At 41.6% G+C, this 72,089-nt stretch overlaps 1 protein-coding gene and 2 pseudogenes across 1 annotated transcript; 2 read left to right on the forward strand and 1 right to left on the reverse strand.

Annotated features, from left to right (window-relative positions):
* The first annotated feature begins 20,201 nt into the window (after positions 1-20,201).
* LOC148020932 (putative glucose-6-phosphate 1-epimerase pseudogene) lies at positions 20,202-28,302 on the forward strand (annotated as a pseudogene).
* Positions 21,670-24,719, reverse strand: LOC148020933 (diacylglycerol O-acyltransferase 2-like). The gene is made up of 2 exons (XM_087699369.1): positions 24,704-24,719; positions 21,670-22,223 (listed from the first exon to the last, which is right to left on the reverse strand). The coding sequence occupies exons 1-2, from the start codon at positions 24,717-24,719 to the stop codon at positions 21,670-21,672; spliced, it is 570 nt and encodes a 189-aa protein (XP_087555495.1).
* An 8,215-nt stretch (positions 28,303-36,517) lies between the features above and the next one.
* On the forward strand, positions 36,518-37,381 carry LOC148020934 (putative glucose-6-phosphate 1-epimerase pseudogene; annotated as a pseudogene).
* The last annotated feature ends 34,708 nt before the right edge of the window (positions 37,382-72,089 follow it).

Consider the following 72,089-nt stretch of genomic DNA (forward strand, 5'->3'; position numbering starts at 1 on the left):
ATGTCATGCTCTGCATCAACTTCATCTACCTTGTCTCCACGATCTTGTTCTAGCTTTAGTCACCTTATAATTACTTTTCCTTACCTTAGGTGGATCTTTTTTGTAGAAATTACATTCTAACAAATAACATTGATTTGCATATGGCATATCCATGCCAATAAGTTAATTGCAATAAGAAACTCGAGGACACAAATAATTGACTTTAATAGTCACCTTCAAAAGTGAAAGGTGGGTATAGACTCAATGATAACTAGTTCCTATCCAATTGCCTAAAACAAGGAATTAGGATAAGGAAAAGATTCAATTGAAAAGAAATGATACCTTTCATGATTATTTAAAATATGTGAAATGCATTATCCATGAAAAACGTTTTTGCTAGCAAATATGAAGACTTGTAACACTCAAAATTTTAGAGGGATTTTTGAATCAAATTACACATATTTTCCATTTTTATAACTAAACTTTCACAATCATGTACCCTTAGCTTCTTTCAATAGTATTAATGTGGAGTACCTGAAGATACTTAACGAAATTCATATTTCCATATGGGTTTTACACTATCATAGAGTAAACCCATTTGTGTGTAACAAAAGTGAAAAAAAGAAATATATCCTCAATGTCTTAAACTTTTCTTCCTAATCACAAAAAGAATTTTGTTTGACACTTTAAACTTCAAAATAATTATCAAGATAAGTAACATTGGTCTTATGCAAAATACATAGCACATAATGTACATTTACTTCAAGTCATATTACAAGCCTCGGGAAACTTGACTCAATTAGAGACAACTTGATAGAAGGCTCTTGACCTTTAATGTGTTGTGGAACATGGACATCATTTTTATTAATCTCGAGCTATTCAATCCAAAGTAGTGATGGGATTTGTCATGGGTATCAACCAATTCTACAACCACCATAAGGAAACAAAAGTCCATAATAAGATTTGAACATGTGGCATAGCCTACAAGGAAGAAAGTAGAAAATTCTCTTTTTGAACCTTTTTATGAATGAATATTTCCTATTTTTTAGGAGATTCCAATGTACTTGGGGAAACACATGCTTAAGTAGGTGAAAGTAATGTCACCATCCAATTATATAATCTTTTAGTTTATGTCAAACTATACCATCCAATATCATGAATCCAATTTTCATTCTGGTATAGACTTATTCTACAACCACCACGAAGAAATAATTGCCCATTGCAAGACTTAAAGTGAAGTTTCTTAAAAGATAGAAATTAGAAAAGTTTCTTTTTAAATCTTTTGAATAGTTATTATTTGAAATTCTAGATGGATATATTAATGTATCTAAGGAAGTGCATTCTTAAGTAGATGAAAGTAAATCAACCACCCTTAAAGTGCAAAAAAAGCCTACAACATGTAAAAGGTGCATTTTATCTTTGGAGTACTAATTGTCCCTTTTTTTTTCTCAAATTCGAAGAGCATGCATTAGTTAATAAAATCGTGTATCATAAATTTAAAAATGTGTTTGTATAAACATACAACTATGTCTTGTAGAGCATTTATTTTTTGAGTTCACACATTGAGCCTTACCAATATAAAAAATATAAAATTATAAAGAATATTTCAAAGCACACATTATCGAAGGGGTTTTAGTTGAAAGCTCAGATCCACTGGGGATCATGGGGATCAGAGAGAGAGAAGAAAGTAGAGAATATGAGATAGAAGAGAAGAAAAATAATAGAAAAGAGGTACACAAGATAAAGACAAAGCTCAATGAATCAAAGCAATATGTATTGATAGAACTTGAGAAGATAAACAAAATCCTTGTCTCTAGATTAATAAGAAAGCTCCTTAGTAAACCCATTTGTGTGTAACAAAAGTGAAAAAAAGAAATATATCCTCAATGTCTTAAACTTTTCTTCCTAATCACAAAAAGAATTTTGTTTGACACTTTAAACTTCAAAATAATTATCAAGATAAGTAACATTGGTCTTATGTAAAATACATAGCACATAATGTACATTTACTTCAAGTCATATTACAAGCCTTGGGAAACTTGACTCAATTAGAGACAACTTGATAGAAGGCTCTTGACCTTTAATGTGTTGTGGAACATGCACATCATTTTTATTAATCTCGAGCTATTCAATCCAAAGTAGTGATGGGATTTGTCATGGGTATCAACCAATTCTACAACCACCATAAGGAAACAAAAGTCCATAATAAGATTTGAACATGTGGCATAGCCTACAAGGAAGAAAGTAGAAAATTCTCTTTTTGAACCTTTTTATGAATGAATATTTCCTATTTTTTAGGAGATTCCAATGTACTTGGGGAAACACATGCTTAAGTAGGTGAAAGTAATGTCACCATCCAATTATATAATCTTTTTAGTTTATGTCAAACTATACCATCCAATATCATGAAGCCAATTTTCATTCTGGTATAGACTTATTCTACAACCACCACGAAGGAATAATTGCCCATTGCAAGACTTAAAGTGAAGTTTCTTAAAAGATAGAAATTAGAAAAGTTTCTTTTTAAATCTTTTGAATAGTTATTATTTGAAATTCTAGATGGATATATTAATGTATCTAAGGAAGTGCATTCTTAAGTAGATGAAAGTAAAACAACCACCCTTAAAGTGCAAAAAAAGCCTACAACATGTAAAAGGTGCATTTTATCTTTGGAGTACTAATTGTCCCTTTTTTTTTTCTCAAATTCGAAGAGCATGCATTAGTTAATAAAATTGTGTATCATAAATTTAAAAATGTGTTTGTATAAACATACAACTATGTCTTGTAGAGCATTTATTTTTTGAGTTCACACATTGAGCCTTACCAATATAAAAAAATATAAAATTATAAAGAATATTTCAAAGCACACATTGTCGAAGGGATTTTAGTTGAAAGGTCAGATCCACTGGGGATCATGGGGATCAGAGAGAGAGAAGAAAGTAGAGAATAGGAGATAGAAGAGAAGAAAAAGAATAGAAAAGAGGTACACAAGATAAAGACAAAGCTCAATGAATCAAAGCATTATGTATTGATAGAACTTGAGAAGATAAACAAAATCCTTGTCTCTAGATTAATAAGAAATCATATAGGTCTCTAGATTAATAAGAAAGCTGAATGATGATGCACTCGAAGGGTTTTCACACTATGTCCACGTAGCGGCATGAAATCATTGAGCCTTCCCAATATATGATTGGAAAAAAGAAGCTCTCAATTTTTGTTTCTTTACACTCTCTCCCTATCACTCTTTTGTAAGCTTTGAAACCCTCTTTTCTTATAGCTTGTACCACCTTCCTAGCTCTTATCTTTGTGCATGCTACTTCATGCCTTTTCTTAAGCCAAGGTTTAAGAAAATTTCTTACAAACTAAGGCCTATTGCACTCCAAAAGATCCTTCATACCTATTGTCATAAACCTTGTTCCACTTGGTCTCGACTAGGAGGTTCCTTTTAGATTATTGCACACATTATACACATAGTTAAGATGTAACAAAAAGAAAACCTAAGATTTTACATGTAAGAACTTGGCTTTAATATGTAAGAACATGAAATCAAAGATTTAGCATTCAAGAAATTGACTTGATTTCTTTTTAATTTTCATTATGCATGAAAAAAAGTTATTTTACATCTCTTAGTATCCTATGTGAAAGGAAATCCAATTTATTTTTATTTTAGGTGCTACTATTATGTGGATCTATTTATGCACTTATGTAGTAGGGGATTATCTATTAATATTGTAAGCCTTGCATTATAGCCTTAAGGCAAGACAATTTTTTTTTGTAGGGCTAAAAGTATAGTTTAGGGCTTACAAACAATTAGATATGCCCTAAAATTTATAAGAAAAAGCAAGATATTTAGACCAAGGAAAGAAAGATCTAAAAAATATCCACATTCCTATTTTGAGTACAAAAGCAAGAAGATCACATGCAAAACTATAGAATTGGGAAAATTATAGATTTGTTGTATCTCATCCATCCAAAACCAAAGTCGATAACTCTAAAAGTCATTTTGTGTGGTTTGGCACACTCCGAATGCAATGATGATGTCAAAATGTTAAGATTCAATAGATAAAAAGTTTTGCATTACCTTTAAGAGACCTCCTAATATGTTTGATATCTTCCTTTCTCAATATATGTATGTTGTTCTCATATAGATAGTAGGTATGGTAGTATATGTATCTATGTAACTCAATATTTCCATAATGGAGGACATCAAACCACGACTCTATAATTTTCTTTGAAACAAAATGAGTTTATTAAATTGATCGAGTTTGTACCATTAGATTCATTTGTAAATTTTGAGACCTAGACATAAATGTATCAATACTAATAGATTGACAAGTAATAGACTATTTTATTGCTTAGGATTCAATTCTAACCTTAGAATTTTATTTTTGAAGTACATGAAGATCTAGAAGTTTGACTCATATAATAGACATGCAATAGTAGTAATAGTAGAAATCTTCAATTGTTATTATAAAGATGCAATTATTAAAGGGTTTGAAATTGTAATATTTCCACTCAAAAATATTATTGAACTTGACTTCCCGCACGCCGCGTAAAACCTGTGCAAGGTTATCTCCCACATCGTAATTATTGGCAGCTGAAACCGTACCCCACACGCGCAAAAATGAGGCCTCCACATTGTGAAATCGAGGCCGGGGTTGAAGACCATAAAAGCCATGGGGAAACACCCTTTTGAAGGGGCAATTGGATAAATTTAAGTCAATTTTTTTTATAATTATCCCTTCCCCCAGCCGATGCATGGCTGGAGGAGAGGGAATGTGGGGAGGAATGGCCTAAGGTAGAGTGGTGTGGGTTGCATGAGGGGGGGAGCCATGCATAATCCACGTGGTGGCTACCATCTTCCCCCCCCTCCCCCTAAGGCTATATGAACCCCCCAGTGGAACAGAGAGGAAGGGAGTGCAGGTTGCTGCGTTGAGGAAGGCAGGATCAGACAGAGGTGAGTGAGAGGCTACAGTGCTGCACAATTAGAGAGGAGGAACAAAAGGAAGGAGTGAGGAGGCTACTGCGCTGACGATCGGTGGTGGAGGAAGAGGACGTTGCTGTCGCCGCCTGCCTCTGAAAAACGCCGCCTTGCTGTGCCAGTCCGCCAGGCCGCCATGACCATCCTCGCCATTAACACCATTATCCCCCCTTCGTCCATCGCCATAATCCTTCCAATCATTGCCTTTTCTTTCATGTGAGACAGAAGCTATTTAGAAGCTTCTTAGAAGCTTCTAAAGGCAAGGGCCTTATGCCTTTTGCACGCAGTCCTTACCGAGGTGCTTATAACCCACAATTATAAAGGGTATTCCCGTGTAAGGAAGAAGCGGACCAGATTTTGGAGCTTGCAGGGAATTCGTAGACCACGTAAGGGTGAAGACAAACTGGAGTCCATAAACACACTACCTCTACGATGGCTCCCAAGAAGATGTAAGGCGCACCCGCAGAAGGTTCTTCCCCGAACTTACACGTGGACATCACCGTGGATCCACAAGCCCAGGTTCCACGAATTTATTTCCACATAAAGAAATGCTTTAAGCACGCTTAATTCCATAGGGAGAATGCATTTTACGCTTATCGTTAATTCATGTAGTAGTGATAAAAGTACATTTGAGAAAGTATCTCTGTAAACGATAGATAAGGATTGGTGCATATCATGCAATTGGATCGTTTGCATCTCTAAAGTTATGAATGTAAATCACTTACTCGCACTATGAACTTAGTTGCAAATTGCCTTGTCATGAATTTCAAAGTGGAAGTCTAAAACGCATATTGCCTAGGGTTAAAGAGGAAATTGTTAAGTGCATTGGCCGTGAAGGAAAAGAGTATCTTCCATTTAGTCAATAACTTCCTTTGTTATGACTCGCATGAGGAAATTGTTAACTTTCGTTGTACGGCTTGAAAATGGAACTATGGACATTGCACGTTGCATGCAAAGATGTTTGTCGAACGGATTGAAGGTTGCATGTCACATGAACTTCATTAACGATGTTGTATCTAGGAGTCGCATGTTACATATTCCTCATGCGTAAATTTCATTTCATCAAGTTGCATTTGGAAAAGATTGCATGGCTTATCAAAGTATGAAATTCTAAAGCTTAGACAAAAGGGTTGTAGGCATGATTCTTTGATGTAAACCCTAATAGGTTTCATGCAAGTTATCATTCTACGTGACTTTAGTAAGGAAAGTAAAGGGTTATTGCATACCTTATAGAACATAGATGTAACAAATCGTATACTTGCATGAAATGTGGTATCTAGCATCTGTTTACACCTTTAGACAAGGTTAGTATCTCTAGGAAAGGATCGCCCTTGTCGCAAGACAAGTAGTCCAATTTAGCTAAATCACCTAACCCTAAGGGGATTCGTATAGGCATAACTGGTCGACATGATAAACACCTCAAGTACTAGCTAGGGCTTGGCATGTCAGAAATGCAGCCAAGTATCGTACTTGGATGCCAAGTCAAAGCCCTCAAACCCAAAGGTCCTACCCACATTCACGGAATGTTTGGGTCAATTGGACGCACATGCAAACAACGATCTAGGGTTTCTACCCTAAGGATCGTTCAACCTAATGCTAAAAATCGGATTGAGTTTGGGAACCCTAGGGCCGAATGTTGTCGGCCTAGTACAAATAGGGCTGGAAACCCTAGGGCCGAACGGCCTAGTACAAATAGGGTTGGGTTGGTAAGAAGACACCCCAAACCCTACGTCTTGTCTAAACATAATTCCTTGATCAAGAAACGCCATTCAATGGGTGAAATGATCCCATGAGTTAGGTGCGACACTTGTGCAACAAGTTGCAACGTCATGCGGCTTTGTGGTTTATTCACAAGAGAGATTTGCCACTCCTTGGAATGAGATTGGCAGGTTCTAGCGCAAGTCTAACTTGCAAGAGGATGAGTAGTCATCCTGCAACCTCACCTTTCTTGGGCTGATTTGCCAAGTTAAGGGAAGTTAGGTATTTGCTTGGAAGCAAAGGATCAATCAAGTTAGAGTAACATGGTCGTCAGGATTTACTGTTAATTTATGAAACCTAAGGTGTCGGTTAAGTTGGGGTAACGGGGTATGGCCCTAACCCAAGGACAAAAGGGCGAACAAACAAACCCTTGTGGAGCCCCAAGAGGAACACCAAGGAAAAGGGAATTCTCTTGCAAGAAAATCTATCTTGTAACATCAACAAGCTTTTATTTCATTCTTTTGATCATCAAAACAAAGAAAACAGCAATTCTTCACGCAACATCATAGTAGATTTCTCCCACGGATTTGATAGAATCAACCATATTCTCCAACATCTTCATAAAATCCATCAATAGAACAAAGAAAGAAAAGGAATACACCAACTTTGAATGGAAATACATCACATAGTATTCATCTTCAATGTCTTCATAATCTTCTCTCTCAATCTCTCATATACAATCATACTATTTTCATAGAATTGGCTATCTCTGACTCTCTCTCTCTCTCTCTCCATCAATAGTACATCATATCCTCACTACAATAACTCAATTATAACCCTCAATAATACTTCTTAGGTCGTGGATGCACCTCCCAAGAGGTATGTCTGATATGAAGAGGCACCAGAGCCACTACAGTGTCTTTTCATAGCTCACCACTGTCACTTTACTCCAGCCTTTACTTGAGTCTTCAGCAGCTACTTCTTTGACTTCTTTTAGCTCTTTTGCACTTGTATTCACCTCTTTCCAAGGCTAGAAAACTTTCCCAAGCTACACTCTCATCCAACAGAACACATACAGAAGCATACAAAAGGTGTACAGAAGCTCACAGAAGCTCAACAGAGAGTTACAGAAGGTCAACAGAAAGCATCAGAACCACATAACTCATACCAAAACCATTCCAAACCATCAAAAATCACTGAATAAGCTTTCAAACAATCTCAAACCCTATCAATCGATACTCCATCCTTCCATACAGAGAGAAAACAGAGCAAAACAGAAGCTCATCAGAAGCTATCAGAACCAAACAGAACATATCAGAACATCATTAGAACTTCACATCTCTACTAATAAACATCATGAGCTTAATAAAACCATTCCAACCTATCCAAAACACTCTCAAACCACTTCCAAAATAATCAATCTTTTCATAAAATCAACCATTCAGCTCTCAAAAACAACAAAAATCAGCCAAAAAACAGGCCATTTCAACACTCAACATATCCCCACACTTAATAAGGAAGCATCCTCGCGACCCAGAAAAAAGGGAATACAAGTTCATTCAAGAGCTGAACTTTGATCTTCAGTAAATCTTCAAAAACAATCCATCCAACCACGACCCCAACTTATAACCTCTATCTGATATAAAGAATACAACGAAAGGAAAACTTTAGGCAGTCATCGAAAGTTCAATAGAACTCTGGATATCCTTGCACAGGAACGGAATAACATCTCATGTTACCAGGCAGTGAACAAAAGGAATAGTAAGTTCGAGTATCCCATCTCTATGGGCTTTGAAAAGATTTGGCGTCTGAAGGAATACAGGCAAGTGCTGCAAGACTGGGCAGGAATTGTCACTGGAACTAGAGGAATAGGCACTGAATCAGCCACCCTCTTGAGGCGTTTTCTCTGAATGACAAAGGGAGGAGGAGAACCATCATCCTCAATTATCACATCATCATCTTCATTATGAGGCGGAGGAAGAACTTCTGGAGGATCAACTGGAGGTAAAGGAACTTCCTTTGCAGGGGCAGCATGTAGCAAGAAGACATAGAGGAAAGACCCAAATGTAACATTAGTCATATTTCCTCGAGTAGCTCAAATAAAGTGGTGATCCATCTTGGAGAGGAGGTAGGTACTCCAATCAATAGTTATGCCTTTCAAAATCATTCGTGAAGCTGTAAACAACTCCTTGGAAAGATAATGAGATGGGGATTTTGTAGGCATGAACCTGTCCTGAAGAAAGTGGCATAGCTGTTTCCATAGGGGATTGGAAATCATGGAGACACCCACTCCTGACGTGGTAATGACCTTCTTCGGATCAAGAAGATCTTGAGTTAGCTTCTGCAACAGCTTCAAAATATCATCATTGGTGAACAATTGTCTGGCAGCAGGGACAGACTCCCCACGATATAGCAGACCAAGAGCCTTGCCTAGACTCTTCGGTGTCAGAAGAACAGTAGTGCCACGGATTGGACCAGACCTCTTACTGTAAGAGGTTAAAAACTCGTCACAAATGGTAGGATCATTTGGAACCAGTGGGAAAGACAGGCTCACAAACTTGGACAAGCCCGCTTTGGCAACAACGTCTGAATCCAGTAACAAAGAATAATCATGGACAACCAAAGGAACATACTGAATCGGGGGAGGAGTACGAGAGGGCGCCATTCAGATGGTTACACACACACACCACAAACACAGACAAACAAAGAGAATGCCTGCAAAGCAACAGACAAAAACCAAGGATAAGATATCAATCAAGGTGGTAAAACGTGACTCGACCAACTATCCCCAAGCAAACCACAGCCGAGAAAAAATTCGACATGACCTCTACACATATGCGACCGAAAGCTTCATGCTATGCAACATGCAAACACCCAAATCCCCGTATCAAGCAATAAAGAGAAAAAAACTACACACCGTACCCTTAACCATATCACATGGACAAATCAGACTACAAAAAAAAACAGACATCAAGACTGAACCATAACTTGACCCCATCAGTGGCAACTAATAGATTTGTACGCGCCCATCCCACGAAGCGAGTTCATTAAAAAGGGGAAATAAGTGCAGTGAGGGGGAATTAATTTAATGAAAGGTTCATTGGAATAAATTATTAACAATAGGTGACATTTTTAATTAAGTGCTAAACCTTAATAAGAAAACGACGGTTCCTTCTTAAAATTTTAATTACAAATTATTAGGTTGGAGCGGTGCATTAATCCGAATCCCGGACTTCGATACCCAAACTAGGTCTCTAAATGCAAATTCATTTATTAAAAATTAAGGTGATGTGGAGCGCTTTTTTGCCAGTGCGTGCTCTTGTGACGGCTGGTTCATTTTAATTAAAAATATTAAAGTGCCTCTAAGCGTACTTAGCGCGTGCTAAGTGAACGGTTAGTTGATTTTAATTAGAAAAATGTGTGTTTGGCGCGAGGGTGCGTGCCATGGTGGTGTTTAGGATTCATGTTAAAAATTAAGCGTGGATTTTGGGGTAGCGAAAAAAATAAAAAATATATAAAAGGAAAAATATCTGGAAGTGGTGTATGTGTATGCAATGAATGCGCACTTCTCAATCCCAAAATGTAGGTCAACAATCCAAAAAAACTAAGGTATCTGGATTTTTCCTAGATTTTTCAGCTTGTGTTTGGAATTAAAGAGGATTTTTCATAAATTTAGCATTTAATGAAGTATTTTTACCATAAAATAATAATGGAATAAAATGACACAGCATTTTCAACTTATAAAATCTTCCAAAAATAAGTAAAAAAGTTGATGGAATTTTCAGGAATTTTTTTGCAATTAAATTGGAATTTTTACCAATTTTAATGGATTTTTTTCATATTTTGTGTGTATTTTTTTTTAAAAATTAAATTTTAAAATGTTTTTGAATTTTTTTTTTTGAAATTTTCAGTTTAGAAAAATATTGCAATTTACTGCAAAAATATTAAGAATTTTTTAAAGATTTTTCTGTAATTTTTTTGAATTTTAATTGATTTTTAATGATTTTTAATTTTTAAATGTATTTTTAAGGTTTTCGGGTTTTGGAATTAAAAATCCGGGAATATACCCAAAAATGGATTGCATGTCACCTGCGTGTGAACAGCTGGCTGGGACACACCACCGCACAAACTAGCTAACGCGCGTCCTCGCGCGTGAACAGCTGCTAATGGACTCCCGTACACGAACACGAACAACCACGCACACAACCGCACGTGCACACACACCTTGTGTGGCAGGGGGCTGAGAATAGGTGCTGCAAGGTTCTGCGTGTGTCGGCGGGTTACGGTTGGGTTCTGCTGGTTGCTGTGGGTGTCTTCCGGTGTCGTCTTGGAGGTTGGGGTACGGGGCCTGTGGGGGGAATGGGGGCCTGTGAGGGAAACATGGGCTTATTGGGGGGGGTGGGTGTGGGTTGGTGGGCCTGTGGGGGGAACATGGGCTTATGGGGGGGTGGGTGTGGGTTGGTGGGCCTATGGGGGGGAACAAGGGCTTGTGGGGGAAAGGTGTGTGTGGGGGTGGTGGGGTGGGATTGGGGGCTTGGGTTGGGGGATGGTTGGGTTGTGCCTGGGGGGGGGGAATGGGGGCATGGAGGGGGGTGGGACTGGGTGGTGGGACTGGGGGGCTGGGAGGGGAGTGCAGGGCCAGGAGGTGGGGCAGGCAGGGCGTACAACGGGCAGCGGCGGGACGAAGCCCAGCGGGCGACGGGGCGTACAGCGGGCGGGGCGAGGTGTCAGGCGACAGGGCGAGCGGCCACGAGGAGTGGGCGGCAAGGGCGTGGAGGACGTGGAGGAGGTGTGGCAGGGCGCGGGAGAGGAGGGAGGGAGGAGAAGAGGAGGAGGGAGATGAGGAGGAGGAGGAAGGAGATAGGGAGGGAGAACGAAGGGAGAGGGAGGTGGAGATGGAGAAGAGGAGGGAGATGGGCACGCAGGGGGGAGAGGGAGATGGAGGTGGTTGGGGGGAAGGGGTCGGGGAGAGAGAAAGGTGGGGGTGGGAGAAAGGGGGGGGGGTGGGAGAAAAGGGGGGGTGCCCATGGGCGGGGGGAAAGGGTGCCCGTGGGGTGCCCATGGGGGGGGGGGGGAGGGGTGCCCAGGGGGTGCCCATGGGGGTAGATGGGTGCCCAAGGGAGAAGGGTACCCGCCATAAAAGAAAGGCGTGCGCGCGGGACGGATAAAAAAATTTACCGTAATGGGATCAAAATAGCGCCGGGATGTCGGTACGGGGCACGCGGACGCAACCGAGGCATGTGGAGACGCGTAAAATCGAAAACGAGCGTGTGCATGCGCGGGACGAGTCGCGCGAAACACGTAAAAATAAAGAAAAATTAATATCTCACAATCCGGCCATCGAAACGAAATGGCGTAAAAACAAAAATTGTGCCGGACGGCAAGGGGAAGACAGGAGAAATGGGCAACGGGGGTTCTGGGGGGTAAAGGGCGTTCACATGCAAAAAACGCAAAAAATGGCCCCGAAAACACAAATGAAAATTAATAGCGGAAGATTTGTGCATCGGAACAAGGTGCACGAAGAAGGAAAAATGTGCAGAAAGACGTGCCCGACAATCCTATTACATCAAAACATAGTTCCGACTGAGATAAGATGCGTTCACATGGGAAAAACCCAAAAAAAGACCTGAAAAGGAGATCAGAAATTAATATTGGACGAACCACTGGCCGGAATGACATGCAGTAAAAATGAAAAATGTCCGCAGGAAGGGGTGGCACAGTGTTATCATATTAAAATGCAGTTCCGGGTAAATAGGAGGGGTTCACATGCGAAAAACACCAAAAATACACCCGAAAACACATTGAAAATTTAGTAATTAAAAATCCAGAAGTCGAAAGAGGGTGGAGGAAAAAGGAAAAAGGTGGGGGAAGGCGTGATGGACACAGATGTCAAATCAAATTGGAATTCCGATGCAAACAGGGTAGGTTCACATGGAAAAATGTCAAAAAGACGCACGAAAAAGTCTCGAGAAACCCGCAAAAATTAATAACGGACGAACCGTGCATCAAAATGACACGAAGTAAAAAGGAAAAATGTCAGGGGGAAAGTGGTTGGCAGGGCTATGATGTCTTTGTATTGATTACTGTGGATTCAACTAGGTGATAATGAAAAACAAATATTGAATCCCCAAGATAGATGAGTTGCTTGAATGACTCCATGGAGCAAAGGTATTTTCAAAGATCCAGCTATTATCAAATAAGAATCGGGAGGAAGATATCCCTAAAACTACTTTTAACACAAGGTACAGTCATTATGAGTTTATTGTGATGTCATTTGGATTTAGAAATGCTCCTACCACCTTCAACAGGTTGATGCAAGACATTTTTTGACCCTACCTTGATGACTTCATCCACGTCTTCTTCAATTATATCTTAACATATTCCAAGAATGAAGAACACCATGGACCAATGCTATGAATAGTTCTTGAAACAATGAGAGCTCACAAATTGTATGCTAAAAAGAAGAAATGTGCCTTCTTCAAAAAGAAGATTCAATATCTAGGATTCATAGTATCACCAAATGGCATTTCAATGGATCTTGCCAATGTCCAAGATGTACATGATTGGCCAATCCAACAACAATCAAAGAAGTGCAAAAATTTCTGGGGCTAACATGTTGGTATAGAGTCTTCATTAAAGACCATGCCTTGATTGACACACCTCTCACTGACCTTCTTAAGAAGCAAGTCTCCATTATATGGACATTTGCCAAAAAATATAGCTTTCAAAAAACTAAGCATAGTTTAGTAACCACCCCTATTTTAAGGCTGCCTAACCCAAGCAAAGAGTTCGAAGGCTCTCTTGCATTGGGTTGTGTGCTTATGCAAGAAGGACATCCATTAGCCTATGCTTCAAGAAAATTAAAGATCCATGAAAGAAACTATGCCACACATGATCTAGAATTAATTGGTATAATTCATGTCTTTAAATAATTATGGAGACATTATCTACTTGGTAATAAGTTTTCTTTAGTCATTGATCATAAAATCTTGAAGTGGATTTTTACTCAAGCTGATCTCAATATGAGGCAACATCGATGGATTGAGATTTTCCAGCTAGGATTTTGACTTAGAAATCAAATATAGACTAGGCAAGGAAAATGTGATTGTGAATGCCCTAAGCCATAAATCATTTCTTAGTACTCTAATCCTAGAGGAACCCTCTAGGGAAAAATCTATTGCTACAATAATTTCAATGTTCAGCAACCCTACCATAGAAATGGACAAAGAAGAAGCAGTGAAGGATCCAAGGTGTCTAAGAATGCTAAGAGAGATTCCCATTAAGGATTCAAGACCAAAACTCAAGTCCAAGTATTAAAATTTTTCCATAAGCTAGGAGCTTGCCTATTTCAAGACAAGACTATGTATTCCTACAAGCCAGGAACTCAAGAAGAGAATACTCTGGGAGCTCACGATTCTCCATTTTCAGGTCATCTTGGATATGTTAAGACTCTTAATACAGTTAGAAGAAGCTTCTATTGGGAAAGACTCAAGGGTGACGTACTCAAGTATGTTACGAAATGCCTAAATTGCCAAAAAATTAAGGTCAAACATATCAAGTTCCCAGGAAAGCTCCAGCCACTTGACATCCCTGAAATGAAATGGGAGTATATCAGCATGAACTTCATAGTTGTATTACTCTTGGTACAAGGAGGATATAACTCCATAATGGTAGTCATTGATATGCTAACAAAAGTCACACACCTTATTCTTGTAAAAACCAATTACAAGGCTTCCAATATTGCCATGCTTTTCAATAAGGAAATTTTTAGATTACATGAATTACCCCAAAGAATGAGTAGAAACTATGATTCTCTCTTCATATCAAATATTTGGAAGAGTTTGTTTGAATCTTTAAGAACCTTTGATAGATGGTGGTTAAGATTGTGGTTGGTGACAAAGTTTTGTAGATCATTGCATCATTGATGGTGTTAAACTTGATAGGTGGTCTTTCTTTGTTGGATTCATCTCTGCTTCAGTACAATTTACTATCCCAAAACCGATGGTCAAATAGAGCGAGTCAATGAAGTTATTGAAGACATACTTAGAGCTTATTGCAATAAGGAGCCCAAGTGGTGGATCCAATACCTACCCTTAGTTGAATTTTCCTACAATGCATCATACCATCAAAGTATTCAGATGACTCCTTTTCAAGAACTATATGGGCAAGGCTGTCTTATACCACTAATTTTTATGATCCTACCCTATAGCTAGAAGCACCTAGGCAAATGCTGGAAGAAATGGATCAGCAACAAGTGAAGACTATAAGGCAAGATATTCAAGCTTCCAAGGATCGACAAAAGGCATATGCCGATCAACAAAGAAAAGAACACATTTTCAAAGAAGGTGACATGGTTTTCATTCGAGTTCACCCAAAGGAAAGTTCCTTATCTTTCACAGAATTCAAGAAGCTAAGTCCAAGGTATTGTGGACCATATAAGGTGCTAAGTGTCTAGGACCAAATGCTTATAAGTTGCAACTCCCTAACAACTTGAAAGTGCATAATGTATTTCATGTCAATCTATTGAAAGCCTATGTTCCCAACCCTGAACATGTACTTAACGACCAATAAATTGTGATCCAAAGTCATGGAATCCTCAAACTTCAACTAGAAAAGATACTTGACATGTGCTGCATTGTAGGATTGCATGTTGCACATTTGTCATACGCAAAATTTCATTTCATCAAGAGTTGTATTTAGGGAAAGGTTGCATGGTTTATTAAAGCATGGAATTTTAAAAACTGAGAAAAAGTATTGTGAGCATGATTCTTGAATGTAAGTCCTAGTAGGTTCAATGAAAGTTATTCTACAATTTATCATGCGTAGTTAGGGTTATTGCAAATTTAGTGGTATGAAGAAGCAATGAATCACGTGTTTACGCATATTGTGATATGTTGCATCTAGTTTCTCCTTTAGATCAGGTTAACATCTCTAGGAATGGTTCGTCCTTGTCGCAAGACAAGTAGATCGAATTATCTAAATTACCTAACCCGCAAGGGATTTGTATAGGCCTGGTTCAATCGATACGATAAATACCCCAAGCGCTAGCTAGGGTTTAGCTCATTAAGGATTTGGCCTAGTTTTGCACTTGTTTCCAATTGAAACCCTCATACCCAAAGGTCCAACCCACATTCACGGAATGTAGGGTCAAGAGGACACTCATGCAAGTAACAATCTAGGGTTTCTACCCTAAGGATCATTCGTCCAAATGTTAAAACTCGGGTTGAGTTTGGAGTCCCTAGGACCGAGTGCAATTAGGATTGGATTGGGTAAGAAGACACCCTAAACCTTGCTTCTTGTCTAATCATAATTCCTTGACCAGAAAACACTATTCAATGGGTGAAATGATCCCTTGGAATAGATGCGACACTTGTGCAACAAATTGAAACATCGCATGGTCTTGTGGTTTAATCACAAGAGAGTTTTGCCATTCCTTGGAATGAGGTTGGCACGTTCTTGCGCTAGTTTAATGTGCAAGAGGATGAGTAGTCATCCTGCTACATCACCTTTCTTGGGGAAAATTGCAAGGATAAGGAAAGTTAGGTATTTGCTTGGAAGCAAAGGATCAATCAATTTAAAGCGACATGGTTGCCAGGATTTACTGTTGATTAAACCTAAGGTATTGGTTAAGTTGGATCAATAGGATATGGCCCTAACCCAAGGACAAAAGGGTTAACAAACAAGCCCTTGGGGATCTTGGGAAGTCGTAATTGATCCCAGATCGAATGCTGGATGCATTCGGAGAGAAGGATTCACTCCTTAGGGTTAACAAACAAGCCCTTGGGGATCTTGCCAAGTTGGGTTAACAGGGTATGGCCCTAACCCAAGGACAAAAGGGTTAACAAACAAGCCCTTGGGGATCTTGCCAAGTCGCAATTGATCTCGGATTGAATGCTGGATGCATTCGGAGAGAAGGATTCACTCCTTAGCACTTGGTCAAATAAACGACCACTAGAATTGATTGTGCTTATAATAGTTTAGGAGCACTGTTTGCATTGTTTTCTCAAGGAACTAAAGGATGGAAAGATATTTAAATGCTTCAGGTAGAAGGCCTGAAGGGAGAGGCAGCTTCAGTTACCCCTGACTGTCTGCTTGACCCTAACCAAGGGGGTTGTTAGCCACATCGCAAATGTGGACCAAACCTGCCACGTGAGGTCTCTCCGTTGAGTGCTACTTGGAACAGGAGGATGCTTGGGTACCAAGGGGGATCTGGACGTAAATCCCTTGCCTTCCAGGCCCTGCACAAGAGGCCAATGTGACTCGGGATTGGATCTCAAGGCCCGCATACTAGTCTACGGGTGAAATCTTGGATTAGTAATCCCTATGGATTGCTGGATAGCCTTCGGGCGGATTATGGATTAGCTTGTGGGTTGGACTTTATCGATGTATTCCAAAGATAAATAAGATAACCTGTTGAAAAGGAAACTTGTTTGAGATTATTTTTCTATGTCAAGTGCTAAGATTACGTGAAGGAACCAGTGTCTAACTGGCTAATTAATGAAGCTGTGTGATGCGTGTCCAACTAAATGTGGTAGGTAATTAGACAACTAAAGCAACCCTGAGGAAAGTGCAGTGGATGTGGCCATGGGTCTGTCCTACGGATGGGTGGTCCTGGTTGGCCAGGAACTTTTCTCAATCGAAATGGACAACGAGGAGATCTTCTCAAAGGAAATGAACAGTAAGGGTGCTGACCTAGAGTTTAGGTTACCAGAATCTTGATTTATGCTGTTTTAGGGGAACGGAATGGGACTATGCCTTATGAGCAGAGAGGGTGAGCCTTGCATCCCTCTCGTTTCCCATTCTCCTTGAACCAAGTGTAGCATGAATCCGCTTCATCCCTAGCGTTTCTGCATAAAATAGTTTGCTTGGAGTCCGACACTAGCTATCGTTTAGGAAAATGACCATTAGGGGAAACCCTGATTCAGGTTGGTCCTAAGTGGGAACGGTCGGAATACTTCCACTACGTGGTAGACACGGGAAGTCCTAGATCGCAAACCTCATAACATTCCATGGGAGTGCCGGGCGGAGCTTTCTAGACTCTCTTCTCGATGGACTGCTAAGACGTGTCCTGAAAGGGAATAGGTGGACACGTTACAATTTTATTCAATACTCCCTCTATCTAATGGTCTAAACTCTCCAATCCTGATTACACAAAGTTGAGAAGATGGAAAACAAAAGTCAAAATATCACATCCTCTTCCCCTTAGAGGAATTGAGATGTCCTCATCTAGAGTGAGATTGGGGGTATTGGTTACATAGTGATTTTTTGTCAACCCAAGTGGCATCCTCTTTAGGGTAGTCTTTCCACTAGACGAGATACTCTCTAAGGGTTTTGATTCTTAGAGTCTTCTCTACTTCTTTAGTTTAGTGGAAGCTCTGTCAATCCTTTTGGAAAAACATTAGCATAATCTATAAGCCAAGATGGTTGTGGCCCTCGGCTTCACTATCTTGCTTGGCCTTGTTGAGCTTAATTAGTTAGACAAGTAATCCTTTCTTTATCCCTTTTACTATTCCAGAAGCTTTAGCAAGCTAAACCTTAGGGTTCCCTACTTCTCCCTGACTAATTACTTGTTCTCCCTTTAAGTTTTAAAATGTAAGTTGACCCTTTTTGCAATGGATATGGGCATTATTTGGAATTAACCAATCCATACCTAGCAGACATTCATAAGCCTTGAGATTCATAATCCGGAAGCTCATTTTGGAAGAATTGCCACCCAGGCTAAATTCTACCTTGCTAGTTTGTTCTAAATTTGACAGAACTTCATTGCCATCTGCTAAATTCACAAGCAAACTAGGTGCAGGTGTAGTTTTTATGCCTAGCCTTTTTGCACATTTTGGTGATACAAAAGAGTGGATACTTCTACAATTGATTAAAATTCCAAAAGGTTTACCTTTATTATTTGTTGGTGTCTAAACTATTGAGAATTTGCAATTTTTACCCTTCTTACTGAGAGTGGCATATACTCTTGCTCTTTCCATGTTAGATTCCATTGTAGGATCTTTATCATTACTAATCTCTTTCGGGTTTATTCCAGTAACTTTTCCCTTGGCATCTTGGTTTTGCCTATGAAACTAACCTTCATGGTTTTTTGGGCCAAGCTTCGAGCACTGCCTCTTGAAATGTCTTGGTTCCTTGCAATAGAAGCATGATGGAGCCTCATTGAATACAAACTTGTCTTGCATTGACAAGTTGAGTAGAGACAAAGCCTCTAACTCCTAGAGAAATCTAACCTGAATACCTACCAAGGGAGGAAAGTTCCCAAGGGGGAGAGTAAACAAGAGTGTTCACTCATCATAGACCCTTATGGTGCATCTCAAGAAGGAGTAAGCTGTATTCTCAAAGGAATACAATAACTGTTGGTTCCAATACTTGGATGATAACCTTTGGATGCTTGAAGTAATGTTCTAGATGAAAGTAAAGGGAATAAACTATATCTTGGGAAGAGTACGGTGGTTGTTACCTCAACTGCTTGGTTTTTGCCTTATGCCTGGTTTATTTTGAAAGCCATGTTATAAGTTTATGTGAGGGAGTAAGTTGTGGGAAAAGGATGGATTGAGCAAGTTATTGCTGATATGGGAAATGACTTTTTTTTACTAAGTAAATGAAGTTAGGCTGGTTGTTTCAGCTTTGGTTAATTCCCTAAAGGATAAGGAATGGTTGTGGTTTTGGATGCTAAACCAAGTTGTTGTGATTGATGATTGCATGGCCGGGTCTGAGATGACTGATTGCCATGGAAACAAAAGAGATGTTTTCCCTAGTGATTGTTTTTAAGCTAGGTGCTTCAGTTGTGGTTGATTTCCTAAAGGGATAATTAATGAAAGATGATGCTAGCTACCCCTCGCGAACTGCCAAACCCTAACCAAGGGGGTTGTGAATCCACGCCATGAATGTGGACCGAACCCGCTGTCGAAGGGTTTTCGAAAGCGAAGTCGCAACCACAGAGGACCTTGACTAATTTCAGGATAGAAGATCAATCACACAAATAAGCAAGATGAGAGGATTTGTGTGCAGTAATAGATCCGCCAAGCTCCCAACGAGACCTCGTCTATGCAGCAATGATAGGACCAAAAGAAAGTTTTCAGCTGAGCATAGAATTCATCCTTCAACATGGGAGCCGTCATTATAAATTTGGTTATCAACTACAGATAGAAATTTTAGCATTGTCCTTTCAGCAGCATCAGCCAAAGGATGGATCTATGGATCCACAGACTTAACAATAAACCCATAGGGAACTTGATTCCAAATGATGAGGTGAACAATATCGCCCACTACCACATCAAAGATAGACACAACTTTCGTTCATTTGCCTCTGATAATTTGAACCTGGACATCTCACTTAAAGCCCTGAACTGGAGAGACTACTTGTAGCCACCACTGATGGGTATAACAAGAATAACAAGCAGAACAACAACGGTAAAGTTCACACTATCATATCAGCCTTCCCCAACACCATTTTCAGCCTACTATGCTGCCTCTTTTGATGGCTTCGTATCAGAGGCTGGAGCAGTAGCATTTGGCATATTGATTTGATTAGGGGTTACTGCAGGAGATGAAGAACCATGCTGAAGTTTAATTACAAGACAATGGACAGCTTTGCTCATTTGTTCAAGCCTTACAGCACTGAGTGGAGGCAAGCCTGGCCTCCCATCATTTCCAATTCGTGCAGCGAGAGAGCCCGTTGCTTCATCAACTAAACATTCAGAACCAATTCAACAAACTCTTGTGCCTGATCACATTCTACTTGAAAAAGCATCCAGCTTTGATGAAAGTTCTCAAGAGCAGCATCACTTCGTGGAGTCCGAAGTCCATCTGAAGCCTCCTTTGCCTCTAAGACTGAAGCAACAGCAGCCAACAGTGTTCTATGTGCATTTTGTAAAGACTGATCAATCTGACGTTTTTGCAGTCGAGATGGCCGTTGTTGATCCACAACGCACACAGGACTTCAATCCGAATATTACACCCTGTGCACACCCTCGAGACTGATCAGCGCAAGGGATATTGATGCAGGAGATTCCAATTATTGTACCCTGATCACGATTGAATTTGCAGGTCTCGGGCTGGCAATCCTTGCACGGAGCTTCGATGTGACTGATCTTCCTTTGATTTCCTTATGGCCTCAGATCACTCCTTCTTCTCATCACCCTACATAACGATCAGAATTTGGAGATAAGGTGAGAGTGGCATCTGCATTCAGCTTCATCTTTTATGGCTTTATCGGCTTCATCTTCTGTAGCTTAACATTACTTTATGGCATCGTCTTTAGCTTTTTTTACAGCGTACTCTTCTCCTCAGTTGTCTCAGACACGAACATCAAGCTTTCATGTTATCCTTCTCATCTCTTTTTTTTGTAATAGATAGGTCCTCATCCGAGTTAGAAGCAGATTGATCCGTCGTCTCTTCATATTATTATTTCTCTTTGACAGCACTGAATGTCCTTCTGCTCGTCATCTTCCCTCTGGCTTGTCTTGCAAAGCTCGCCGAAGCTCACCCTCGATTCCCTGTTTTTGTTTTTGAATTGCCTCCTTTATCGTCTTCAGCTCCCCTTTTCGATCCTCTGTTCTCCATCTCGTTGTCCCAGACTTGCTTTACCAATAATGGAAACAGACTTCACATCGGGGTTGCACCAATGCACAAATACTGGCTCACTGCTCACTCATCACCTGAATCTTCCTCGTTGCTGTCACCCTCCCTGTTGCATTGTGACTCCTTCCATCCCTCATCGCCTCCTCTTTTCTTCGTCCTGAACTCCTCTGTTCTCTACTCATTCCTTCCAACTTCATTCAACGTCATCTTCCCCCCAAAAATCCCCTTTTCAAAAATAGCATCCGTGTCAAAATAACCATCCGTCGCTTTTCCTTCCCCCAGGCTCCTTAAGTCACTACAATGACACATATTATTTCCAGTGCATTATGCTGAGCACCATGGACCATGTTATACGAAGCTGGAATAGCCTTGACATATTTGATCCTGTATGATCTCAGGTACCCCAGTGACAATCTAAACATTTCAGCTCAGTACACATACAGTGGAATACACGTGTATCCTGCATCTGCTTTGTACTTCTCATAAAGTTCCTGGAGGGAAAATATAAAGCTTGATTGCACTTCAGAAACCTCTTCAGCAGACGGGCTTGGATTTTTCTTCACATCAATGGGCTTCCCAACAATAACGTGCATCGGACGACAAAAAGGTATAGGGAACCCAAACATTCCCCAAAACATAAGTGGCACAAAGCGAAGCAGTCGGCAGATCTGATTGTATACCATGCCCTTGGATTTCCACCACTTGTAAACATGGGTCTGCCCAAATATAAAACAAGGCACTAAAGGAGCTTCTATCTCAATTGCTACACGTATGAAACCAACTCTCTGCTTCAGATAAGCTACCTCACGGTCATGTTCCATAAAGAGCATCTCTCTAATACCTCCAGGAATCAGAACACAGCTACAACCATCTTTTAATAAATCGCAAAGAACCTTTCTTGAAGCAGACACTAGTCCCAACCAAGTCCATATGTGTCTTAAAATAGGAGTCCTAAAAACCGCACTGCTTGCCAGACCCTTAACTTTTCAACTGCAGAAACCTTCATTGCAAAATCCAAGGTAGATGGTAATTGATCTTCTAGTGCTTCTGAAACTGATCCAAACTTCCCACACATATCCATTACTATGCTTCCAAACTTCTCTCCACTATACTCGCATGCAGAAAATAAATGTAAACACAACGACTAAGTATGTACAAAGTAACAAATGTCACACACACAACATTTTTGGTGGATTCCACACCTCGGATGCGCAGCAGTACGACACCGCCGCGAGAGGTCTCTCCGTGGAAATTACTTGGCATAGGAGGATGCTTGGGTGATAGTGGGGGCTTTGGCCGTAAATCCCAATGCCTCCCGGCCCTACACAAGTGTTTTACGTGACTCGAGATGGGATCTAGAGGCCTTGATACTAGTTACAAGGTAGAATCTTGGTAGAACCTTCGGGGTTTGTTGCCGAAATAGGGAAGGATTTTTCTGTAGAGGTAGAAAGGAACACTTAATTCTCCTGTATGGGCGGGAGACAAGATAAGTTAAGGAAGTGCTTGATCTTGTTTTATCTTGTCTTTGTGTCTGTGCCCTAAATTACGTAAAGGAACCTGTGACTAACAGGTTAATTAGGGAAGCTACTTTTATGTGCCAAACATAACGTGGTAGGTAATTAGATAACTAAAACAACCTCCGAGGGAAGCATGGTGGATGTGACCAATGGGTCTATCCTACGGAAGGTTGGTCTCGGTTAGCTGAGAGCTTTCCTAAAAGGAAATGTTAACGAGGAATGTTAGGAAAAAGTCGGTCTATGACCTTAGACAATGTTGGCTAGGAACCCAGACTTCAGGTCGATCCTAGTGGGAACGGCCGGATAAGTTCCATTGCGAGGTAGACTCGAGAGATCCTAGTTGGCAAACCCTGTGTCATTTTTTGGGACTGCTGGGCAGCGTCTTCTAGATATATCTCTCGATGGACTGCTAAGGTGTGTCCCGCGATTTGAGGAGCGGGCATGTTACACTATCCTTCATGTTGGGAATCCTACATGCACGTAGAGGCATACACGTAGCCATACATAGCTAACCTTCTCTCAATGGTATTTAGATGGAGTATTGTGTGACTTTGAACTTGATCACACACTTTATTGATCGAGACAAGTGCATGGAGTCGATAGGCAAGAGTAACGAGGTTATGCAAGCTGTGTGGACTACATAGTGTAGAATCAGAGGAGACATGATTGTGACATGCCCACCACATGCACACATATGGGCTAACTTTGATATCCCTTTATAGGGGCCACTTCACCAATTCGTGACCACTACTCCTATATTGAAGTTAGGGCCTCTCATCACCCCCATGTTACGCTTTTGGGAGAACCATGCTACATAGATCATTCTTTCACCGTAGCTACCCCTTTCCTACCATGGTGGAGGAGAATTATTGTATATTTGGAAAGGTCCCATGGGTCATAATTTTGCCTTTTGTGGATGATAATAAACTACTATTCTCTCTCTCTCTCTCTCTCTCTCTCTCAAATTGTTCCATCTCTTTACTCTCTCTCATGCATGTGATTAGTTCACATTGTATGATAATTCCCAACATCGGATTACGACATGTGTTATAACAAAACTTCTTTTAAATCATAAATACATCTCTCTCTCTCTATCTCAAAATCTCTCTCTCTCTCTCTCTCTCTCTCTCTCTCTCTCTCTCGTCATCATAATGTGAATATTCATGTGTCCAATCTATATTATTAGAACTTTAATTGCAATGCATTTATAGCTCTCTTTACCCTCTCCCCTCCCCAATGAATTTGATATAGTACAATTCATACAAGCAATCCAAATTTATATTAATATTTCTTTAACTTTAAGCAATAGTGCTATCGGTTTTTTGACAAAAGAACAGAGAGAAGGTCACTAAAATCTTATCAAAATTTTGACATAAGCTAACCAAGTGAATTGTATGATAGTATTTTCTCGACAAAATAAAAGGTGATTGTGCTAAGAGGCAGTGTTGGTGTTGCTTTGCTAGTCACAATGTAGGTGTTGCTGGAAACGTTTTTTTCTTCCAAATATAAGGTACAAATTTTCCTCCATAATCATAGGTTGGCGTATAGACATGTTTACATTTGCATCCATTTCAAACACTCAGAGGTACATATAGTATAGGTGCTTGCATGCCAAATGTGCTTTTCCTTCTGCTACAGAGTCCATAAAACCTTGGTAATTACATGTTGGGTTTTTTGTAATGTGCACATAATAACGTTCGTACAAGACACTTGAATTAGGTATCTCTAGTTTGAAAAGATCATGCTTCAAGGGATTCACCAATGTATGACCCTTCATAGTTGCATCTAGAGCTAATGCTAAGTCTATCCTCTTCCCTGCAGCTTGTGAAACACCTCTTAGATACTTACAAGAGCCCTCATGAGCATCCACTTCTTATTTTGCTTTTTGCAAAAACAAACCCACCATTCTCTAATATATGGATTTATTTTTCTATCAAATTTGTACCTTTTCCATTTTCCATACTTCTGGAACTTTGGGTGGTGCTTGATGAATGGAAAAAAATATATTATATGTATGGTCCACACTATTATTATTTAACTGCATGAAGTCCTGCTACATTCCATGTTGATTGCTAGCTTCTACTCTTGAGCTGAACCACTTCATGATGTCCCAAAATGAAGGTGTAGGCACCTAATACATCATGATTTTGATTGGTTTTTTTCATTTTCTATGTCTAGCTCCTAATCATCCATGGCATTGCATATGACTATGCGGAAATCCTTCTTATAGCCCAAATGGTATTGTGAATAACTCTCTCCACCACCATTTCCTTTGAAGAATTTGATGATACAAACCATGACTGGTTGGAAGGCAAAGGGTCCTCAAACTTTAGTTTTCTTGTACCCTTTCTACTAGATATATTTTTAGTCACATACCAAGGCTTATGAGAGGTGTTTGCTTCCTATGAACCCACTTTCCCATCAACCTTTAATTTCCTTGCTATAGTCACATTGTCCCCTTGTAAAATGAATGAAGCTTAGAGGAGAGAGGAGAAAGCCAAAGAGAGAGAGAGAGAGAGAGAGAGAGAGAAGAAGGGAAAGGAAGACTAAGAGAGGAGAGAGAAATGCAAAAAACAGGTGAGGAAGAAGGAGGAAGCCATGGAAGCTGAAGATGAAGGTGAAGAGTACATTCTCGATAGTCATTGGTTGACCTAATTTGGGACTCTTACACCTTATATACCCTGGTTAGTGTCACTAGGTGTCTAACCCCTAATTTCTATGTATCTCGCTTGTTATAATCCATCCCCACCCGAAAGGTTTTTGCCCTCAGAAACGAAGAGAATTAGGAGGGGAGTGATGGGTGGGTTTAGGAAGTGGGGTGTAGAGTACTTCTTTGAGCCACATTACAATGAAAATTGGTGGGTAAAGCCTAGGGACAATATGTTGTCCATGACAAGCCTATTGAGGTAAAATTGTCATAACTTTTGATAGGCTACTCCAAATGGGGCATACCACATGTCAAAATGGAGCTTATGACAAGTACTTTCAGTTGAGGTAGGATGTACATTCTTGAGTTTTGAGTAAGTACCAAATTGCTCTAAAATAGTGTGTAGTATGTAGGCAACAGGGGCATAATTGGCTATTCTTCAGACCATTGGGCCGCTTGGAGGTGAGAAAATTCATTGATAATGGTGGCTAGGAACTAGGAGGCTTCTTTCATGGTATGCCTTGCCATTTGATGAGGTATTCCTTGATGGATTGAGACCTTAAGTGCTTATCTCCTTGCCCAATGATTGCCTCAAGGATATACTGAATGATACCTTCTTCATCTATGGGGGGAAGCTCTTCCACATAGTCCATTGAGGTGCCGATGAAGGGTTTCAGCTAGCTACCATGAAACACATTGTGGATTTTGGTAGTGAGGGGAAGCTCTAATTGATAGGCCAAATCACCAACTCTCTTTAGGATTTGGTAGGGGCCATTGAAGCTGTTGTCGTATTGCTGCGCATTCGAGGTGTGAAAACCACCCGAAAGTTGTGTGTGCGATTTGATAATTTGTGCATACTTAGTTGTTGTGATTACATTTATTCTCTGCGTATGAGTATAGTAGCGAGCATGAAGGGTTGCTTTCAGTCTATGTTGAACAGGGTCAAGGAGAGAAGACATTACAACTATACAAACAGATGCAAGAGGAGGATATTTTCTCAAATTAGTAGACATTTAAGATCACATTTCAAGCATGTGATGCCCTCATTGAGGAGGAAGATGTTATGAGCATGGATGGGAAACCAAGAAAAGTTTCTTGAGAAATTTTCCGAGCATTACATGCAGATGCTCACATGAAGGGCTTCACTTCAGATGCTTTTGTTAATAGCACACTTATTAGTATCTATGGTAAATGTGGCAGCATTTTAGAAGTAGAGAGCATGGAGGATGGGGCTGTTGCAGACATCCATACAAGACCGAATGGGTCTTCTTCAGATAGTCGTGTAGGTGATGCAAAAGTGCGTGGAATAAGTGGAGGAGAGAAAAAGAGGCTGTCAATTGCTTGTGAGTTAATTGCTAGCCCTTCAGTAATATTTATTGATGAGCCTACAACAGGCAGAAAGGGTAATGGAAACCTTATAAAACCTAGCCAAGGATGGGCATACCGTTGTCTGTTCAATACATCAACCTCGAGGTTCAATTTATGCAAAATTTGATGACCTTGTACTGCTAGCTGAAGGGTCACTTGTTTATGCTGGCCCTGCCCAGGATTATGCCTTGTCCTACTTTACTGAACTTGGGTACCCATGCCCACAGCATGTAAATCCAGCTGAGTTCTTTGCAGACCTCATTTCTGTAGATTACAGCTCGCCTGAAAATGAAACGTCCACTCGCATACGCCTGGATAATTTACTTCAAGCATTTAGGCAGAAGTCACATGCGAGTTATGAGCTCAATTTACAGGGGGAAAATGGAGTAGATTTGTCTCATTCCACCGAGATTATAAAAGTCCCTATTGCACCTGTCAATCGTATTGGTTGGTGGAAGCAATTCAGATTGCGTGCCTGGTTGCAGGCTACGCGAGATGGACCTACAAATAAAGTTCGTGCCAATATGTCAATATCATCAGCGATCATATTTGGGTCAATCTTTTGGGGGATAGGGGGCTTTTTCTGGGACAGGGGAGCCGCGCTTTGGGGGAAGGTTTTTTTTTCGGAGTAGTGAGTTGACAAAAAGGGGAGAAAAAAGCTCGGATGGAAAGGGAGAGGGAAGTTCCTCAAATGCAGAGGCAGACGGGAGGCGGAAGAAAACGACCATGGAGAGGAATTGCTGTTTGTTAGCAGCAAGGCAATCTTCAAGCCTCCAAAGGCTATCCGAGGTGGAATTCCCATTTGTTTTCCTCAGTTCATCAATTTAGATCAAACAGAACAGTATGGTTTTGCTCGGAACAGGTTCTGGAGTATAGATCCAAATCCCTTACCCTTGTCAACAAGCAGCAACAAAGCGGTCATTGACCTTATTCTCCAACCTAGTGAGGAAGATTTTAAACTCTGGAATCATAGCTTTGAATTTCACCTTCGAGTTGCTTTAAGCCCTGAAGGAGAGTTGACACTTACTGCACGTGTTCGCAACACTGATGCTAAGCCTTTCTCTTTTACTGTGGCTATGCACACTTACTTCTCAGTTTCAGATATCAGTGAAGTGCGAATTGAAGGACTGGAAACTCTGGATTATCTTGATAACCTTCAAAACCGAGAGCGCTTCACAGAGCAAGGAGATGCTCTGACTTTTGAGGGTGAAGTCGATAGAGTCTATTTGAACACTCCAACGAAGATTGCAATCATTGATCATGAAAAGAAACGAACATTTGTACTAAAAAAGGATGGGCTACCAGATGCAGTTGTTTGGAACCCATGGGAAAGAAAAGCAAAAGCTATGGCTGATTATGGAGATGATGAATATAAGCATATGATTCGTGTGGAGCCAGCAGTAGTTGAAAAGCCAATTACTCTTAAACCAGGTGAAGTTTGGAAAGGAACAGCATTTGGTGGCTTCAAAAGCCGCTCACAAGTGCCAGTTTTGGTTGAGAAGTATTTAAACAAGGAGATAAAGGTTTAGGTGCTGTTTGGAACACTGCAAAGGTTGAGCCTGGATCAATTGTTGCAATATTCGGTCTAGGAACTGTTGGCCTTGTGGTTGCAGAAGGTGCCAAAGCAGCTGGGACATGGATTGTGACCTTTAACGACTGAAAGAACTGAAAGGCAACAGATGATAATCTAGGAACCGTAAGCCATCTCAATATCAGTAAATAGTCATCATGATGGAACTTGAATCAGAAAATTATCCATGATCTTCCACTTTCTTATTCATCAATGAAGACTATACTTTTGGAATTTTTCTTTGAAATGTATATATGATCTATGCATTCGAGAGGTTGCTCGGATTTCTTCATCTTGAATCTTGAAACTCTTATTGACAGAAATAAAATAGAGTCCTGACATTATTTTCTCATCTTGTTTATTCATCTGTTCGATCTTTTATCCTGAAATTTATCAAGGTCTTCTGAAGACGCACTTTTGCTTTCACAAACCCTTCGACATCTTTGGTGAACCCGACGTGAAAGCGTCGCAGAAATTTCAGGATGGGAGATACTTCAGCCTCTATTTCAGCTTCTTCTACAGTTCCAGCTACCTCTACTTCAGCTCCATCAATGACTGCTGCGTCAAGTACTTCAACGGAGGATCTAAAACAGATTTTGCAGAATATGTCCATGTATATGCAGCTCCAAAATCAGCAAACACAATTGTATATGCAACAGCAACAACAATTGCATCAACAGCAGTTGTCTCAGCAAAGGCAACTCTATTCAGAGCAAGAGAATGCAAACAGCGCGACTAAGGCTATTGAAGCAGTTGAGAGTGAGAAGAAGCTATTTGACGGACGTAATGTTTCAGCATATTTGAAGACATATGAGATCAAGATGGGGTTTTTTGGAGTTCCTGCTGGACTTATGAGTAAGTACTTCCTTCGTCTTGTCACACCTGCTTTGAGGACAAAAGTGACTGATCTTTTTATTCAAAATACACATTGGCAAGATTTTAAGAAGGCCTTGAAAGAAGAATACTTCCTTGAGGACTTTGGTATGGCTACTCGACGGTCATTCCGAGAGTGGGTCTACATGCCAAACAAAGGTCTCGCTGCTTCGGAGTTGATTCGAGAATTCGAAGAGAGGTATAGTCAGCTTGATGCCATTGAACAAAGAGCATTGGATGTTGAAAAAGTTGAGCTTTTCTTGCAAGCTGCAGATCCTGCTCTTCAAGAAGAATTGGGTGAGCTTCTTGAAGATCGTACGAAGCCTATGGGTCTTAAAACTGATTGGCAGGATGCTCAGGATGCAGTCTCGACTTTGACCAAGAGGAGGATATGGAAGACTCGCCTACAGAATGGTTCCATGACACCTACACCATCATCTGCTCCTATGCCTACTTCTATCCCTGTTATTTCTTCTCCTCCTCAGCCAGTTTCTTGGCCTATGCCAGTGCCTACTGTTTCCACTCCACCTATTCCTCCTGTTCCACGACCGATGCCTACACCTTCTGCTCCAAAACCATCCGCTCCATCGGTGCCTACCTCTCTTGATGACATAATCAAAGGCATCACAGATTTGACACTTGAGTCAGTCAAAGCAGAGTTAGTGGGAAAGTTGAAGGAGCAGTTTGCTTCAACTGTGCCTACTACTTCTTCTAGTGCTCCTACTGCACCTAGGAGTGCTCCTACTGCACCTAGGAGAGATCGGAGATGTATTTGGTGTGATAGTACGGAGCATCAGCATTGCAGGGATTGTGACTCTTTCCAGGATGCAAGGAGGCAGAATTTGGTATATTGGGGGCAAGATGGTAAGATTTGGTTGACTGAGACAGGAGCTCCACTTGCTACCAACTTTGGTAAAGGTGGAATGAAGAAGTTAGTGGAGGACATGGCTGCGCGTACTTCTTATGTGACAACTAGAGGTGATGCTTCTGCATATGGAGTACAGATTGAGAAGGGATCAGAGACTCAGTCAGCACTATGGACATATGCTATGGAGACTGCAAACAAGGGGAAAATTCAGCAAACTGTTTTGACTAGTGCAGGCTCTAGCATCAGATCAGAGACAGGTTGGGACTCGCCTATTGACAGGTACTCTATTTATGCTTATTTGGCTAAATCTCATGGTGCAGATGTACTTGTTGAGGAGAAGCGTAAGAGGGATGAAGAAAATCCAAGTGTAGCTAAGAAGACTAGAGGGGGTGAGTTTGTTACTCCACCTACTGCAGGACCGTCTTCAAGACCAGGGCCAGATCGACAGATGGAGGATGCTCAAAAGAGAGAAAAGAGGCAAGAGCCTAGAGAGAGAAAGCAGCCAGGATTCAGATTGATGTCCGATATTGAGACATCTACAGACATGAAGAAAATCTTTAATGATAAGATACTTGGCAGTGAGGTGACTTTCACTATTTCTGAGATTTTGGGCATCTCAAAAAGAGAGTTTCAGGATCAGTTTCAGGAGGTCTTGAAGAGGAAAAGACATGCATTGTCTACCACTGATACACAGGGAGTTTTGATTGGGGAGTTGGATGAGGATGATGATGAGGTTATGGTTGATAATGCTTCTGTTTTTCCGTAGGTAGAGAAGAAGGTTCAGCCTATGCATTATGCTGAAATTGATGAGCCTGTCATGATACCGCGTAGTCACTTTTCGCGGAGCCATTGGGCTAGGGCAACTACAGAGACGATGGTAAAGATTGGAGAGAAACAGGTGCCTTATGTTGCATTGGTCGATCATGGTTCAGAGATTAATCTCATAGTTCGTGGAGTTTATGAGAGTAACAGATGGCCTATGGATGTAGAGCATGGGTGGCGTATGAGAGCCGCCAATAACACTGCAGGTGATTTATATGCTGCTTGTCCTAGTGTCAGGGTTTCTATTGGTGATGTAGAGGAGGATTTTCATTTCTTTGTGCAGGATTCATGCTCTTATCCTATAATTCTTGGTCAGCCATTCATTATAGAGATGCGCATGGAAACAAAGGTCATGGATGATGGATCTGCTTATGCATGGATTCGTAGTAAAGATGGTATGAGAGCAGTTCAGTTTATGACTGTGTGTGTGAACCATGTTAGAAACAGAGATACTCTCACAGATGCACCTTTGCCCACTATGAGGGATTCGGGTTTTCATTAGGTACCGCCGTTTCGCGAGACGACGGTGGTACAAAGCAGAGGAGATTGGAGTTCTCGCCTCCTGGCAGCGGTGTTTTCTCCTCCGGTTTTGTTGGGATTTCAGCAAACAGTTCGATGAGTTATCAGAAGACTTCTAGGTTGCCTAGAGCTGCCAGGCAGTATATATGCAGGAAGGAGAAAAATTTGAAAAATGCAAGAATTTTGAAGGATGATGAGCACATAGATGGGATGTATGACAGTGTGATTTGTGCAGATACGATGACAGAGATGGGAGATATGCTGAAAACTGATATGCTGAATTGTCACGGTAATGTATTAGTGCAGTCCCTGGACATGTTTCATGAAATTGCAGATTTTATGTCACAGATTGAGTCAGAGGCTGAGGTAACTCAACAAAGAGTGTTGAGTGCTGAAGAAATTTAGCAAACAGAGTTTCCAGTTGGTTATGATCAGCTTTCAGAGAGACAGAGGGCTGAAAATTTTCAGCCAACAGAGTTTACTGCTGAAATATTTCAGCATTCAGAGTTTGGGGCTGTTCCTATGCAGTCCATAGAGCAGAGGGCTGAGAATATTCAGCCATTGGAGTGCAGAATTGCTGATTTACAGCAAGGTTTATGTAATGCAGAAGAGTATAATGAAGCCAGGGTTAACACGAAATACAAAACTGTGGATAAGAAGGTGAAGCCGGTTGCTGTACCGCTTCCACCTGACAGTGATCAGCAAATAGAGAGGGCTGCTAAACAGCAAATTTTGAGGAATCCGGAGCATATTGGTCAAAAATTTTCAGCAGAGACTCTTGCTGAATTGAAAATGGGAAATGGTGATTTCTTGTTACCCATAGAGAAGCAATGCTTTCAGGAGATGCTTGAGCATCATGGAAGGGGATTTGCTTTTTTCCCACATGAGATTGGATGTGTGAATCCTGATATTGTTGCTCCTATGGTCATTTTTACTATTCCTCATATCCCATGGAATCTCCGACCTATTCCAGTGCCTAAAGCACACTTGCCAAAGCTGATTGATTTATTGAATGAGAAAATCAGGATGGGAATCCTTGAGCCTTCATCTGCACCATACTCAAACAGGTGGTTTATAGTTCCAAAGAAGAATGGTACTCTTCGATTTATTCAGGACATGCAGCCAGTGAACAGAGTTACTATCACGAATGTTGGTATAGGTCCAGTTGTGGATGAGTTTGCAGAGGCATTTGCTCGACGTGCCATCTATTCTTTGGGTGATTTGTATTCAGGATATGATCAGTTTCAGCTGGCTTTGGAAAGCAGGGATATAACCACCATGAGAACTCCTATTGGGCTTGTCAGGATGTGTACCTTGCCTCAAGGTGCCACTAATTCTGTTGCGCATATGATGAATGCCATGCATAAGGTGCTTCGTGATTACATACCTCAGCTTACTATGCCTTTCTTGGATGATGTGCCCATTAAGGGGTGTGCAGAAGAAGAGAAGAATGAGAGTCTAAATGAGCAGGGATGCAGATACTTTGTGGCTGATCATATTTCAGTATGTGAGAAGATTTTGGCCAGGTTAGAAGAAGTGAACTTGACACTTTCAGGGCAAAAATCTGTTTTTGGAGTGAATGAGGTTGTCATTGTTGGGCATATGTGTGGATATTATGGCAGGAAACCCTCACCTGATAAGGTGAATGCTATAGGCAAGATTGCAGAGTATTGTTCTACCACTTCGGAGGTACAGAGATTCATTGGTGTTTGTGTGTTTTATATGATTTGGATACCTCATTTTGCACACATAGCAGATTGTTTGTATCAGCTGCTTCGAAAGGGGCAGAAATTCTATTGGGATGAGAGCCACACTAGAGCCATGCGAAAATGGAAGAAGTTATTGCAGAATGCTCCTACTCTCAGGAAAGCGGATTATAATTGTGATAGGCCTATTGTATTGATAGTTGACACTAGTCCAATTGGCATAGGTTGGGTTGTGGGTCAAGATGATGCAGATGGAAATAGGTATGCTATTCGGTTTGGGGCGAAAGTCCTAAACGAGAGACAGAGGAGATATCCGCAAATCAAGAGGGAGTTATTGGGGATTGTCACGGCTCTCAAATGTGACAAGGAGTATTTTATTGGAGCTTCAGTTGTGGTAGAGACAGATTGCTTGCCATTGATTGGTATGATCACGAGTTGCTCTATTGCGGATATAGCCATGTTGAGATGGATTGCATACATCAAGTCATTAAATCCGGAATTTAAACACATAGCAAGGAAGGATAATCCAGCGGCAAATATGTTGTCTAGAGCCAGATATGATGATGAGGAGACTCTACTTGCAGAAGAGGATGATGCAGAAATTTCAGCCATTATGGTTGATCATGTTTGTCATGTCTATGATATTGTGGCTTTCACAGAAGAACTCTATGTTGGGGATTGGTTGTAGATTGGCAGGTACCTTAGTACACTAAGCAAAAGAGAAGAATGGACAGATTAAGAGTTCAAGAAGATCAGAAGGAAAGCTTATGGTTATTTTTTCAAGGACGGATTTCTTTGGAAGCATCCGAAGAAAAGAGGCGGATTACCTTTGCGGGCTGTCTGTGATAAAGAGACACAGTTACAGGTGATGAGGGAGTTTCATGAGAGTTATTGGGCTGGTCATAGAGGAGTATGGGCTACTTATGAGAAAATCAAGGAGAAATATTGGTGGAAAGGCATGTATAGAGATGTTTCTCACTTTGTTGAGACTTGCAGAGACTGCCAGATGTATTCAGTAGTGCGTCATCGAGATGAGCTTCATCCGACCTATCCACTATATATTCATTATAAGTGGGTAGTTGATTTGGTTACCATGCCTATGGGTCTATGGCAGATGAGATACATTGTTTTGGCTAGAGAGGATCTTACTAATCATGTTGAGGGCAGATATTTGAGAACGAAGACCACTAGTGCAGTGTGTAAGTTCTTATTGGAGGAAATTTTCTGCAGGTATGGTTGTGTGGGTAAGATCACTGTGGATCGTGGTGAATTGGATGCAGATGAAGCTAAGGAGTTTTTCTCTCAGCTAGGAATCAAATTGGCTCTAACCACAGCATATAATCCAGAGGGAAATGGAAAGAGTGAAAGAGGGCATCCGCCGATAGTGAAAGCATTAGCCAAAGCATGCAGAGGACGGATTGGAGAATGGCCAAGACTTCTACCATTTGCTTTATGGGCTGATCGTACGACTCATAGTGTTACCACAAGATATATGTCTACAGAGTTGATGTATGGTCAGAAACCTGTTATGCCGATTGAAACTTGTGCTTTGACTTGGTCAGTTTTACCTTGGCAGGAGGATTTGACGAGAGAGGAGCTCTTAGCTCTTCGGATTCGACAGTTGGAGAGGAGACCTGAGGATATTCAGCTAGCTATTGATAGGTTGAAGGTTGCTAGACTAAGGAATAAGGACAGGTTTGACAGCAGGCATCGCTTGCGGCCTAGAGCAATAGAAGAGGGAGATTGGGTATTGGTGTTTGATAGCAGTCTTGAAAATCAGCATACTGCACTTCGGAAGATGGTGAAAAGATGGTTTGGGCCATACATAGTCAGACATGTCTTTGATAATGCAACATATGAGCTGACAGAATTGGATGGGACAGTGCTTAGAGTGCCTATTGTTGGAAAAAGAATCAAGATTTTCAAGAAAAGAGATGATGAGGATTATGCATTGGAAGAATTTTCAAGAGAAGAGCAACGACAAGAAACTCCAATGGAAGAGACAGATGATATGACAGATAATCTTGTTGATCTACCGGAAATGCATAATGAAGAGATTGATCTGTTTGTGGATCTTGATGATAACGATCATGGGTAGTTGGCCCATCTGGAGGATGCGCAGGATTAGAGGGGGTGGATGTCGTATTGCTGCGCATTCGAGGTGTGAAAACCACCCGAAAGTTGTGTGTGCTATTTGATACTTTGTGCATACTTAGTTGTTGTGATTACATTTATTCTCTGCGTATGAGTATAGTAGCGAGCATGAAGGGTTGCTTTCAGTCTATGTTGAACAGGGTCAAGGAGAGAAGACATTACAACTATACAAACAGATGCAAGAGGAGGATATTTTCTCAAATCAGTAGACATTTAAGATCACATTTCAAGCATGTGATGCCCTCATTGAGGAGGAAGATGTTATGAGCATGGATGGGAAACCAAGAAAATTTTCTTGAGAAATTTTCTGAGCATTACATGCAAATGCTCACATGAAGGGCTTCACTTCAGATGCTTTTGTTAATAGCACACTTATTAGTATCTATGGTAAATGTGGCAGCATTTTAGAAGTAGAGAGCATGGAGGATGGGGCTGTTGCAGACATCCATACAAGACCGAATGGGTCTTCTTCAGATAGTCGTGTAGGTGATGCAAAAGTGCGTGGAATAAGTGGAGGAGAGAAAAAGAGGCTGTCAACTGCTTGTGAGTTAATTGCTAGCCCTTCAGTAATATTTACTGATGAGCCTACAACAGGCAGAAAGGGTAATGGAAACCTTATAAAACCTAGCCAAGGATGGGCATACCGTTGTCTGTTCAATACATCAACCTCGAGGTTCAATTTATGCAAAATTTGATGACCTTGTACTGCTAGCTGAAGGGTCACTTGTTTATGCTGGCCCTACCCAGGATTATGCCTTGTCCTACTTTACTAAAATTGGGTACCGATGCCCACAGCATGTAAATCCAGTTGAGTTATTTGCAGACCTCATTTATGTAGACTACAGCTCGCCTGAAAATGAAACGTCCACTCGCATACGCCTGGATAATTTACTTCAAGCATTTAGGCAGAAGTCACATGCGAGTTATGAGCTCAATTTACAGGGGGAAAATGGAGTAGATTTGTCTCATTCCACCGAGATTATAAAAGTCCCTATTGCACCTGTCAATCGTATTGGTTGGTGGAAGCAATTCAGATTGCGTGCCTGGTTGCAGGCTACGCGAGATGGACCTACAAATAAAGTTCGTGCCAATATGTCAATATCATCAGCGATCATATTTGGGTCAATCTTTTGGGGGATAGGGGGCTTTTTCTGGGACAGGGGAGCCGCGCTTTGGGGGAAGGTTTTTTTTTCGGAGTAGTGAGCTGACAAAAAGGGGGGAAAAAAGCTCGGATGCAAAGGGAAGGGAAGTTCCTCAAATGCAGAGGCAGACGCGAGGTGGAAGAAAACGACCGTGGAGAGGAATTGCTGTTTGTTAGCAGCAAGGCAATCTTCAAGCCTCCAAAGGCTATCCGAGGTGGAATTCCCATCTGTTTTCCTCAGTTCATCAATCTAGATCAAACAGAACAGTATGGTTTTGCTCGGAACAGGTTCTGGAGTATAGATCCAAATCCCTTGCCCTTGTCAACAAGCAGCAACAAAGCGGTCATTGACCTTATTCTCCGACCTAGTGAGGAAGATTTTAAACTCTGGAATCATAGCTTTGAATTTCACCTTCGAGTTGCTTTAAGCCCTGAAGGAGAGTTGACACTTACTGCACGTGTTCGCAACACTGATGCTAAGCCTTTCTCTTTTACTGTGGCTATGCACACTTACTTCTCAGTTTCAGATATCAGTGAAGTGCGAATTGAAGGACTGGAAACTCTGGATTATCTTGATAACCTTCAAAACCGAGAGCGCTTCACAGAGCAAGGGGATGCTCTGACTTTTGAGGGTGAAGTCGATAGAGTCTATTTGAACACTCCAACGAAGATTGCAATCATTGATCATGAAAAGAAACGAACATTTGTACTAAAAAAGGATGGGCTACCAGATGCAGTTGTTTGGAACCCATGGGAAAGAAAAGCAAAAGCTATGGCTGATTATGGAGATGATGAATATAAGCATATGATTCGTGTGGAGCCAGCAGCAGTTGAAAAGCCAATTACTCTTAAACCAGGTGAAGTTTGGAAAGGAATAGCATTTGGTGGCTTCAAAAGCCGCTCACAAGTGCCAGTTTTGGTTGAGAAGTATTTAAACAAGGAGATAAAGGTTTAGGTGCTGTTTGGAACACTGCAAAGGTGGAGCTTGGATCAATTGTTGCAATATTCGGTCTAGGAACTGTTGGCCTTGTGGTTGCAGAAGGTGCCAAAGCAGCTGGGACATGGATTGTGACCTTTAACGGCTGAAAGAACTGAAAGGCAAAAGATGATAATCTAGGAACCATAAGCCATCTCAATATCAGTAAATAGTCATCATGATGGAACTTGAATCAGAAAATTATCCACGATCTTCCACTTTCTTATTCATCAATGAAGACTATACTTTTGGAAATTTTCTTTGAAATGTATATATGATCTATGCATTCGAGAGGTTGCTCGGATTTCTTCATCTTGAATCTTGAAACTCTTATTGACAGAAATAAAATAGAGTCCTGACATTATTTTCTCATCTTGTTTATTCATCTGTTCGATCTTTTATCCTGAAATTTATCAAGGTCTTCTGAAGACGCGACTTTGCTTTCACAAACCCTTCGACACTGTGGACTAGCTTATTATTGCTACCCTCTTTGAGAGTGGAGTAGCAGGACTTGGGCACTTTCAAGAGGACTAGTTCCCCTTCCTAGAATTATAAATGCCTTATTTTCTCATTAGCATATATTTTCATGGAGTTTTGGCTTTTTGAAGTAGGGCCTAGATGCAATTCAACGCAACCTGACCCTAATGGTTGATCTTATCATTGAATAAGACTGTAGGAAGGGAGACCTTATACTCATATAAACACCATATTGGGAAATATGGGAATTTCCCATAAGTTTGGGACACATGGTCAAATCTTTGGATTTGTCATAACTTGAACATTATAACTCCAAATTGAGCGATCTATAGTTCAATAGATTCCATTTTTCAAGCGCTTTCCAATGATAGGTCACATCATATGGTTTTGAGAAACTTTTGGGCATGTTATCCGGATGCCACCTTTTTAGTATTCAAAAAATGGGAATTGGGAGATTCCCAAACTCACTAATATTGTGTTTATAAGGCCTCAAAAGGAGAAACTCCAATGCTAGAATGGGTGGAGTTGCTATAGGAAAAATCAGCCAAGTGGAGCCATGTATCCCAATTGTGTTGTACATCATGGCAAAAGTGCTGCAAATATGTCTCAAGCCATTTGTTTACTCTTTCAATCTGTCCATCACTCTAAGGGTGGTATGCAGTGGATAGGGAAAGCTTGGCACCATTAGATGTGAAAACTATCTGCCAAAAGTTGTGCATAAACTTAGCATCCCGATCATGTACTATGACTTGTGGTAAGCCATACAACTTGAAGACATACTCCATAAACTGAGTGGCAACTTGAGAGGTAGTGTATTGGGTCTTAGTGGGGATAAAGTGGATAGTTTTGATGAGAAATCAACTACCATATAGATACTATTTCAACATTTCTTGGTCACTTGGAGGCCATTGATGAAGTCCATTGTGGTATGAGTCCATTTCCCTTCAGGAATATGGAGGGGTTGCAAGAGGCTGATAGACTTGAGTGTGCTATCTTTGTTCTATTGACATGGGACACATTTGGTCAAAAAGTCCATGACATCCCTCCATAATCCTTTCCAATAAAAGCTCTTTGCAATCCTATCATATGCTTTCAAAACACCCAAATGACCAGTAGTGGGACAAGAATGCATCTCTTCCATTATCTTCTATGTGAAGGGGGAAGTGTGTGGGATGAAGATCTTGCCATGGGACCAAATAAGGTCATGCTTGAGCTGATATTGGGATTTTTTAGCCCTAATCCCATGCTATGATTTTTGGAAGATGTGGCTAAATTTATTATCTAGCAAATAATCTTCCTAAATTTGTTCAATCCAATCACTATGCAACTATGAAATAGAGGATACTTTGCATGCCCACATCCAAGAGAGTGAATCAGCCACTATATTGTCTTTGCCTTGAGTGTGAGAAATGTCAAAGTCATAGTTTTGTAAGGTTGCCACCCATTATCTTTGCTTAGGAGTGAAAGTGGACTAAGTTAAGAAGTACTCAAGGATGCAGTGGCCACTTTTTACTTAGAACCAATTGCCATACAAATAGTTGTGCCATTTCTTGATAGCATGGAGGATGGCCAACATCTCTTGGTCATACACATTCATATGTCTCTCCTTATCATCAAGCTTGTGGCTCTGAAATGCAATCACACCATGCTCTTGCAACAATACTGGAGCAATATCCCTGCCATTGGCATCACAATGAATGGTAAATATCTTAGAGAAATTAGTGAAAACAAGGATGGGGGTGGAAGTAAGCATATCCTTTAACTACTTGAAGCTATGATCTGTAGTGGCATCCCAATAGAATGATTTCCTTTTTAAGCGATCCGTCAAAGGTGTTGCAATGGTGGCATAGTGCTTAGTGAAGCATCTATAGAATGAAGAGAGACAAATGAAGCCACGCAATGAAGTGGTGGTGGACAAAGTGGGCCAGTCCCTAACACATTGCACTTTCTTTAGGTCTGTATGCCATTTTTACTCACATTGTGTCCCAAGTACTCCACAGATGTCTGCATCAATATACATTTTTTCTCCTTAGCAAAGATTTGATGCTCTCTCAATATGTCAAATATCATTTTGACATGTGTCAAGTGCTCCTCTGGTGACTTGCTATAAATGAGGATGTCATCAAAGAAAAAAAGCACAAATTTGAACAGAAAGGGTTAAAGAATTTTGTTCATGAGGCTCTGAAATGTGTTGGAGACGTTAGTCAATCCAAAATGCATCTTTAGGAAATGATAAAGCCCATGATCATTCCTGAAGGCCCTTTTGATCTCATCTCCCTCCCTCATATGAATATGATTGTAGCTTGAGCATAAATCAATCTTAATGAAAAAACATGCCCTCTTCAATTCATTTATCGAGTCATCAATTCGTGGGATGGGGTAGCGGTTCTTCACTATGATTTTGCTCAAGTCTCTATAGTGGATGCATATGTAGAAAGAGTCATCTTTCTTCATGAGTAACAGGACATGGGATGCATAGGGGGAAGAACACATTTCTAGTAGCTCCTTGACTTGCTTTGCAACCTCTTCATGTTCACACTTGGAGAGTTTGTAAGGTGGCTTGTTGACTAGCTTGGAATGGGAATCTAAATAAAATGGGTGGTCCACTTATCTCTTAGGGGGAAGGGCTATATGCATCTAAAATAGATCAATGTACTCCTCAAGTAGGGCCTATAAGGCTGAATCCTTAGATACTTTAGAGGGTTGACCTAAATTGTCCTTATTCAATTGCAGAACAAAGATCTGCAAGCATTTCTTAAACTCCCATTTGAGTTGCTTTGTTGTAATGAACTGAAAATCAGCATGATCTTGAACTCCCTCTAAGCGGATGAAATGGCTATACATCACAAACTCCATGTAGAGCTAAGAGAAGTTCATAGAAATTTTCCCCAATTGTTTCAGCCAATCACAATTGAAGAAAACATCAATGGGGCCCATATCTAGGGCAATTAAATCAGCCAATGCCACATAATTTTCAGCCAACCATAAGGGGGCTGCGGGGCATACATGTGTGCTGACTTTTTCATCTCCATTTGCTACTTGGGCTCTCAAGGGGTGATGTAATTCCATAGGGGTGCATTTCAACAAGTCAATGGTTGATTTATTAACAAAATTTTGAGTGGTACCACTATCCACAAGGATGAAGACATGCTTCCCATGGATACTACCTTGAATACACAAGGTGTTGGGGCTCTGAGAACCCATCCAAGCATCCAAGGAGATGGAGAAAAGGGAAGTGGTAGGTGGATGGGATGTTAAATCAAGCATTTATGATGCATAGCTACCTGGGTCAAAAGGAAACCCATCCTCCGGGTCATAGAATTGCTCATGATCCACATCCTCAACATGCCCAACATGGTCAATGTGGGTAGGTCATCCTCATCATTGTGCCAATATTCCATGGCATACATGCTATGCACCATGACCTTAGTTGTCTTGTAAGGGCACTTGGAGGCATGGTCAGTAATGTACTTATCCTCACATTTAAAGCATAGGCCTTTTTCCTTCTATTCCTTCACAACATCTGATGAAATGAAACATTGGCCATTGGAGCCATGGGAAGGTGATGTAGTGGACTCTTTATTTTTAGCATGTTTACTCTCAGCATTAGAGAAAAATGTTGTCCCAAAAGTGCTTGGTTTTCTTTCAGCATGGAAGGTGAGGTAAGTGGGTATTTTGGAACTATTAGTAGGCATAGAAGTGCCATGTAAACCACCTCCATGTGGGGCTGATCTTGAAGGAAAATGAGGCTATTCAAAACCTTGCTAAAAATTTTCATTCTTACAGTACTTCCTTGCATATCTCACTGCCAATTCAATTTCTTCAAATAGTGTGGTAGGATTTTGGGCTATGACATCTGTCGATAGGCGTGGTTCCAACCCATAGATATATGTATGCAATTTAGCATCATCGCTAATGCTCTCCATATACATGGTCAAGCTCATAAACTAATTGGTGAACTCACGTAAAGTGAGATCATGTTGGTCAAGAGTGTACCATTGTCTTGCCAACTACTCTTTTTTCACAGGGAACACAAATACTTGGACCATATGCATTTTAAAATCTTCCCAAACATTGAAATGCTGACTCTCTCAATTGATATGTGCCACCATATGTGGGAAAATCCTTCTAAGTGGAGGGAAGCAAAGATAAATTTATGATCATTAGTGTAGGGATGGATATTAAAGTAGGATTCCAACTTAGATGTCCATTCCTCCAAGTCTGATGGTGAGAGATATTTCCCATTGTACTTAGTGAGGATAATCTTATCACGTAGATCATGAGGGCCTTGTTGTCCATACATCCCATGATGTCCATACATACCTTGCTACCCATACATATCATGTGGTGCATTTATCCCATGTTGTCCATTATAACCATGCTACCCATGATTTCCATGATGGCCATTAGTACCATACCACCATGATGGGTTTGATTCATATAGGTTGCATGGAGGATCCTAGGGAGAGTTGGGGAGTTTCTACCAAGGGTGGGAAAGGGCCTGAGTGGGGTGTTGGCTACATGGTTGATGGGGGATATCAATAGAGGCTCATTATGCACATGAGAGGATTCACCAATCTCATAGGTAGAAGGGGGGATTCCCTTAGCACCAAGTATGCCCTATGGACCATGCAATGGATCCTAAGGTGGTGGACGTCTATATTCACACTTAGAAGTCATTTTCCTTCTCTTCGGATAAAGCTCTAGCTAGCTAAGAAATAAGAGTGGTGAGCTACTTCCACGGTTTGTTGAGTTCTCGAGTTTGAGAGGGCCATTTTCTCAATTGCTTTATCAAACATGGACATCATTTGGCATTGGTTGGTGACCATGTCATTATGCCATTCCATGTGATGAAGCTCATGTTGACATAGGGTGTGGTTGAGCACGTTGTATGGATCCATATTGGGCATTTCCTTCTGCATATCACCATGGTAATCTTGTGTTGAGCTTGGTTCATAATTCATGGAGGTCATGGAGTCTCTAATATCCCTCTGGAGTTCTTCATGGGCCTTACTTTTGCCTTTTTGACTAGCCATTTGGATGCAGTCCACAAGACTTGTTGTCAGTAAATGGGGTGTAACTTTTGGTAGCAAACTTCAATTTTGGTGGGATTTTTTATTCAAATTGGAGGGGGAAAATCCCTCTTTGAGATGAGTTATTAATATTTGCGACACAAATGATTGGAATATTCTGCAATGGGATTTTTGTATCTCAAGTCTGCACCCTATCCACAGTGACCCTAGTACACAAAATTGGGCATAACTTTTAGATCGTAGCTCTAATTAGGGAGATTTTTGATTCAAACCATAGGGGACAAATCCATCTTTGAGATGAGATATAGGATTTACTTCCAGGTGGAGTACAAAAGTTTCTCTAATAGGATCTTTATGAATGTCCTACTTGACTATGACCAAAAACATTGTTTGTCCCTTAGTGAAAAAGCACTATATGAATGTGTCATACGCTAAGAGGCCTAGCCAACAACATGAATAACATCATGAGCATATTGATGGATATCCCAAGAATCATTGCATATCCGCCTACTTTGTCATCAATGCATAAGTGAAGTTTATTGCCATACATATCTTCTGACTGCATGCACTTCAAGTGTCATGCATGGGTGCCATTAGCAGCACTGAAAGGGTGTCCAAGGGGGATCATTGCATCAGGAGAGGTGGTGATCATGGGAGAGTACTTGCAACTACATACAAGTATGAGGCTCTAGATCACCAAGAGGTGGGCAAAGTTTCCCTTAGGCTGCATTGTGTACTCTTGAGGGTCTTAGTGGTAAGGGAGGGTCACCTCTCTTTTGTCTTATCATGTCACCTAGCATCGGACTTTTTCCTTAGCCGAAGTATACATGACAAACATTTTTATTAAGAAATTAGCATGAGATGCATTGGAAAGGAAACATTGTGTTGTTTCATGATATGAAAGGATGAATAGAAAGCTTGGATAGGGATTATCTTGGCAATCCACTGACTCATTTGTAACGTGTCCACCTGTTCCCTTCAAGACACGTTGTCGTATTGCTGCGCATTCGAGGTGTGTAAACCACCCAAAAGTTGTGCGTGTGATTTGATACTTTGTACATATTTAGTTGTTGTGTTTGTACTTTTGTTCTGCGTGGGTAATAAAGTAAAGAAGGGTTTGGAGCAAGAGGAATTTATCAATAATGCTCTAATTGGCATGCCTTGCCAAGTGGTCAGTCAATTTAGACGAGGAGATTTTGATCAACAGTTCACAGGAGTTTCGCATTATGCACAATGGAGAATCTGGGTGATAAGTATGAGTATATGTGGGAAATCTCATGACTTCTTGGAGAAGATAAAAAAGGGGCAAGTGGTTGCAGAAGAACTTGCTCGCCGACTTGGTCGAGAGAAATGCTAACATGTAAACTGGTCAGCCAAGAGCGACGGATTCAAGTGCAAGAATGCACTTGAGATGTTACAAATTCATGGAGAGGAGGATTTCTATGAGGCCTGATTTACTCAAGTTGATGGGCACATTGTTTACTTGTTTTGATATATTTGATGGTTATAAAGGTTCTCATGCTGCAGATTATGTGTTAAAGAATCTATTTGAAAATCTGATTAAATATCCTAAGTTTATTCCTGAAATAAATCAGCAATCGAACTCAGAATATTTGAAAGCTGAGAATAGGCGGGCTCAACGGCTTCAACTGCTGTTTTGGTAAGGCTGCTTTTCTGAGGACAGGAAGAAAGCTAAATTGGGCTTCCTGGATCGGGAGAATTTTGCTTTTTGGAGGACATTGTGATCGCGAGGAAACGGAGGAAGTCGTGAACTGGAAAGAGGCGAATATACATGATGCTCTGAGAAGGGGAGTCAGTCGACTGGGGAGGAGGCTTCATCAATGAGAACCATTTGGGGAAGTCCTACACTCTGCTTTTCAGGATATACTGGCGCAGACGAAGTGCTGGAGCTTTGGGTGCAAGGGAAAGAAAAGCATTGATTGGAGTCGAGGGAGTAGAGGGAGTCGAAGAGCTCTGCGGAGAGGAGGGCATGGATCATGGGAGTCCTTGCATATCCAGAAAAGGGAAGCCATTACGATGAACTACAGCCGAAGAGAGGAGGAAACAGGGGAGAACGAGGGAGAGTGGGGAGACCTTCGTATTGGAGGAGGATGATCCTCAAAGTCACGGCTCTAGTACATTGGTCTTTGTGGTCTCGCTCGTAGCTACGGTCCTCGCAGTTTTGATCCACATGACCCTGATTGACATACTTGCTCTTCAAGAATACTTAAAAAAAAAAAAACACAAGAAAACATGCTGCACTGGGTGTGCTCCGCCTGTCCAGGGTCCAATGGTGTTCAAGGTCCGTTGGTGCCAACTCAAACGACAGAGGTGTGGCAGTGGAGATGAGGTGATTCTGGACAGTGAGGCTGGTCTGCAATATGCAGTAAACACAGCTTGTAATTAGGCGAGAGAGAGATCTACAAGCGCAAGTCGCAGAGTTCAGCCCTGAATATAATACTCGACAGAGGACGTTTTCAACCAGGAAGCGGACAGAGAAGATTAAGACAGGAACTGGAATTGGGATGGTAATCTGCAATTCAAGAGGGCGATTTCAGAAAATGGTGAGTTTTGGGGGAATTTTTACTCGAGAAGAAGAAGAAGGATCGGTGAAAGGTTTCGTTGTCATCTGTATGACGACTGAGGCTTTGATGAACTGACTGATTCGACTGGATGAGGAGAGGATTAATTAAGCGAAACATATCTCGCTGCTGTGGGAAGATGAATTCTGGTTACAATTCGTCGTCATCTGCATTGGAAGAACTTCTGGCAGGCCCTTGAGGCTTTCAAGGTCCACCTTCAATCCAAAGACTTTGTGACCATCAACCTTGAATTCTGTGGAATCCACAGCATCCTATCTCCGCATCAGCAGCCCTCAGACGTCCTGTTGTTCGATGTCGAGCAGTACTTTTGGTACCTTAAGCACTTAACAGAAAAATTTGATGTTGTGCAGGTCACTATGTTCCCAGACATAGCACTAAGACGTGATTTTCTTTCTTGATCAACTAAGCATGAAGCCTGAACAGTCGTCATCTTTCCTCTTACATAACATTAGTAAAACAACATCATACTGAGCATGATGAAGACCAACAACGAGAAGATCTATTAAACTTGAGGAGATGAGGGAGAAACGGGATGATGGATGGTGCAGCAGTGCTCAAAAGTATGAAAGAAGTAGCAGACAAAACATTCAGATTATAGGTGACATGTTATTCTGCGTGTTGCTGATCATCATAAGGCAGAAACTCTACAATATCTTGGATTGAAAATTATGTCAGCAATTTTAAAAGGGATTTTAGGACAGAATGATCTTCATTCATCTGAGAAATACTTACAATACATGAGCCAACTATGCTTCCTATTTGACAATCAGATTACATTATGATAAATACATGTGTGTTGTCCAACATATTTGACAATTTGAAATGGAGACTTACTAGTCACATATAGAGTGTTGATTCAACTCTTGAAAATACCCTGACATAACTCTAAAGCTAATTAACAAGTTGATCCAAAGGTCATGAATCATATAATGCAGCAATATGCCTGGTTAACAATATGACCAAGACAAGTTGCATTAACTCAAAAATCAGATTGCAACTGCTGATGGTATGTCTAAAAAGATGATGCAATAGTACTTGCTGCACATGATTACGGTTGTTGATCATATATTGTAAAGATGAGATCTCGTTGAAAGCTTGGTGGACACAAATCCTTACAACTTGTTTATTCATTTGTTTGATCTTTGACACAAATCCTTACAACTTGTTTATTCATTTGTTTGATCTTTTATCTTGAAATTTATCAAGGTCTTCTGAAGACGCGACTTTGCTTTCATAAATCCTTCGACAACTTTGGTGAACCCGACGTGAAAGCGTCGCAGAAATTTCAGGATGGGAGATACTTCAGCCTCTATTTCAGCTTCCTCTACAACTCCAGCTGCCTCTACTTCAGCTCCATCTATGACTGCTGCGTCAAGTACTTCAACGGAGGATCTAAAAGAGATTTTGCAGAATATGTCCATGTATATGCAGCTCCAAAATCAGCAAACACAAATGTATATGCAGCAGCAACAACAATTGCATCAACAACAGTTGTCTCAGCAAAGGCAACTCTATTCGGAGCAGAAGAATGCAAACAGCGCGACTAAGGCTATTGAAGCAGTTGAGAGTGAGAAGAAGCTATTTGACGGGCGTAATGTTTCAGCATATTTGAAGACATATGAGATCAAGATGGGGTTTTTTGGAGTTCCTGCTGGACTTATGAATAAGTACTTCCTTCGTCTTGTCACACCTGCTTTGAGGACAAAGGTGACTGATTTATTTATTCAAAATACACATTGGCAAGATTTTAAGAAGGCTCTAAAAGAAGAATACTTCCTTGAGGACTTTGGTATGGCTACTCGGCGGTCATTCCGAGAGTGGGTCTACATGCCAAACAAGGGTCTTGCTGCTTCGGAGTTGATTCGAGAATTCGAAGAGAGGTATAGTCAGCTTGATGCTATTGAACAAAGAGCATTGGATGTTGAAAAAGTTGAGCTTTTCTTGCAAGCTGCAGATCCTGCTCTTCAAGAAGAATTGGGTGAGCTTCTTGAAGATCGCACAAAGCCTATGGGTCTTAAAACTGATTGGCAGGATGCTCAGGATGCAGTCTCAACTTTGACCAAGAGGAGGATATGGAAGACTCGCTTACATAATGGTTCCATGACACCTACACCATCATCAGCTCCTATGCCTACTTCTATCCCTATTATTTCTTCTCCTCCTCAGCCAGTTTCTTGGCCTATGCCAGTGCCTACTGTTTCTACTCCACCTATTCCTCCTGTTCCACGACCGATGCCTACACCTTCTGCTCCAAAACCATCCGCTCCATCGGTGCCTACTTCTCTTGATGACATAATCAAAGGTATCACAGATTTGACACTTGAGTCAGTCAAAGCGGAGTTGGTGGGTAAGTTGAAGGAGCAGTTTGCTTCGTCTGCGCCTGCTACTTCTTCTAGTGCTCCTATTGCACCTAGGAGTGCTCCTAGTGCACCTAGGAGAGATCGGAGATGTATTTGGTGTGATAGTACGGAGCATCAGCATTGCAGGGATTGTGACTCTTTCCAGGATGCAAGGAGGCAGAATTTGGTATATTGGGGGCAAGATGGTAAGATTTGGTTGACTGAGACAGGAGCTCCACTTGCTACCAACTTTGGTAAAGGTGGAATGAAGAAGTTAGTTGAGGATATGGCTGCGCGTACTTCTTATGTGACGGCTAGAGGTGATGCTTCTGCATATGGAGTACAGATTGAGAAGGGATCGGAGACTCAGTCCGCACTATGGACTTATGCTATGGAGACTGCAAACAAGGGAAAAACTCAGCAAACTGTTGTGACTAGCGCAGGCTCTAGCATCAGATCAGAGACAGGTTGGGACTCGCCTGTTGACAGGTATTCTATTTATGCTTATTTGGCTAAATCTCATGGTGCAGATGTATTTGTTGAGGAGAAGCGTAAGAGGGATGAAGAAAATCCAAGTGCAGCTAAGAAGACTAGAGGGGGTGAGTTTGTTACTCCACCTACTGCAGGACCGTCTTCACGATCAGGGCCAGATCGACAGATGGAGGATGCTCAAAAGAGGGAAAAGAGGCAAGAGCCTAGAGAGAGAAAGCAGCTAGGATTCAGATTGATGTCCGATATTGAGACATCTACAGATATGAAGAAAATCTTTAATGATAAGATACTTGGCAGTGAGGTGACTTTTACTATTTCTGAGATTTTGGGCATCTCAAAAAGAGAGTTTCAGGAGGTCCTGAAGAGGAAAAGACATGCATTGTCTACCACTGATACACAGGGAGTTTTGATTGGAGAGTTGGATGATGATGATGATGAGGTTATGGTTGATAATGCTTCTGTTTTGCCACAGGTAGAGAAGAGGGTTCAGCCTATGCATTATGCTGAAATTGATGAGCCTGTTTTGATACCGCGTAGTCACTTTTCGCGGAGCCATTGGGCTAGGGCAACTACAGAGACGATGGTAAAGGTTGGAGAGAAACAGGTGCCTTATGTTGCATTGGTCGATCATGGTTCAGAGATTAATCTCATTGTTCGTGGAGTTTATGAGAGTAACAGATGGCCTATGGATGTAGAGCATGGGTGGCGTATGAGAGCCGCCAATAACACTGCAGGTGATTTATATGCTGCTTGCCCTAGTGTCAGGGTTTCTATTGGTAATGTAGAGGAGGATTTTCATTTCTTTGTGCAGGATTCATGCTCTTATCCCATAATTCTTGGTCAGCCATTCATTACAGAGATGCGCATGGAGACAAAGGTCATGGATGATGGATCTGCTTATGCACGGATTCGCAGTAAAGATGGTATGAGAGCAGTTCAGTTTATGATTGTATGTGTGAATCATGTTAGAAACAGGGATACTCTCAGAGATGCACCCTTACCCACTGTGAGGGATTCGGGTTTTCATTAGGTACCACCGTTTCGCGAGACGACGGTGGTACAGAGGAGAGGAGATTGGAGTTCTCGCCTCCTGGCAGCAGCAGTGTTTTCTCCTCCGGTTATGTTGGGATTTCAGCAAACAGTTCAATGAGTTATCAGAAGACTTCTAGGTTGCCTAGAGCTGCCAGGCAGTATATATGCAGGAAGGAGAAAAATTTGAAAAATACAGGAATTTTGGAGGATGATGAGCACATAGATGGTATGTATGACAGTGTGATTTGTGCAGATACGATGTCAGAGATGGGAGATATGATGAAAACTGATATGCTGAATTGTCATGGTAATGTATTAGTGCAATCCCTGGACATGTTTCATGAAATTGCAGATTTTATGTCACAGATTGAGTCAGAGGCTAAGGTAACTCAGCAAAGAGTGTTGAGTGCTGAAGAAAATCAGCAAAAAGAGTTTCCAGCTGGTTATGATCAGCTTTCAGAGAGACAGAGGGCTGAAAATTTTCAGCCAACAGAGTTTACTGCTGAAATATTTCAACATTCAGAGTTTGGGGCTGTTTCTATGCAGTCCATAGAGCAGAGGGCTGAGAATATTCAGCCATTGGAGTGCAGAATTGCTGATTTACAGCAAGGTTTATGTAATGCAGAAGAGCATAATGAAGCCAGGGTTGACACGAAATACAAAACTGTGGATAAGAAGGTGAAGCCGGTTGCTGTACCGCTTCCACCTGGCAGTGATCAGCAAATAGAAAGGGCTGCTAAACAGCAAATTTTGAGGAATCCGGAGCATATTGGTCATAAATTTTCAGCAGAGACACTTGCTGAATTGAAAATTGGAAATGGTGATTTCTTGTTACCCATGGAGAAGCAATGCTTTCAGGAGATGCTTGAGCGTCATGGAAGGGGATTTTCTTTTGTCCCACATGAGATTGGATGTGTGAATCCTGATATTGTTGCTCCTATGGTTATTTTTACTATTCCTCATATTCCATGGAATCTCCGACCTATTCCAGTGCCTAAAGCACACTTGCCAAAGCTGATTGATTTATTGAATGAGAAAATCAGGATGGGAATCCTTGAGCCTTCATCTGCACCATACTCAAACAGGTGGTTTACAGTTCCAAAGAAGAATGGTACTCTTCGATTTATTCAGGACATGCAGCCAGTGAATAGAGTTACTATCAGGAATGTTGGTATAGGTCCAGTTGTGGATGAGTTTGCAGAGGCATTTGCTGGACGTGCCATCTATTCTTTGGGTGATTTGTATTCAGGTTATGATCAGTTTCAGCTGGCTTTGGAAAGCAGGGACATAACCACCATGAGAACTCCTATTGGGCTTGTCAGGATGTGTACCTTGCCTCAAGGTGCCACTAATTCTGTTGCGCATATGATGAATGCCATGCATAAGGTCCTTCGTGATTACATACCTCAGCTTACTATGCCTTTCTTGGATGATGTGCCCATTAAGGGGTGTGCAGAAGAAGAGAAGAATGAGAGCCTAAATGAGCAGGGATGCAGATACTTTGTGGTTGATCATATTTCTGCATGTGAGAAGATTTTGGCCAGGTTAGAAGAAGTGAACTTGACACTTTCAGGGCAAAAATCTGTTTTTGGAGTGAATGAGGTTGTCATTGTTGGGCATATGTGTGGATATTATGGCAGGAAACCCTCACTTGATAAGGTGAATGCTATAGGCAAGATTGCAGAGTATTGTTCTACCACTTCTGAGGTACGGAGATTCATTGGTGCTTGCGTGTTTTATATGATTTGGATACCTCATTTTGCACACATTGCAGATTGTTTGTATCAGCTGCTTCGAAAGGGGTAGAAATTTTATTGTTGTTTGTATCAGCTGCTTCGAAAGGGGCAGAAATTTTATTGGGATGAGAGTCACACTAGAGCCATGCGGAAATTGAAGAAGTTATTGCAGAATGCTCCTACTCTCAGGAAAGCGGATTATAATTGTGATAGGCCTATTGTATTGACAGTTGACACTAGTCCAATTGGCATAGGTTGGGCTGTGGGTCAAGATGATGCAGATGGAAATAGGTATGCTATTCGGTTTGGGGCGAAAGTCCTAAACGAGAGACAGAGGAGATATCCGCAAATTAAGAGGGAGTTATTGGGGATTGTCACGGCTCTCAAATGTGACAAGGAGTACTTTATTGGAGCTTCAGTTGTGGTAGAGACAGATTGCTTGCCATTGATTGGTATGATTACGAGTTGCTCTACTCCGGATATAGCCATGTTGAGATGGATTGCATACATCAAGTCATTAAATCCGGAATTTAAACACATAGCAGGGAAGGATAATCCATTGGCAGATATGTTGTCTAGAGCCAGGTATGATGATGAGGAGACTCTACTTGCAGAAGAGGATGATGCAGAAATTTTAGCCACTATGGTTGATCATGTTTGTCATGTCTATGATATTGTGGCTTTCACAGAAGATCTCTATGTTGGAGATTGGCTGCATATTGGCAGGTACCTTAGTACACTAAGCAAAAGAGATGAATGGACAGATGAAGAGTTTAAGAAGATCAGAAGGAAAGCCTATGGTTATTTTCTCAAGGACGGATTTCTTTGGAAGCATCCGAAGAAAAGAGGCGGATTACCTTTGCGGGTTGTCTGCGATAGAGAGACACAGTTACAGGTGATGAGGGAGTTTCATGAGAGTCCTTGGGCTGGTCATAGAGGAGTATGGGCTACTTATGAGAAAATCAAGGAGAAATATGTTAGATATGATCAATGCCCCACCCTCATTAGGTGCTACCAATGATCCATGGTGCTCAAAGTTGTAAGGCCCCCATTATGAGGAGAAGCCAAATGTGAGCTCGGACATTGGTTGAGTCCTGACTTGTATATCAGATGAGGTCTATGTGACCGGATGGCAAAAAGGTGACTGTTGTGGGTCTAATCTTTGGGTTAGACGGAGTGGTTAAGCTGGTAGCAACTCGAGGCACATTGCATTGAGTTGCGTGGTAAGGGAGTTAAAAGGGGCCCCTATTGTGGGGTCCGGGGGCCGCGGAAGCGGCCCCTGGCTGGGGGGTCCCAGGGGGGCCAGCGGCCCCCCTGGCGGGGGTCCGGGGGCAGCGCCCCCGGCCCGATGGTAAAGGGAATATTCCCTGGAATATTCCCTGGCCGACTAGTGGAGGCTCATATGGTAGGTCGGTCAGCAGGCCGACCTAACGACCTTCGCGGGCTATAAAAGCTAAACCCCTTCGCAGCCATCTTACACTCATCTTTCACCCAGTCAGAGTTGTTGTTCCAGCTAGCCTTAAGCTCTTCACCTATCTTCTGTCTAGATCGCCATCTAAGCTTCACACAGTGGAAGCGCACGGGTGGACAGAGCCATCTTTGTATCAGTTGTTTGGAGTTAAAGAATTTACTGATTCTCCTCTTATCTGTTGTGTACTCTCTATCTCTTTCTCAGATTCTGTTCGCTGCGCCGTGTAATATTTTACATGGTATCAGAGCCCAGGGGGCTCTAGAGATCGGAGAGAGTGCAAGAGGCAAAGGCTTCAACAGCAAAGAGAAACGATGTCGACTCCGGGAAGCAGTTCTGGCGCATCGGGAAGCGGTGCAGGAGGTGGTGCTGCTGTACCGGCTATTCAAACACTGAGGATTCGTCCACCAACCTTCAGCGAAGGCAAGTTAGATGGTACAAACTACACCTTGTGGAAGTTCAAAATTACAACTATCCTTGATTCTTATGAGCTTCTGGAGACTGTGCTGGGGACTGACGCAGAACCACAGCCTATCCCCGACCCATCAAATCCTAGTGTGATGATTCCTCCGAATGCAGATCTTCTACGAGCTTGGAAACGAAGGAATGCAGATGCATTGTGTGCCTTAGTTACAAGCTGTTCTGACAGTGTTTTGACTCTGATTCAGCATACAACCAAAGCGTCAGAGGCTTGGAATGTACTAAGGAGTCAATATGAAACACGAAACCAAACAAGGATTCAAAACTTGGAGAATCAACTAGCAGCGGAGAAGTTTGCTGAAGGAGAGACGGTTGAAGCATTCATCACTCGGATTAAGAATCTGCGCGACCAGATGGCTGGCGCTGGGATACAAAAGACTAGCGAAGAGCTAGCTCGGAGGTGTCTTCGGATTTGTCCACAAAAGTTTGATGGACTAGTAACTGCCCTTAATACTCAGGTGAGACCTCAAGCTTTGACTTTTGAGGAGTTTTGTGCATTATTAATGGAGGAGGAGTTGAGGCTGAAAGCCCGAGAAGGAAGCAACAATGGAGATGCTGCATTCTCTGCCAATGCAAAAGGCAAAGGTGTTTCCTCCACCAAAAATGATGGTGACAAAAAGAAAAAGGGCGGCAAGAAGAAGTTTCAAGGAGAGTGCTTCTACTGTAAGAAGAAAGGACATGCGATTGCAGATTGTCGTGTCAAGAAGGCAGATGAAAAGAATGGTACCCTTAAAACTAAAGGGAAAGAGACAGCCAATACGGCTGAAGCAGAGTTGGAATTATTCATGGCGACCATTGAGGAAGTGTGCTCCTCGGCGCAAGAAGAATCTACCACTGACTCTTGGGTGTTGGATAGTGGGGCCTCCCGTCACATGACCAACAAGAAAGGTCTATACAGTTCTATGCAGCCTCTACAAGAATCCATCACTGTGACGGTTGGAAATGATGCTAAATGCCCTGCTGCGGGCACAGGTACTATTTCTTTTGTTGCTGCAAATGGTGAAGTCAAAAAGCTTTCAAATGTGTTGTATGTTCCCGAAATCAGAAGAAATCTCTTATCAGTTGCTGCCATAACTGATCTTGGTCATGAAGTGAGGTTCAAGAAGACAGGTGCAGAAATTATTGATAGTGCTGGCACAATTGTTGGCAAAGGAGAAAGGAGGAACAACCTGTATGAGCTAAGTGCTCTTACAGCCACCGCTGGAGTGGGCACAAGTAAGCTTTGGCATGAAAGGTTTGGACACATCGGATTTGCAGTATTGAAGGAGATGCAAAAGCAAGGTATGGTTGCTCACCTACCTACAATAACTGAATTGAAGGAACCATGTGAAGCTTGTATGATGGGCAAGCAACAGAGAAAGGCATTTCCACAAGAAAGCAAGAATAGAGCACATGCTCCTCTAGAGTTGGTGCATGCTGACTTGTGTGGTAAGATGCCTACACAGGCCTTGGGGGGATCTTCTTATTTTATGTTGATTGTCGATGACTACAGTAGGAAGATGTGGGTGTACTTCCTTCGTGATAAGGCTCAAGCTTTTGGTAAGTTTAAAGAATGGCTAATACTTGTTGAGAATGAAACAGGGAAAAGTGTGAAGAAATTTAGAACAGATGGTGGTGGTGAGTTCAACTCAAAGGAGTTTGAAGGCTTTTGCAAGAGCAAAGGGATCAAGCGTCAATTGACGACGCCTCACACACCTCAGCAGAATGGTGTTGTGGAACGCAGGAATCGTACCATTGTGGAGATGGCAAGATGCATGCTAAAGGGCAAGGGATTGCCTAACCATTTTTGGGCTGAAGCTGTTAATACTGCAGTCTACATTCTAAATCGGAGCTACACAAAGGCTCTCAAGGGAAAAACACCTCATGAGGCTTACACTGGTAAGAAACCATCTGTTTCACATTTCAGAATTTTTGGATGTGAATGTTATGCACATGTTCCAGATGAGAAGAGAAACAAGTTACAACCAAAAAGTAGAAAATGTATCTTCTTGGGTTATAGTGATGAGCAGAAGGCTTACAAGTTATATGACCAAGAGGCAAAGAAGATCATCGCGAGCCGTGATGTGGTGTTCAAGGAGGAGCCGCATACAGTGGAGGAGGAGAAGGCAAGGTCTTCCACTTTATCATCAAGCGAAGAAGTAGTCCACTATGAACCTGTCCCGAGAGCTATCCCTATCCTTAAGGAGGAGGAAGCTTCATCTTCAGATGATGAGGAAAAAGTTCACCAACCTGACATCACCCCACCGGAAAAGCCATTGCCGCGCTGGGTGAAGCAGCTCTATGACCACAATAATCCTATGCCTGCATCTGTTGAGGAGAAGGCAGACGGACCAAGGAGGTCTCAGAGAATAGAGGAGCAAAGGAGGGCTTCTGCTCACATAGTCAACATGGCCTTGATGGTTGAGATTATGAGAGAAGTAAAGGAGCCAACTGACTTAGAAGAAGCACTTGCAGATCCATCATGGAAGGCTGCTATGCAGGCGGAGTATGACAGCATAATGAAGAATGACACTTGGGAGCTAGTGGATCGGCCAGCAAAGCGGAAGATTATTGGCACCAAGTGGATCTGGAAGGTAAAGTACAAGGCTGATGGTACCTTAGAAAAGTACAAAGCTAGACTGGTTGCCCAAGGATTTTCACAAGTTGAAGGGTTTGATTTTCAAGAGTCATTTGCCCCAACTGCCAGAATGACCACTATTCGCACGGTACTTGCAGTGGCTGCCCACAAGAAGTGGCCAGTGTACCAAATGGATGTTAAGTCAGCGTTCTTAAATGGTGACCTCAAGGAGGAGGTGTACGTGGCTCAGCCACCAGGGTTTGAGGCCCCCCATTCTGAGAACAAAGTGTGTAAACTGAAGAAGGCATTGTATGGGCTGAAACAAGCCCCCAGAGCATGGTACCAGCGGATAGATAGGTTCTTTTTAAACCTAAACTTCAAAAGATGTGCCTCAGATGCTAACTTGTATGTTTACAGGGATGGTAAAAAGTCTGTAGTGATTGTCCTATATGTGGACGACCTTCTTATTACAGGTGACTATGAAGATATGATCAACCAAACTCGAAAGGCTTTGAGTTTTGAGTTTGAAATGACAGACTTGGGCTTGCTGCACTATTGTTTGGGGATTGAAGTCTGGCAAGAGCCAGGAAAGATCTTCATCTCTCAGAAGAAGTATGCATGGGAGATCTTGAAGGCATTTGGCATGACCGAGTGCAAGGAGATAGCTACACCTATGGAGGTGAATGTAAAGTTATCCGTTGAGGATACATCAGCACTAGCAGACATTGGGAGGTATAGGAGGTTGGTCGGCAGTCTAATCTACTTGTGTAACACCAGACCAGATATCAGTTTTGCTGTTGGTGTTTTGAGCAGGTTCTCAAACAAACCTCATGAGAGTCATTGGAAGGCTGGGATGCGGGTGCTCAGATACTTGAAGAAAACTCTTGACTATGGTATCACATACAGTTTCGGAACTTCTCTTGTGGGGAACTGTGACTCAGATTGGGCAGGAGACATTGATTCCAGGAAGTCAGTTTCTGGTTATTGTTTCTCTTTGGGTTCAGGAATTTTCTCTTGGATTAGTAAGAAGCAACCAACAGTGGCATTGTCTTCTACCGAAGCAGAGTACAAGGCAGCTTGTTTTGCTGCATGTGAGGCCGTATGGTTGAGAAGGATTCTATGGCATATGGGAGTGCAGGATGAAGAACCAACTGTGCTGAGATGTGACAATCAGAGTTGCATCGCCATTGCCAAAAATCCAGTGTTTCATGCACGCACCAAACATATAGAGATCCAGTATCACTATGTGCGTGATTTGATGGAGGATGGGATAGTGGAATTGGTCTACTGTCCAACAGAGGAGAATGGAGCAGATATCTTCACCAAAGCACTTACGAAGGATCTGCTTCAAGTTCATCTTCAGAGACTCGGCATTGGGCCGAGGAGATAGTTCACCTATGGGTGGACATTGAGGGGGGGTGTTAGATATGATCAATGCCCCACCCTCATTAGGTGCTACCAATGATCCATGGTGCTCAAAGTTGTAAGGCCCCCATTATGAGGAGAAGCCAAATGTGAGCCCGGACATTGGTTGAGTCCTGACTTGTATATCAGATGAGGTCTATGTGACCGGATGGCAAAAAGGTGACTGTTGTGGGTCTAATCTTTGGGTTAGACGGAGTGGTTAAGCTGGTAGCAACTCGAGGCACATTGCATTGAGTTGCGTGGTAAGGGAGTTAAAAGGGGCCCCTATTGTGGGGTCCGGGGGCCGCGGAAGCGGCCCCTGGCTGGGGGGTCCCAGGGGGGCCAGCGGCCCCCCTGGCGGGGGTCCGGGGGCAGCGCCCCCGGCCCGATGGTAAAGGGAATATTCCCTGGAATATTCCCTGGCCGACTAGTGGAGGCTCATATGGTAGGTCGGTCAGCAGGCCGACCTAACGACCTTCGCGGGCTATAAAAGCTAAACCCCTTCGCAGCCATCTTACACTCATCTTTCACCCAGTCAGAGTTGTTGTTCCAGCTAGCCTTAAGCTCTTCACCTATCTTCTGTCTAGATCGCCATCTAAGCTTCACACAGTGGAAGCGCACGGGTGGACAGAGCCATCTTTGTATCAGTTGTTTGGAGTTAAAGAATTTACTGATTCTCCTCTTATCTGTTGTGTACTCTCTATCTCTTTCTCAGATTCTGTTCGCTGCGCCGTGTAATATTTTACAAAATATTGGTGGAAAGGCATGTATAGAGATGTTTCTCACTTTGTTGAGACTTGCAGAGACTGCCAGATGTATTCAGTAGTGCGTCATAGAGATGAGCTTCATCCGACCTATCCGCTATGCATTCATTATAAGTGGGTAGTTGATTTGGTTACCATGCCTATGGGTCTGTGGCAGATGAGATATATTGTTTTGTCTAGAGAGGATCTTACCAATCATGTTGAGGGCAGATCTTTGAGAACGAAGACCACTAGTGCAGTGTGTAAGTTCTTATTGGAGGAAATTTTATGCAAGTATGGTTGTGTGGGTAAGATCACTGCGGATCGTGGTGAATTGGATGCAGATGAAGCTAGGGAGTTTTTCTCTCAGCTAGGAATCAAATTGGCTCTAACCACAGCATATAATCCAGAGGGAAATGGGAAGAGTGAAAGAGGGCATCCGCCAATAGTGAAAGCATTAGCCAAAGCATGCAGAGGACGGATTGGAGAATGGCCGAGACTTCTACCATTTGCTTTATGGGCTGATCATACGACTCATAGTGTTACTACAGGATATATGCCTACAGAGTTGATGTATGGTCAGAAACCTGTTATGCCGATTGAAACTTGTGCTTTGACTTGGTCAGTTTTACCTTGGCAGGAGGATTTGACGAGAGAGGAGCTCTTAGCTCTTCGGATTCGACAGTTGGAGAGGAGACCTGAGGATATTCAGCTAGCTATTGACAGGTTGAAAGTTGCTAGACTAAGGAACAAGGACAGGTTTGATAGCAGGCATCGCTTGCGGCCTAGAGCAATAGAAGAGGGAGATTGGGTATTGGTCTTTGATAGCAGCCTTGAAAATCAGCATACTGCACTTCGGAAGATGGTGAAAAGATGGTTTGGGCCATACATAGTCAGACATGTCTTTGATAATGCAACATATGAGCTGACAGAATTGGATGGAACAGTGCTTAGAGTGCCTATTGCTGGAAAAAGAATCAAGATTTTCAAGAAAAGAGATGATGAGGATTATGCATTGGAAGAATTTTCGAGAGAAGAGCAACGACAAGAAACTCCAATGGAAGAGACAGATGATATGGCTAGATATCTTGTTGATCTACCGGAAATGCATAACGAAGAGATTGATTTGTTTGTGGATCTTGATGATAATGATCATGGGTAGTTGGCCCATCTGGAGGATGCGCAGGATTAGAGGGGGTGGATGTCGTATTGCTGCGCATTCGAGGTGTGTAAACCACCCAAAAGTTGTGCGTGTGATTTGATACTTTGTACATATTTAGTTGTTGTGTTTGTACTTTTGTTCTGCGTGGGTAATAAAGTAAAGAAGGGTTTGGAGCAAGAGGAATTTATCAATAATGCTCTAATTGGCATGCGTTGCCAAGTGGTCAGTCAATTTAGACGAGGAGATTTTGATCAACAGTTCACAGGAGTTTCGCATTATGCACAATGGAGAATCTGGGTGATAAGTATGAGTATATGTGGGAAATCTCATGACTTCTTGGAGAAGATAAAAAAGGGGCAAGTGGTTGCAGAAGAACTTGCTCGCCGACTTGGTCGAGAGAAATGCTAACATGTAAACTGGTCAGCCAAGAGCGACGGATTCAAGTGCAAGAATGCACTTGAGATGTTACAAATTCATGGAGAGGAGGATTTCTATGAGGCCTGATTTAATCAAGTTGATGGGCACATTGTTTACTTGTTTTGATATATTTGATGGTTATAAAGGTTCTCATGCTGCAGATTATGTGTTAAAGAATCTATTTGAAAATCTGATTAAATATCCTAAGTTTATTCCTGAAATAAATCAGCAATCGAACTCAGAATATTTGAAAGCTGAGAATAGGCGGGCTCAACGGCTTCAACTGCTGTTTTGGTAAGGCTGCTTTTCTGAGGACAGGAAGAAAGCTAAATTGGGCTTCCTGGATCAGGAGAATTTTGCTTTTTGGAGGACATTGTGATCGCGAGGAAACGGAGGAAGTCGTGAACTGGAAAGAGGCGAATATACATGATGCTCTGAGAAGGGGAGTTAGTCGACTGGGGAGGAGGCTTCATCAATGAGAACCATTTGGGGAAGTCCTACACTCTGCTTTTCAGGATATACTGGCGCAGACGAAGTGCTGGAGCTTTGGGTGCAAGGGAAAGAAAAGCATTGATTGGAGTCGAGGGAGTAGAGGGAGTCGAAGAGCTCTGCGGAGAGGAGGGCATGGATCACGAGAGTCCTTGCATATCCAGAAAAGGGAAGCCATTACGATGAACTACAGCCGAAGAGAGGAGGAAACAGGGGAGAACGAGGGAGAGTGGGGAGACCTTCGTATTGGAGGAGGATGATCCTCAAAGTCACGGCTCTAGTACATTGGTCTTTGTGGTCTCACTCGTAGCTACGGTCCTCGCAGTTTTGATCCACATGACCCTGATTGACATACTTGCTCTTCAAGAATACTTTAAAAAAAAAAAAACACAAGAAAACATGCTGCACTGGGTGTGTTCCGCCTGTCCAGGGTCCAATGGTGTTCAAGGTCCGTTGGTGCCAACTCAAACGACAGAGGTGTGGCAGTGGAGATGAGGTGATTCTGGACAGTGAGGCTGGTCTGCAATATGCAGTAAACACAGCTTGTAATTAGGCGAGAGAGAGATCTACAAGCGCAAGTCGCAGAGTTCAGCCCTGAATATAATACTCGACAGAGGACGTTTTCAACCAGGAAGCGGACAGAGAAGATTAAGACAGGAACTGGAATTGGGATGGTAATCTGCAATTCAAGAGGGCGATTTCAGAAAACGGTGAGTTTTGGGGGAATTTTTACTCGAGAAGAAGAAGAAGGATCGGTGAAAGGTTTCGTTGTCATCTGTATGACGACTGAGGCTTTGATGAACTGACTGATTCGACTGGATGAGGAGAGGATTAATTAAGCGAAACATATCTCGCTGCTGTGGGAAGATGAATTCTAGTTACAATTCGTCGTCATCTGCATTGGAAGAACTTCTGGCAGGCCCTTGAGGCTTTCAAGGTCCACCTTCAATCCAAAGACTTTGTGACCATCAACCTTGAATTCTGTGGAATCCACAGCATCCTATCTCCGCATCAGCAGCCCTCAGACGTCCTGTTGTTCGATGTCGAGCAGTACTTTTGGTACCTTAAGCACTTAACAGAAAAATTTGATGTTGTGCAGGTCACTATGTTCCCAGACATAGCACTAAGACGTGATTTTCTTTCTTGATCAACTAAGCATGAAGCCTGAACAGTCGTCATCTTTCCTCTTACATAACATTAGTAAAACAACATCATACTGAGCATGATGAAGACCAACAACGAGAAGATCTATTAAACTTGAGGAGATGAGGGAGAAACGGGATGATGGATGGTGCAGCAATGCTCAAAAGTATGAAAGAAGTAGCAGACAAAACATTCAGATTATAGGTGACATGTTATTCTGCGTGTTGCTGATCATCATAAGGCAGAAACTCTACAATATCTTGGATTGAAAATTATGTCAGCAATTTTAAAAGGGATTTTAGGACAGAATGATCTTCATTCATCTAAGAAATACTTACAATACATGAGCCAACTATGCTTCCTATTTGACAATCAGATTACATTATGATAAATACATCTGTGTTGTCCAGCATATTTGACAATTTGAAATGGAGACTTACTAGTCACATATAGAGTGTTGATTCAACTCTTGAAAATACCCTGACATAACTCTAAAGCTAATTAACAAGTTGATCCAAAGGTCATGAATCATATAATGCAGCAATATGCCTGGTTAACAATATGACCAAGACAAGTTGCATTAACTCAAAAATCAGATTGCAACTGCTGATGGTATGTCTAAAAAGATGATGCAATAGTACTTGCTGCACATGATTACGGTTGTTGATCATATATTGTAAAGATGAGATCTCGTTGAAAGCTTGGTGGACACAAATCCTTACAACTTGTTTATTCATTTGTTTGATCTTTGACACAAATCCTTACAACTTGTTTATTCATTTGTTTGATCTTTTATCTTGAAATTTATCAAGGTCTTCTGAAGACGCGACTTTGCTTTCATAAATCCTTCGACAACGTCTCAGCAGTCCATCGGAAATGAGGTCTAGAAAGCTCCGCCCAGCACTTCCATGGAATGTCACAGGGTTTGCGATCTAGGACTTTCCGCATCTGCCACGTAGTGGAAGTATTTTGGCCATTCCCACTTAGGACCGACCTGAATTAGGGTTTTCCCTACTGGTCATTTCCTAAACGGCAACTAGCATCGAACCCCAAGCGAACTACTTTACGCAGAACGCCACGGCCAAAGCGGATTCAGGCTGCACTTGGTTCAAGGAGAATGGGAAACGAGAGGGATGCAAGGCTCAAACTCTCTGCCATGAGGCATAGTCCCATTCCGTTCCCCAAAAATAGCATAAACTGGGATTATTATAACTTAGACTCTAGGTCAGCGCCCTTGCTATTCATTTTCTTTGAAAAGATCTCCTTGCAGTCCATTATGATTGAGAAAAGTTCCTGGCCAACCGGGACCACCCATCCATAGGACGGACCCATGGCCACATCCACCGCACTTTCCTCAGGTTGTTTTAGTTGTCTAATTACCTACCACATTTAGTTGGACATGCATCAAGTAGCTTCCTTAATTAGCCTGTTAGGCACCGGTTCCTTTACATAATATTAGCACTTGACATAGAAAAGTAGTATCAAACAATTTTTTTTTCAACAGGCTCCAAGTAGCGCTCAAGGGAAAGACCTCACGCGGCGGGTTCGGTCCACCATCCCGGTGTAGCTAGCAACCCCCTTGGTTAGGGTCAGGTAGATAGTCAGGGGTAACTAAAGCTGCCTCTCCCTTCAGGCCTTCAACCTGAAGCATTAGATATCTTTTCATCCTTTAATTCCTTGAGCAAACAAAGCAAATAGTGCTCTCTAAACTATTACAAGCACAATCATTTCCAGTGGTCATTAATTTGGCCAACCACTAAGGAGTGAATCCTTCTCTTTGAATGCATCCAGCATTCGATCCGAGATCAATTGCGACTTGGCAAGATCCCCAAGGTTTTGTTTGATAACCCGTATGTCCTTGGGTTAGGGCCATACCCTATTAACCTAACTTAACCAATACCTTAAGTTCTATTTTCAGTAAATATGTTATTCCAAATTATTGATTGGTCTTTTTCTTCCAAGGAAATATCTAATTCTCTTATCTTTGTCACCTTCCCCAAGAAAGGTGCTATAACAGGATGACTACTCATCCTCTTGCAAGATAAACTTGCGCAAGAATCTGCCAATCTCATTCCGAGGAATTGGCCGTTATCTTGTATTCAAGCCACAAGATCATGCGACTCTGCAACTTGTTGCACAAGTATCGCATCTAATCATGGGACTATTTTTCCCATCGAACGGCATCTTCTAATCATGGAATCATGAATAGATAGGAAACAGGGTTAGGGTGTCTTCATATCCAATCGTTCCTGATTGAACTAGGCCAACATCGTCGGTCCTAGGGTTCCAACTCAATCCGAGTTTCATCTTTTAAGCGAGCAATCCTTAGGGTAGAAACCCTAGATCGTTTCTTGCAAGTATGTCCTATTGTCCCTACATTCCGTGAATGTGGGCAGGTCTTTAGGGTATGAGAGTTTCAACTTGGCAATAAGTGCAACTAGGTCACGTCCTCAACGTGCTAAACCCTAGTTAGCACTTGGGATATGTTGCATCGATTTAACCATTCCTAAGCGAATCCTTTGTAGTTTAGGTGCATTACGTCATAATTCATGTAAGCATGTGATTCATTTCCTCTAGATTCGCAATCCCTAACTTTTCTTGTTAAGACCAAGCACATGTTAAAATTCGCATAACTTCTATTGATCCTACTAAGACATGCCCTCACAATTCATGCCACTAAGCTTTTAGGGTTTTAGGTTACAATGAACCAAGCAGCCTTTTGTAACTACTACGCAGTTGAACGAGATTTATGCTAATTGACTAGAGTTAATCCTACTTTATGCAACCCTAGAATCGTTTCCATGCCTTCCAAATTCCTACGGTTGTTAGCAACCTTCTTTTTAATGAATCAGTGCGAAGAAAGATAATGCAACATGTGATTTAATCTTTCCATGCATAATCAAAGTGTACTACAATAATTTTGACTTTGTAATGATGGTCATTAGTTGATCTAGATTCGTTACTTTGCAATGCATAAAAATAACTTGCTATGAATGCATAGACATCTTATGTTCTTTTTTTTGTTTGTTTCATTGAAAAATACAAATGACCGATCTTCAATCGTGAGTTACTTCCTTTCAAATAGCCAATGTATTTTTACTCGCAAAAGTGCATCTTACTTCCATGAATTAATCATGCATAATTGCAACATTTCGACGTAAATCAAAAATAAGAAGAAAACCTGGACTTGTGGGTTCTCGGTAAAATGTCCACATGAATGTTAGGAGATGATCCTCTTGCGGTTGCGCCTTGTGCCTTTTTAGGGGCCATTGTAAATTCGAACTTCTTGCCTTGCCGCAGTCTTATGATCTTGGCCCGTCTTCCTCGTACACGCAATTCCCTTTGAGGTACGGCTTCCTTGACCAAAGCACCGACTTGCGGAATTTGGGCTTTGGAAGGCCTTCCAGTACGGAGCTTGGGCCTTCTTTGTTTAAAGATCAGGGGGGTTTACAGAAATTATGGGGAAAATTGAGTGGGAAGTGATTTGTAGCTCCCTCTCCTTCAAAGCCGTGGAAAGGCGTATTAGGGAACTAGTGGGAAGGCCTTATAGGCTTCCTCCTCGAAGAGGAAAGAAAAGTTATCTTTAGGAGGGTTCAATGGGAAAGCCCTTAAACCTGGCAAGGAGATTGGCCTTGTGATGGATGCAATGAAAAAGGCCTTTAAATTCCGGGAAAAAATGGCTTTTAGGGGATGCAAGGGAAAGGAGACTTGAAAATTCTGGATATAAAATGGCCTTCACGGGAAGGGATAAAATGGCTGTAAAGGACTTGTGTGGGAAGGGGTTTAAAAGGAAACCAGGGGGGGGGAAAGGCTTTATGGAAATCCACAGAAAGGGGTTTTAAAAACCCACGCTAAGGTGGCTTTTTGGGGGATGCAAGGGGGGAAAAGGGGGCTTAAATTCCGGGGGGTAAAAAAACCGCTTTATAGGGAGCAATGGAAAAGGGGGCTTAGAGAGCCCCCTTTGAAGCTTCCAAGAAGCTTCTAAGGCTTATGGGCTGTAGCACGTGGTGTGGAGATGGGAGCTTGATGGCAGCCACAACTCAAGACAACAGGCAGAATGGCAGCAGCAGCAGTTGTTGGCAGTCGGCGGCGGCTAATGCACCAACTCCTCCCTCCTCACGGCGCTGCGATCTCGGTAGCTTCTTCCTCCTCCACTGCTGGTCTTCCACAGTCGTCCTTCTTCCCTCTCCTCATGATCTATCAGCCTCACGACTCTCCCTTCCTCCACCCCTTAGAGGGGGTTTATATAGGACAAGGGGGGGAAAGGGTTTCCTCCCCTATGTGGACCCCTGCATGCATTCTTTCCTTCCACCTCCCCCATTGCCCAAAATAGCCCATTCCCTTCCCTCAGCCATGCATCGACTAGGGGAAGGTAATTAAAAAAAATTAAATTTAACCTATTATTATCCTCTAGAATTCCTCCCAAGAGGATGTTCACCTGCGGTTATGTGGGTTCTTTTAAGCCTTGGTCCTGTTTGGCCAGTGGAGAATCTTGATACATCGTGTATCGTTTAAAAATTGCACCGTTCGTAACTTCAATGTTGGCATTGTCATTAGCATGAGTCTCACGTGGCTAGTAATATTTTCCAACAGAAATATTACATTCTCTCCCCCTTGGAGGAATTGAGATGTCCTCATCTCGAGATAAACTCGGGATATTGATGGTTGAGAGTGCTTTCATCCATCCAAGTGGCATCCTCCTCAGGATAATATTTCCACTGGATGAGGCATTCTCTTAGGGTTCTGGATCTCAATTGTCTCTCCCTAACATCTAAGATCCTGTTAGGCTGTAGCTCAAGGATTCCTTGACTAGGCATTACAACTTGTTGGTCATCAAGTACATGGCTAGGATTAGGTACATACTTCTTCAATAGGCTGATATGGAGTACATTATGAACCTTTAGGTTCTCAGGGAGTTGCAGTCTATAAGAATTAGGTCCTAGGAACTTGAGGATCTTGTATGGTCCACAATACCTTGGACTTAGCTTCTTGCAATCTCCTAAGGATAGAGAACTCTTCTTTGGGCGTACGTGAATGAAGACCATGTCTCCTTCCTCGAAGATTCTATCTTGACGCTTCAAATCCGCGTATGCCTTCTGTCTATCCTTGGCGGCTTGGATGTCCTGTCTTATTGACTTTACTTAGTCATCCATCTCTTCCACCATCTGCCTTAAAGCTTCAACCCTCAAGGTTGGATCTAAGAAGTTTAGGGGACTTCGACAGTCATGACCATGCAATGCTTGAAAAGGGGTCATCTGAATGCTTTGTTGGTAAGAAGCATTGTAGGCAAACTCAACCAATGGCAAGTATTGAATCCACCTTTTTGGCTCACGACAGCAGTGTGCCCTTAGCATATCCTCAATGACTTGACTGACTCGCTCTGTTTGGCCATCAGTTTGGGGATGGTAAGTTGTACTAAAGCAGAGTTGAGTTCCAATGGCTTCAAAGATAGCTCTCTAGAAGTGTGATGTGAAGACAGAATCACGATCACTAATGATTCTTATGGGTAACCCATGTAGCTTGAATATCTCCTTGATAAACAACCTTGCAATGTCTGAGGCTTTATAGTTTGTCTTAACTGGAATAAGGTGTGCAACCTTAGTAAGCATGTCAACCACAACCATGATGGAGTTGTATCCTCCCTGAACTTGGGGTAGGCCAATAACAAAGTCCATACTGATGAATTCCCATTTCATTTGGGGAATGTCAAGTGGTTGTAACTTTCCTGGCATTTTGACATGTTCGGCTTTGATATGTTGACAAGACAAACACTCAGTGACATATTTGAGAATGTCACCTTCAAGCCTCACCCAATAGTAGCTCTTCCTAACTGCATTGAGAGTCTTGGCATAGCCAGGATGTCCTAAGAAAGGGGAATCATGAGCTTCCCACAGTATTTTCTGCTTAAGTGACTGGCTTGCCAGTATACATAATCTCGTTCTATAGTAGACAAGTCCACTATTGATAGAGAATTCATGATATTTAGCCTGTAGCTTTTGGTCCTGGTCCTTGATAGGGATCTCCCTTAGCATCTTTGATAGGCTGGATCATGACATGCTTCCTCTCTAGCTAGCTCAAGTATTGGGTTGTTTGGCATGGACACCTTTGTGGCTAGAGATCTAGCTGTTGATGGATTTTGCAAGATTAGAGAATTAAGGAATGCCTTGTGACTGAGTGCATCGGCAACTACATTCTCCTTTCCCGATCGGTACTTGATTTCAAAATCATACTCATCCAACACTTCAATCCACCGACATTGCCTCATGTTGAGTTCGTTCTGGATAAAGATCCACTTGAGACTTTTATGATCAATCACTAGCGTAAACTTGTTACCCAACAGGTAGTGTCTCCAAAGATTTAGAGCATGGATGACAGCTAATAGTTCTAGATCATGGGTAGTGCAATTTTTCTCATGGCTCTTCAATTTCCTTAAAGAGTATGCTACAGGATGACCTTCTTGCATGAGCACACATCCTAAGGCAAGAGTGCTAGCATCAGTTACTACCTCGAACTCCTTATTGAGGTCTGGAAGTTTTAGGATAGGTGTTGATACCAAACTTTTCTTCAATCTATCAAAGATGGTTTGTGCGAAAGTTGACCATGCAATGGATGTTTGCTTCTTCAGTAGATCCGTCAGAGGTGCTGCAATCAAAGCATAGTTTTTTATGAAGACCCTATACCATCCTGTCAATCTAAGAAAACTGTGTATTTCTTTGACAGTTGTTGGTATTGGCCATTCTAGAACATCTCTAACTTTGGCCGGATCCACTAAGATTCCTTCTGCTGATACGATGAATCCTGGATATTCAATCTGACGTTTGAAGAATGCACACTTCTTCATCGTAGCATAGAGCTTATGTGCTCTCATTGTCCCAAGGATAATCCGAAGTTGGGGTTCATGATCTTCTTCTTGTTTGGAATAGACTAAAGTGTTGTCGAAGAAGACGATTACGAAGTCATCAAGATATGGCCTAAAGATATCCTGCATTAACCTGTTGAAGGTGGCAAGCGCATTCCTAAGGCCGAATGACATAACTAGAAACTCAAAGTGTCCATATCTTGTGTTGAAGGCCGCATCTTTGGGATATCTTCTTCCTTGATCCTTATCTGATAGTAACAGACTTGAGATCAATCTTGGAGAAGATCTTCACACCTTGAAGATGATCAAGAAGCTCATCTATTCTAGGAATAGGGTACTTGTTCTTAACAGTTGATTGATTCAACCCTCTGTAATCAATACACAATCGAAGCAGTACTGGAGCTCCCCATGGTGAACTACTAGGACGGATGTAGCCTTGATCTAGTAGTTGCTTGAGTTTTTCATTCAGCTCAATTTCTTTCGGGATGGACATTCTATAAGGTCTCTTTGCAATTGGCGCAGCTCCTGGTACTAGCTTGATCTCATGATCCACTTCTCTATGAGGCGGGAGTTCTGTCAACTCTTCAGGAAATACGTCCATGTACTCTTTTAGCCATGAAGGTCCTTCACTAGACTCCTACTTCTGATCTAACTTATTGAGCTTAATCAAGTAGATAGGTACTCCCTTTCTAACTCCCTTTATAATCCGAAATGCTTTGGCCAATTGAATTTTCGGCTTTCCAGCCTCTCCTTGAGTTGTGACCAATTTCCCTTCAGATTTTCAAGAGGAAATTTGGCCCTTTCCAGAATGAATGTGGGAATCATTAGGTTTAAGCCAATCCATTCCGAGTAGATACTCATGGATACCTAGGTTCATGACTCTGAATTTTACCGAAGTCGTCTTTCCTCCCAGAAAGAATTCCACCTTAGTAGTTTGCCTGGTACAAGTGACTTCATGACCATTTGCTAATTCCATAAGCAAGGTAGGTGCTTCTAGTGTGGCTATCCCTAATCTTCTTGCTCAAGCTAGTGAGATAAAGGAATGTGTACTACCACAATCAATCAAGGTCTTGAAACCTTTACCTTGATAGTCCGATGGTATTTGAATCATCGAAAATTGGCGATTCAGGCCTTTCTTGTGAAGAGGGGCATGGACTGTTGCCCTTTCAAACTCTGCTTCCTTGGTCGGATCTTCTTCTTTGCACATTTCCTTGTTGGCAATGCAGGCGGTTCTTCCTCTGCCTCGGGTAGCAACTCCCTGGCCACAGCCAATTCCTTGGAAAGGTGCTTGGCGATGTCCTCCTCCAAGCTTGGGACATTGCCTCTTGAAATGACGGTGCTCATTGCAATGGAAACAACTGAGGTTTTGGCCATTGCTTTGTGTAGGGACAAAGCTGTTGGCATTATTAGTCCTTTCTTTCTTTCTTTGTCCCTAACTCTGACCTTGAACTCTCTTCATTTGAGGCCTATATGCTCCTCTATTCTGGTCATTATAAGACCAGTACGTCCTGTAGATCTGATGGGCGCATAGATTCGAGATGGGTATTCACTGGTGGGTTTAAACCAACACAAAATTTTGACACCTGTTGTGTCATGTCAAGTGGTGCATACTTAAGAAGTGAGAAGAATTTTGAGTAGTATGCGTCAAGAGTGAGTCCCAGCTGTTTCAGCTCGTAGAACTCATTCATTTTCTACGTGCGATATGCAAGTGATAAGTATCTTCCTTGCACAGATTTCTTCATTTTTTCCTAGGTAACAGATCCTTCCGCGATCCCTTGATCTCTGCATCATTGCTTCCACCAAAGCCTGGTTTCGTTGGTGAGCTTCAGCTTGGCGAGCATAGCCTGGTTGGCGGGTGCAGTACCAGCTTCTTCAAAGTAATCCTCCATGGATTCTATCCAAATCTCAGCATCCGCTTGGACAGTCCTACCTTTCCTGTCAGATCCTGGTGGCTTCATCTGCTTGAGAAGAAACTTCTTCTCCTGTATCATGACCATACTTGATGTAGGAGGCGAACTGGGAATCTGTACACCTGGGGTTGGGCCTGAATAAAGGATTCTTAACATTATAACTCGCTAATCGTTATGATTTATATTTCATACCCAGTTCAGCTATCAACCAAGAATCCTAGCCACTTAACTTTTTATCAATTCTCATGGACAAGACAAACATTGATAATTCTAAAAATTTGGTAGAATAAAAATTGTTCTAAAACACACAGTCCTCAAGACTTTGTGTGCATCATAACTGGCTCCACAATAAATATGCTTCAGCCACCACCAATATGTCCCATAAGTAAGGAAACTCATCTAATATAGATGTGGGCTTCCAAGAGGCTTCTTTAGGTGGTAAACCTCTCAATTTAATCAAATATTCAATGAATGTTCTTCAAATTGGTGGTAGCTTATCAACTGTATCTATAGAAACACCATATAAAGGCCTAAGCTAACTAACATGGAATACATTATAAATCTTAGCAGAAGAGGGTAGCTCCAATCTATATGGCCAAGTCTCAAATGTGTTTTAGGGTCCTATAGGGTCCATAAAATTGGTGAGCAAGCTTGTTACTAGATCTATCCTTCAAGGTAAAGTAATGAGACTTGGGCACTTTCAACAAAATTAATTCTCTATCTTGGAACTCTAAAGGTTGCCTCTTATCATCTACATACATCTTCATCTGATCTTTGGCCTTCTTAATATTCATCTTACACTACTGAAGAAGGGTTTGCATTATTTCCAATTCTTCTTTCCTATGAGGATTAAGTTTCTCATTGAAAGGGACTGTGGTTATGGACACCTTATATCCATACATAGCCTCAAAGGGTAAACTCCAATACTAGCATGAGTTGATTTATTATAGGAAAGCTCAGTCAAGTGCAACCAAGAATCCCATGAATGTTGCACATCAGACATAAATGGCAAAGGTAAGTCTCCAACCATTTGTTTACCCTTTTTGTCTATCCATCAGTTTGTGAATGATAGGCTGTACAAGGAGCCAATTTAGTGCCCATGGATATAAATAATTCCTTCCAAAAACTATTCATGAACTTTGAATCTCTATCATGAACAATCACATATGGTAATCCATGTAGACTAATAATTTGGTCTATAAATTGACTAGCTACTTGTGAAGTAGTAAACTGGGACTTGATTGGAATAAAATGGGCTACCTTGGTGATTGTATCCACCACAGCATATATCCTATTCCATCCCTTTTGGGTAGTAGGTAAACCAGTAATAAAATCTATGATAATGTGTGTCCACTTGCTCACAAAAATAGGTAGTGGCTACAACAAACCACTTGACTTATAGGTGCTGTCCTTATTCTACTGACAAGGCATACACTGCATAACAAATTCTTTAACATCTTTTCACAATCCTATTTAATAGAAACTTTTTCTCATCTTATCATAGGTTTTAAAAACTCCAAGATGACCACCTAAAGGTGAAGAATGCAACTCCTTCATAATTTTTTGTGTAAAAGAAGTAGAGGGAATAACAATCTTGCCATTTAACTAGATTAGGCAGTTTTAAAGTTGATAATGTGAGCTTTTCTCCATGAGACCTTGTTGTAATTTTTACAAAACATGGCTAAGCTCTTCATCCAAAAGATAGGCTTTATGTAAATCTTCAATCCAATTACTATGTAGCTCAATCCCACACATGAAAAAGAGAATTAGCCACTACATTGTCTTTGACCCTTATATGAGTGATGTCAAAGTTATAATTTTGCAATATAGCTACCCACATACACTATTTAGGAGTAAGACTGGACCAAGTGAGGGAATACTTCAGGACCATGTGATCACTTTGAACTCTAAACTGGATACCATACAAATAATGGTGTCATTTCTTTATCGCATGTAAGATAGCCAATATCTCTTGGTCATAGAAATTCACTTTGAAAGGAAATCACTCGATGTTGAGCATCAATAGCCTCCTAACCATTAAATACATGCCTCCAAAATCGGGTTTTTATGTGCAAGCAATCATTTCATTTATTTCATGAAAGATATTTGATGAAATTGTTTGTAAATGGATTCGTTTGATTGATAATGTTGAAATTTATTAGAAATCTTGAAGAAAACCAAAAAATTCAGTCATTTAACAATTTACATCAAAACATGTAAAACCTGCAATTATGCCATTTTCATGGAAATGATAAATTTTTGGGGTTTTTGCTACTCCTACCATCGAGTATGGGGAAAGACTCACTATCATGCCACTTCAAAGGAATGGGTTTCCACACTTGG

Source organism: Lygodium microphyllum, chromosome 18 (genome assembly GCF_053477565.2).
Source record: "Lygodium microphyllum isolate KBCC chromosome 18, Lygodium_microphyllum_v1.1.10, whole genome shotgun sequence".
In the NCBI taxonomy this organism is placed as follows: domain Eukaryota; kingdom Viridiplantae; phylum Streptophyta; class Polypodiopsida; order Schizaeales; family Lygodiaceae; genus Lygodium; species Lygodium microphyllum.